Source organism: Artemia sp. Qi Xiang Cuo, chromosome 14 (genome assembly GCF_049724085.1).
Source record: "Artemia sp. Qi Xiang Cuo chromosome 14, ASM4972408v1, whole genome shotgun sequence".
Classification (NCBI taxonomy): domain Eukaryota; kingdom Metazoa; phylum Arthropoda; class Branchiopoda; order Anostraca; family Artemiidae; genus Artemia; species Artemia sp. Qi Xiang Cuo.
In genome coordinates, this window is record NC_142807.1 from 63,491,064 (window position 1) to 63,560,495 (window position 69,432).

At 33.8% G+C, this 69,432-nt stretch overlaps 1 protein-coding gene across 2 annotated transcripts; it reads right to left on the reverse strand.

Moving 5' to 3' along the window:
• Positions 1-2,146: 2,146 nt before the first annotated feature.
• On the reverse strand, positions 2,147-42,471 carry LOC148944745 (transmembrane protein 14C-like). 2 transcript variants are annotated; one of them, XM_089100355.1, is made up of 4 exons: positions 42,363-42,471; positions 9,546-9,651; positions 8,729-8,915; positions 2,147-2,681 (listed from the first exon to the last, which is right to left on the reverse strand). In XM_089100355.1, the coding sequence occupies exons 2-4, from the start codon at positions 9,646-9,648 to the stop codon at positions 2,627-2,629; spliced, it is 345 nt and encodes a 114-aa protein (XP_088956481.1). In that variant the 5' UTR covers positions 9,649-9,651; positions 42,363-42,471; the 3' UTR covers positions 2,147-2,626. The 2 variants fall into 2 exon arrangements, with proteins under 2 accessions (XP_088956481.1, XP_088956483.1); XM_089100357.1 differs by lacking the exon at positions 42,363-42,471 and adding an exon at positions 15,370-15,381.
• Positions 42,472-69,432: the final 26,961 nt, after the last annotated feature.

The window sequence follows — 69,432 nt, forward strand, 5'->3', positions numbered from 1 at the left end:
AACCGGATAGTCTGGATGCACTATAAAGATAGTGACTTGAGGAGCAATGGTAAATAGTGAGACTCTTGAAAAACAAAAAAGTAAAGAGAAGACATCAAAGTATTTTCAGAGTGTACCACCTTTGCTTGACTATGCTTGAAAAAAACTTGTACCGTACCACCTAGGCTAGCTCACAAAAGAGCCAAGCTCCTCGTAAAACACCTCACGTGGACACCCCTGCAATTTACTGAATAATAGTAAGAAACAAGTTGCTTTTATCAGGGGGAACTAATCTGCACCTTTGCCCTACTTTTAAACCACTTAAGTGAGCCTCTAACTATCCTTTGACCCCAAAACTGGTAAGACTTTTACTTTTAGCCTATCCATTTTAAATTTATATTCCTAAAAGACGAGGCGAAACAATAAAAAGTGAAATACTGGTAAAGACAAACCTTTGAGGATCAAATAATAGAGTTAATTAGCTTTTTAAGCTTTTGAACCATCAATTTATTTACACAGTAGCATGGCACATGGCAGTCAACATAACCATAACAAAGCCACGAGAAAGATGCAGTGTCATCTACTTAGCAATGAACAAGTTAAGTTTTAAATTTTTTACCATAGATGACCGAGTCGAAACTTTGACCTCATATTAAACTATGAAGCGAACCTTGGTGGTCACAATTCCCGAAATAAATGGAATCAGCATGTTTGAAAATATCGTTTCCAAAAGTCAGAACTCATGTACCAAAATGTTTTTTACAAATCGTTCTTTGACGACTTTTTCAACTTTGGCTCCCTGACTATAATAGCTTTCTTTGTAGAAGAGTTTCGGCTGCTTCTACATCAATATTTCTGTACATTGATACAATGTCGAAGCTTGAAAGCAAAGAACTTGAAGAAATTTCTACTTTTTTTTCAGTTTTTCAACCAAATTCGAAGAATTCTTAATGTACGAAATTTGTGCAGACAAAAGTGGTTTACAGATTGGTACTAACCGTTTCCTCACAACACTTGTCGGTGACCTTGTACTTGACACAATTGGTCGTAATGGTAGGATCGGCTTATGGATTTTGGGAAGTCCATATAATTTAGGGATCAAGGAACTGCGAGGCAGGCATTTGTAATAAAGTTGAGGTGCATTTATCACTGTCTATTAAAAGGATTTTATCCCTATTTGAAATTTTATTTATCGTCATGGAAAGGCAGTATGGTCTCCGGAATTATCTAGTCAATGTCATTCTTAAAAAGGTCACTAAAGCTTACAATTTCCAATCCAATGAGCCCCTTCCGAATACTACACGGCAACCTCTTCCATATATAGTGACTCAGAGAATTTTTTTTTTAGCAAGAATACGTTGAAGTTTTCTGACTCTATAACTGAGATTAAATTGCCCCCCAACACATAAAATATATATCCGGCACTCTGTTTCAAAACCACTAGGCCCATGGAAAATTATTTTGTAAACTTCTGATGCTAAAAAAAAATCCTGCAAGGTTCATTCCTTCATGATCTTTGTCGATTTTAAATTTAAAGTCTCATAGTAGTTATTCTTTCTCTGTGATGAACTGGCTAGGATTTACCAATAGGCCTGGGTCTTGGGGCGAACAATGCCAGGGGGCACAATAAGTTGTCACTGAGCGTTTTTCTTTCTTAACGAAAACTGGACTGATGTTATTTATCGTCAAAGTGCCAGGTGCGTTCAGTAACCGCGCAAACCCCGCCGTAGAAATAAAAAAGCATGAAAGTGGCTATTGACATAAAGAAAGAAAAACGAGCAAAAATGGGGTTTTTATAGGCCAAATAAAAATACTGAAAAAGCAAAGCGAATATTTCGAGAGGACAAACGCCTCTCTTCTTCAGCGCGAAACGAAACGATGTATCAATAAAAGCCGAAAATTAAAAGAATTAAAACCAATTATCTAACAACCATAAAAGTGAGTTATTCGCCAATATCCGCGATTTGCACAAAATCCAAAAAAATATGAACTGCCATCGACGGGTGGCTATTGAGTGTTTATCCCCACGATATTGAGCCTATGGTTGTAGATGAATGCTTACATTTGAACCCTTCTTGGTATAAAATACTGACGAAGAAATAAGCATGACTAACTGACGTTAGGAAGATTTTGCTGGGTATTCAAACCTTAAAAGAAGAGGTTCAAACTATCACAGAATTTATTCATGTATCACATAGCATGAACAAGAGACACTAAAGAAATTTGATAATCAACAATAATTCAGAGGTGACAAATAAGGGGGGGGGGGCAAAGAAATTTTGAAATTACAATTTTTTTAGTGTTCTTATTAGAAATGAAACAGAAAAAAAGTGTCCCCTCTCCCAAATTTTTAAAATACCTTCTTTAGCTTCTTCATCTTTTTTTCTCCATCGAAACGAAGCCCTACCCTTTCTCTTCCCTGTATATTTTCGTGAACTGGGGCCCCTGGAAAATTCGCATGTATGCTTAGCTAGACATTAGTGTGATAGCATAATCATTATCATTTAATCGGACTTTATTTCCTTATGTATCAGCAGCCCTGATTCGGCCAAAGCGATAATGGCTAGAAATTGATGCCTAACTAAGCACAAATGCCAACGATTATTAAAAAAAAACAACAAATTGATGGTGGTTTTCTTACAGTTAATTATTTCTTCAAAATACCAAGGTAGTATCCGCCTGAACGTACTGCCAGTAAGAGCCTGAAAAAAAGAAAACAATATAAACATTGGTTCTTAATGTGCCAACAGTTCAAATCTGTAGAGAAAATATTGGGGGATTCTTTTGATGGCGAAGAGCTTGAAAGATGAGCATTTTGGCCTAATTGTCAACATAATTGTCAATTATGCTGGCAATAATAATTGCCTAATTGTCAAAATTTTGATAATGGTGGAAGCATTTTTGTTTTTGAACCGGTTTCCATAAATGATTTGGAGAAGATAATTCTTTGGGACCATCAGAGGCTCCTGGAATTGATCACATGCCAAAACGAGTTCTAAAACATGTTTTGCCGGTGATATCTCATATTTTGATTTTTTTAATCAATGTGTCTTTTCAAAAAGGAATTGTTCCAAAGGAAAGCCGTATTATACTTTTGTATAAAAATGGAAATAAGCAAAAGATAAATAATTGCTGCCCTATTTCAATTTTACCGGTTACTTCGAAGATTTTTGGAAAAATAATGTATGATAAAATAAGTAAATTTGCAGAAGAAAATGAAATAATACCACCTAGCCAATATGGATTTCGGAAAGGGCATTCGACGGATCACCCATTTTATTTGTAAAGTTAAAAATTTTCTAGATAAGGGTTTTTATACCTCAGCTTTATTTATTGACCTGTTGAAAGCATTTGATACAATAAACCATAATCTTTTAGTTAGAAAGTTAAAGAACTATAAATTTCCACCGTGGATTGTTAGCTGGATTGAGTCATATCTATCAGATAGGTCACAGGTCGTTATAGTTCGACCAAAAAGATCACGAGAGCATCTAATAACTTGCAGAATTCCACATGGGTCGATTTTAGGGCCACTCCTTTACCTCATTTATACCGCGGATACTGGAAATTTTATGAAAGATTGTTTGACAATATCATTTGCAGATGATACAGTTGTATTATTCTGAGCTTTAAGTGTTGAAACCCTTTTTAAGACCATGGAGAGCGTGTTGAATGATCTAACAAAATATACGAGGAGTAACCGTTTATTGATTAATATAAAAAAACAAATTACATAATTATTTCTACTATTAAATAGGTAAACACTGAACTATCTTTAACAGCTGATGGACATTTAATATATAGGGTTTCAAAATTTAAATATTTAGGTGTAATTATTGATGAATTATTGTCATGGAAAGAACATGTAAATTCAATATCTATAAAAATTGCAGCAGCAGCTGGGATTTTGTATAGACTTAAAAATTTCCTTCCGAAAAAAGTCTTGCGAACCATTTATTTTACCCTTGTTTATTCTTATATTCGGCATAGTTGTTACATTTTAGCTAACTATTTCGGTTATACTTTAAAGACAATTCAACTCTTACAAAATAGCGCCGTAAAGTAAATTTATTTTAGTAAACTTAATACTAAAGAATTTTTTCTTAATTCTCAGTTACTAACAGTGAGACAGATTTATCAGCTCCAAACAGTTGTTTTCATGTATAAATATTTGAACAATCTATCATCCCCAGGACTAACACAACTTGTCCTTTTTCATTTACAGTCATATTATCATGCTTATCAAACGTCGTCATGTAGACGTTTTTCCCTTATCTCGGACATTCGTCACCCGCAAAGAGCAGCTTTTTCTATCAAATACGTTGGAGTGAAATTATGGAACAACATTCCGCTGGAAATAAAAGATTCTGTTTCAGTTCCGTCATTTCGATCCAACTATAAGAAGTATCTTCTTTCTACTAGTACAAATGAAAAATGTTTAGGAGGATTCTCTCTTTTTTATATAGTGCACAGTGCCTTTTTTCAGTTTTTTTTTCTCTTTCACTTTGTTGTTTTGTATAAATAGTGATAATATTTATATGAATACTCGAGTTCTCCAGGGGCTACATTTATGCCCTAGGGATTATTGGTCAATCCCTGGAGTTGTGTTTAATTTGTGTGTTTATATTCAATAAAGTCAAAGTTCATATCGTGTGCTTTTGTGAGCTTTCCCAGAAAATGCTACAATTTTCTCTTGGTTTGATCTTAGAGAAAATTCCCGTGTTTTCCTCACTCTTTAGTGAATTTTTCCAGCCAATCCGAGGGCTTACTAAACTACTAGTCAAACATCCCCAACTGCGCACTTAATGCCTCGTGGTCTATGTAACCAACTACGCAATTAGGAGGACAGAAAAATAGCGCCACCAAAATTAAAGTAAGATTAATAATTATTACTAGGGGAAGGAAAATCATTAAGGGGCCAAAATTAAATAATCTGGGGAGGACATTTATCCGAACAAACTGGGACAAAAGGTTCCAACAGATATACTTTTTGTTTTAAAGTTATTTTAAAATCTTGATTTTAAATTATTTTGAAAATGAGTAATTTCTAAATTGATCTTCAGCTTTCAAGTAATCAATTTCAGTAAACAAAACCAGTCTCACAAATATTTCAACGTCTAGTGATGTGTAAGTTACACTTTGGCCTTAATTTTAGTTCATTACTAATTACCACAATCAAACACTGGAGCCCCGCCCCCGTCCCATTATTATCTAAGGATATTATGATCATTGAAGCACCCACCCCTCTCACTGTCATAGCCACTAAATATGTCTGATAAAGGTTCTGACTGAATATGAGGCCAGACTAGAATGATGTATTAGGAAAAAAAGATAGAATAGGACAACTAGACAGAAAAAGGCTAACTTAATATCCCGTTAATTTATCAATTGCTAGCCTAAGCATCTCAACGATGCTTTGCGTTTTCTTATATCAATCTACTACCACACCCTCTTCTTGGGGGGTAAGTCCCCTTACCCCCTCAAGCTTCTTTTTCAACTTCTCACCATTTCCCAACACTCTGTACCGCAAGAACAAAATGTGAATAAAATAATAGCAAATTCCATACGAGGTTGTACCAGAGACTTCCTTCCAAACCATCTAAATAGATCTTATACAAATTATGATTTGTGCACAAGAACTTACCATGCTGCTTCGTCTGCATGTGATGTTCTCCCTTGTTTTGACAACTTAAATGATTCTTCAAGAAGACGGGATAATTCTTCCTCGATGGAAACACAAAGTTGGCAACATTGGTAACTTGAACTACAGAGGTATCACCCTCTTGTCAGTTCCCGGAAAACTATTTGTCATGACGTTGCTCACTAGAAGTACCAAGTTCATCCGGGGGTGTCGCTGAATTCAACAAGTAAGCTTCATGTCGAAGATATCCACGACCAAGTAAATATTCATTGTTCGCCAGGTCGTCGAGAAAGCCCGTGAGTCTCCAGTGTAGAGTTTATTGCTTTAAAGCATCCTTCGAATCGGTCGACCGTGAGTCTCTTTGTTTGATATTAGAACAAACAGGTCTCCCTGAAAATGCCTGTTCAGATGCTACTGCCTGTTCAAGACGCTCTACACTGGTAAAAAAAAGATACGTCCAAGAAAAAGGTCGTCGAAGCCCAATGTTAAAAATAAACACTGGCGTACCGCAAGACTGTCGTGCTGCTCTTAAACTTTTCAACACAGTGATTGATTTTGTTAAGGATTAAGCTACGAAACGGATCCTTTTCGGATCAAAGTATGGCCATAAAACTCTAACCGATTGCGACTTCACAGATGTTATTGCCCTGACTTGGAGTTCTGCAGCTGAACTCGAAGAAACCCCCAATATACTGTCAGAAGAAGCCTCAGAAGGGGGATTTTAAATTAGCTGGCAGAAAACAAAATAATTATCGCTGGACCGGCAGGTATTGCCACCAATTTGCCACCTATTTTGATTCTTTCATCACGGACAATGACCAATTGCAACGGAAGTTCAGTCACATATCGCTAAAGATTTGGCAATCGTGGCACAATTATACCATGCCGTGTGGCCAAAGCCCAACATCAGTCGATGAACAAAAATGTGAATCTACAATTAATCTACGTATTATGAGGCAAGGATTGTTTTCTTAACATGTTTCCTTCTCAACAGCCCCAATTTTAAAATTATACTTTCGTTTATTTCTAGATCAAGTCCATTACAGTTAGTGAGAACAAACAAAATCAGAATTGACTAAATAGAGGCTGGTTTTCATAAAGAAATTCCCATGCTCTTTGAAGTCACTCTCACACATAGAGGGTATATTCAAAAAGTTTGGAGAGATACAGTGAACACTTAGAAAAATAAAGTTTCAAATTTTTGAAAATAAGTGAAAACAATGTTTCGAGCAGTTCGACAGAACCATAGTCTTAGGGGTAAATATCTGAATTTAGATGTAAAGATAGAACCCCCCCCCCCCTATATCAATGAAAAAAGCAGTTAAAACGGGCTAATTTGTCTAACCCCATTAACACTACATGAGCCTTATTATTTTTAAGAAATCTTGAACCAAACCGAAATACAATAATAAAATTTACGTATCAAGTGAACATGTAAACATTTAAAAAACGGAAATACGATCAAATATTTATTAAATTTCATAGATGTCTTTAAAGCAGAGGCGAAAAGTGCTAAAATCTAGAGTATAATGAAAAAGCATAATATTGCGCACTTTTACAAAAGCTAGTTCCCTTAAAAATAGCTATAACTTATGTTTTGATATTAAATATTAATATTTATGTTAAAAGTTCAGGAAATAAAAATGTAACATCTAGGGACCATTTAAGGCAGCGTCCTTTTTTGTAATTTTTTCATAAAATTTTTTAGAGAACGCTTATTCTCAGTATAAAAGCTAGCTAAACCCTAAAGTAAAGAATTAAATATTGTATCAACATAAAAATCAAATACTCTACTTACAGTGATTTTAAATAACTGCAATTCATAAATTTTGTTGCTACCATAAGAAAATTTGCATACTTTTGGGACAGCAGGCGTAAATTCACAAACATGGTACATTCCCAGTCGAAATCACCCTAAGTAATTCAATATCGTGCTAGAGTTAAGTTTCGAGTCTGTATCTACACAAAATACTAAATTCCATATTTTTTTAGCGTTCGTGAGATACAATTTTCTTTTTCAGGGTGAAATTTCTTTTAAAAGAATTTTTTTTGAAAACGATTTGAATATTTTTCAAAATAAATCGATCAGACTCCTATTTTTAAAAAAATGGGCGCTAAAATCTTGAAATAATTTCAAGTTAACAACAGTAAAGAAACCCTTAAAGGAATTTGTTAAAATCCTATTCGTATAAATTAGTCTTTGTGATTTGAGTTGTCATGGGAAAAAGGAGTATTATCCATAGTAAAACCAGATAATTACAGATAACATCGTTCAAAAGCCTTGCAGAATTTGTAGAAGAAACCATTCTTTTCGATTTTCTTTCGTCTTATTTTAAATTCGCAGGGAGAAAAACGATGAAGAGAAAAAAAATATTGTGTCTAAAAATGAAGCCCAAACTGATCTTAAATAACCACTGACTAGAATTTTAAAAATGAAAAAATTTGTGCAAGAAAGAATAGGATAGAAAAGGCTCCCCCAGAGCCATTGCTGGCGCATAGGGCGTCAAATCAATGTTTCCGCTGTTTTTTTTGTTGTTTTTTTTTTCCAGGGGCAAATAGGAAGCTTGTCACCCAACCTTCTTGTGGCGGGGATAAGACCCCGGGTTCCGTATTGCCAAGTAGACCATCAATCAGAAACGTAATTTGCTATGGGACAGGGGTATAACTGCCACTCCCAGACCCTAGTTTGCCCCTCCCTCCCAGACCCGAGTTTGCCCCACCCCAGCTAAAATTTAGTTTCTACCAAAATATTGTTAAAACTAAGATAAACCTAAATAATTCAAGCATCAACAAAAACAGATCAGTTTTGTTTGTACATATTTGCCTTTATAGTACTACGAAGTACCTTTATAAGTACTAAATAGTACGTTTATGGCATAAAATGGCCTATTTTTTAGTTTTTACTGTCATTTTGACTTGATTTGTGAAAATTGGCTCCAATTTTGCCGCTCCCCCCTGATTTTAACATTACGCCACTGTCATCAATCCACAGTGGTACAGTGCAAGAAAAAATATATAAACAAAATCATTTTTGCACGATCTATGCATAATAATACAGAATATCAAAGGAGTCAATGGGTTTGTAGCGTAATAAGGATAGTAACTTACGCTGCACCTGCAACAACACCATACGGTGTCTTTTGTGTGTCATAGAATTGCTTTCCTCTCAATGCGGCCAAAAGACCTGATGATATGAGCCCAAGTGCTGCATCGTCTTTATTGTAAGTGGTTCGATACCCACTTAGAGCGATCAAACTACCAAATCCAAGGCCAATTCCCAATGATGCCATATTTGCTATAAGAGAAAGAGTCGGTTAAAGTACCCAGGACAACAAGATAAAAACATTTTAGCCGCCTGTAGCCCCACAATAGGTCTATTTAAGCCCGAAAACTACGATTTTCTTAGATGTTCCTTTTGTTTGATTGAACATCATGAAGTTCTTAGGGTGGTATCACATTTAGTGTTACCACAATCAATTTTGAAAACAAGTAAGGGAATTAACAAGTGGAATTTGAAAACATTTTTCATCTGTAAAAAGTAAACATTTTTAGTTTGTTTGTTTTTTCCACTTCTACCGATTTTTGCAAGATCTGCCAAATTCTCCATCCATCGCCCGACAAAAAAAAAGAAGTTGTACAAAGTACCGAAATTTTCCAGAAAATTAAGAATCCCCGAAGTGTTCCTTTGTGGTTTTTCTTTTCCTTTGTATGTGAAAAATAATGAGATGAATAATGTGACACAGAAAATAAAAACACGCCTCCTGAAAATACAACAAAACCTTGGGAGCCATCTATATATTTTATGCCGATTATACCCGCAAACTATTTGAAAAGGAAAGTGGCAACACGGAAGTTTGCAGCACTTGAAGAAAGCTTAAAAACAAAATCCAAAGGATCTCTTTCATGTTTTTATAAAAAACATTACCTGCTTTCATGTACTCCAAAACTCCATGACCTCCTGCAATACCAGCAACAGCAAACGACATATAATCTAATTTTGCTTCTTGCTTTGCTGTCTTATCTGCCATTTCCTGCAAGAGACGTAAAAACAGTAAGAAATTTTGGAATTAAGTTACGGTACTATAGGCTCAATTGAAACCGAAACTCTAAAAAACAGAACTTTGATGCCAAGAGATATATCAAAAGAATCAGATTTTTATGCTGATTTTAAATATATATTTCTTTAAGTTTAGTCTTACCCATCAAAGGTTACGGGCCTGAGAAAATTTGCATGATTTTCAAAAAAAGGGGGACACACCCTATAAAAGTCATAGAATGTTTTGCCAGAAGAAAGATTACGGATGCGTGTTTATTTTTTTTCCCAGGAGTGATCGTATCGACCCAATGAGCCTAGAATATCTTGAGAGGGCTCATTCAAACGTGAATTAAAAGTCCTAGGGCCTTTTTTAAGTGACCAAAAAAATGTAAAGCAACTAGGCCCCCTCCCATGCCACTTTTTCCCCAAAGTCGTCCGATCAAAATTCTGTTATATTTATATAGTTGAATAGTTGAACGGCCCAATAACTATGTCTTTGAGATAACATGGCCCCCCACAGCCCCCCGAGAAAGGTCTTTAAGTTATAAAATGTGCCCATTGTTTGCGTATAGTATTTGTTATTGGGAAGTATGCATATATTTTTCGGGTGGGGAGGGGAGGACGAACTTTCTGCTGGGGTATTTTACAAGGGGAGAATTTTCCATGGAGAGGGAATTTTCAGGGGAAATTTTATACCGGGGGAATTTGCCAGAATTCCTATACGAAATTTCTCTTTGCCATCTCAACTCAACGTCTTGCTTTCTCAACGTCTACCAGCTCAATTTTACGCGTGGAGGTGTTAAGGGTAATTTTACAGGATACATTTTCACAAGGATTGAATTATCCAGAGGATATTTCCGTGGGGGGGGGGGGGGGAGATTTTTCCGTGAAGGTGGAGCCAGACTTCCTGGTGTTATTTAAAAAACGATCAGAAATTAGATAAAACCAAGTTTTTTCAACTAAAAGTAAGGAGCAAAATTAAAACTTTAAAACGGAAAGAAATTATTACGTGTGTGCGGGGCATTGCCCCCCTCCTCAGAACCTCGCTCTTTACGCTAAATTTTAAATTTTGTTCCAATTTTTTAAAAACGACTCGTAAAACACAAGGGTCGTTTAATTATAACAATAAGTAACTTTTTTAAAAGTGCCGAAAAACTTTCATGTGACGAGTGAGGTGTTGAGAAGAGGGCAGTAGGGAAGCCATAATGACTCCCACGAGGAAAGCGTGCTGCCATCTACAATTGAGTCTAACGCCAAGATAACCTAATTTATTCAAGGATTATCGATCGAGTCTAATGGGGTCAAGGTCAACTTATTTGTTGTTGTTCGTCTAAGTGTAATGACTCCGGGGGAAATTTTGCACATGCACAGTAACGAGAAGAGATGTACTAATCTAGAACAAGAGGGGAAAGTGGCTTCCCGAGAACTTGATTTAAACAATAGGCGGGGGAATGTATTGATCCACGAGTCTAACAGGAACAGGATCACGTGTCTCTTTCTAAGTCAATCAGGCAAGTTATGTAGGGTTTCCCGTTACATCACAATTTGCCCTTGAGATTTTGTATATAAGCATTGTGGTTAAATTATCATAAAGTTTTAAGACACCATGGATAAAGCATCTGATATTATTGATTTGGAAACTTTGGCTACATCGATTTATAATGTGAGTTCTGTTTAGTAAATTTTCTTAGTTTATTTCCAAATAAAATTAAAAATATTCCCACTCCAGTAAATTCAAATTCAGGCTATACCCCCCCCCCCCATCAATACAAATTCCACTATATAATGTTTATACTCGATAGAAAGCGTAAAATAAGCTCTTTTTTACTATGTAAACCCCCTCCCCCTATTTACGACTTTAATTTTTTCATTAGAAATAACTCTCTTTTTGAACTCTCTTTTTGACAGCCAACTTCCGTCAACTACTGACCCCCTTATAACGCTAAACCACTAAGATTTAAATAGGGAATAATTATTGACACCCCCCAATTGCACTTCCTGCTTGTTAATTCACTTGAATTACGTTAGCGGTTTAACCAAAGGTTTCACTGAAAAGGATACTTTTTGATGAATTTAGTGACAGTAGATCCATTGTTTTGCAAGAGAGGGTTTTTAAGAAAAAGATACATAGCTACAATGAGAAGATTTATTGAAGCACAGATAATTTTTAAATTATATAAGCCTTTGTCCATAGAGGAATAGTGTGTAAATAAATGCTTTGATTGATTTCTAAGCCTAGCTTCTTCATCGCAAATTTTACTTTAGCTTCACTGAAAAGGGGGGGGGGCTTCTCACAATGGGATGAATATACCCGCGATCTATCAAATGAAATTGAGAATAAGAAGGAGACCACTATTATCACCAAGGAAATTAAAGACATTGTGTTATAGATTTCAGAAATAAAGTTTCATATATTTATTATTTACTTAGGCTTAAGGGTCGAGGTTTCAGAATTTAAAGAGACTATTTTCCCTATTTTAATATATTTATTCAGATGACTACTGACTCAATATGGGTACAATCTGATAACCAAAATTCAGTATTTGTTATCTGCTAGAAACTTCACAGAAAATGGACGCCGTCCCTCCTACTGGTAAAGGTTAGATTAGATCGTTTTCAGACAGGACAATGCAAATAAGAAAAACATGAAATGGGTTATAAAAGAATAAAATACAAAACAACAACACACGTAATTTAAGGGATAATGGACGCCCTTCCTCTTACTGTTAAAGGTTAGGTTAGATCATTTTCAGACAGGACAATGCAAATTGGAAAAACATGAAATGGGTTATAAAATAATAAATAAAAACAATAACAGAAGCAATTAAAGGGAAAATGGACGCATTTCTTAGTAATGCTAAAGATTAGGTTAGATTTTTCTCAGACTGAACAATGCAGATGGGGATAAGCATGAAACAAGTTATAAAAGAATAAAATAAAAAACAATAGCACACGCAATTTAAGGGAAAATGAGAGGAGGGGACTCCAGGGGAGGAGAGTGTCTTTGAGGGACGGAGAGCAGTTTTTTGGTCAACAGCTCAACATTAAATTTTTTCCGATGGATCGTTTTCAGACTGGACAATGCAAATGGGAAAAACATGAAATGTGTTATAAAAGAATAAAATAAAAACAATAACACAAGTAATTAAAGAGAAAATGGAAACCCTTCTTCTTACTGGTAAAGCTTAGGTTAGATCGTTTTCAGACAGGACAATGCAGATGGGATAAACATGAAATAAGTTATAAGATAATAAAATAAAAAACAATAGTACCCGCAATTTAAGGGAAAATGAGAGGAGAGGACTCCAGGTAAGGAGAGAGTGTCTTTGAGGGACGGAGAGCAGTTTTTTGGTCAAGAGCTCAACATTTACTTTTTTCCGATGGATAGTTTTCAGACTGAATAATGCAAATGGGAAAAACATGAAATGGGTTATAAGAGAATAAAATAAAAAACAATAACACACGCAATTTTAGGGAAATTTAACGTCCGTCTTATTAATGGTAAAGGTTAGTTTAGACCGTTTTCAAACATGACAATGTAAATGGGATAAACATGAAATGGGTTATAAAAGAATAAAATAAAAATAAAAACACAAGCAATGAGAGAGAGAATTGACGCCCTTTTTCTTACTGCTAAAGATTAGGTTAGATCGTTCTCAGACTGAACAATGTAAATGGGGAAAAACATGAAATGGGTTATAAAAGAATAAAATAAAAAACAATAACATGCGCAATTTAAGGGAAAATGAGAGGAGAGGACTCCAGGGGAGGAGGGAGTGTCTTTGAGGGATGGAGGACAGTTTTTTGGTCAACAGCTCAACATTAACTTTTTTCCGCTGGATCGTTTTCAGACTGAACAATGCAAATGATGAAACATGGAATGGGTTATAAAAGAATAAAATAAAAAATAATAACACACGCAATTTAAGGGAAAATGAGAGAAGAGGACTCCAGGGTAGGAGGGAGTGTCTTTAAGGGACGGAGGGCAGTTTTTTGGTCAACAACTCAACATTAACTTTTTTACACTGTTATATTTATAATTTATTTTTCGTTGTACAAAGCAGTAGTTTTTAAGTGTAGATTTAATGTTACCTAACCTCCTTAAGTGAAAATGATTTATTCTAAGAAAGTGACCTGTATTTGTTAAGAGTTTCAGAAACATTACATATTTATTTAATTTAAGCCCTTTTTATTCAGATATAATAATGTTTGGTGTGATTGACACAGAATATATTGGTCTGCAATATTCCTCAACTGGCATTATTTTCGAAGTATCTTTCTTACTCCTAGACGATCAAAGGCGGGAAATTCATAGCTATAAATGGAACGTCAGATACAATATGTATAAGTACGAGAAAAACAGATGGAGTCCAACACTAAATTTTATAAATCGAAACGGCTTTTACGTTAAAACCATAAGAGCACGTAATGAACATGGCCATGAAATAAAACATGTACAAGAGGAAATTCAGGAAATATTCAATTTTTTCGGTGTGCAAGCTGTATATGTTAAAGGGAAACGTGCCAACTGATAAACTCTTACTAGAAAAATGTGATAAAAACAGCATTATTCAATTTAGAAGACTTAAATTGTGAGAAATACCTGCATTCAGTACATGACCCGGAAGATGAAGTTATATATTTCGCTCAAGGGGTACCGGAAAAGATACCTGACATGGAAAAATGCATCAGATATCCAAAGACCTAAACTCTTGCTCTTCCTCATATCAAATGGATTAAGCTATTTTTTTAAATATGTCATTATGTATTTTTTCAAATGCTTTTAAATATGTTTAAGCAAGAAATATCTTAAGCCTCAGCTGTCTTTATTCTTTAGAATAGTTCATCACCATGAAAATAATACTTTCAGATTCAACATGCCAGGGAACACACTTTCAAGTTCAGCATGTTGGAGAACCCTAAATAGTCACCCTAAAAAGGTAAGTTAACTCTAAAAGGTTAAAGAATTTTTCTGAAATCACACTTTCAGATTCGGCATGCCAGGGAACATACTTTCAGGTTCAGCGTTTTGAAAAACACTAAATGGTCACCCCTAAAAAGGCAAGTTAGCTCTAAATGTTTTAAAAACTTCTCTGAAATTACATTTTCAGATCCAGCATGCCAGAGAAGTCATACGTTACTTTTCAACTTCTTTTATATCCCAACACAAAATTTGCGCAATGAAAAAGAAATATGTTACAGATCAATTCTAATTTTTTTCCTGAGAAAATAAAAAGGTTCCACTTCAGTTCCAATGTTTCTCAAAGAGAATAAAAATTTATAGTCCTGTTCCAAATTTTTCATAGAAGATAGAAAAAAGTTATACTATGATCGTGAATATTCACCATGAAGATAAGGAGCTCCACTTTAATTCTGAGTTTTCTCGAAGAAGGGCAAAATCTTCAAGTTCTCTTCTGAATTTTTTTAAAGAAGAGAAAAAGTGAGCTCAATTCTGAAATTTACTAAAGAAAATGAAAAAGGCTTCCACTAAAGTTATTAATTTCTCAAAGACATAAAAAATTGAAAGTTCTGTTCTAAATTTTACCATAGAAGATAGGAAAAGTCATACTATGATTCTAAATAATTTCCATGAAGATAAAAAGTTTCACTTTAATTCTAAATTTTCTTAAATTCAGTTTCAATTTTTCTCAAAGAGATGAAAAATTTTAAGTTCTGTTCCAATTTTTTCATAGAAGATAAAAAAAAGTTATACTTTGATCGTGAATATTCACCATGAAGATAATGAGCTCCACTTCAATTCTGATTTTTCTCGAAGAAGTGCGAAATCTTCAAGTTCTCTTATGAATTTTTTTTAAGAAGAGAAAAAGTTGGCTAAAATCTAAAATTTATCAAAGAAAATGAAAAAGCTTCCACTGCAAGTTCTTAATTTCTCAAAGACATAAAAAAAATTTAAAGGTCTGTCCTAAATTTTTCCATAGATGATAGGAAATGTATTACTATGATTGTGAAAAAATTCTATAAGGATAAAAAAGCTTCATATTAATTCAAATTTTCTCAATGAAGTTAAGATAAGTTCAAGTTCTCTTCTGAATGTTCTCAATGAAAAAGAAATTAGTTATAGATCAATTCTAATTTTTCCATGAAAATATAAAGGTTACACTTCACTTCTGATTTTTTCAAAGAGATGAAAAAATTTAAAGATCTGTTCTAAATTTTTCCATAGAAGATAGAAAGTTATACCTTAGTTGTGAATTTTTTCAATGAAGATGAAAAGCTCCTCTTTAATTCTAAATTTTCTCAATGAAGTGAAGAAAAGTTTAAGCTCTCTTCTGAATTTTCTCAATGAAAGAGAAATTAGTTACTGGTCAATTCTAATTTTTCCAAGAAAATAGAATGCTTCCACTACAGTTCTTAATTTCTCAAAGACATAAAAATTTAAAGTTCCCTTCTGATTTTTTCTATAGAAGACAGGAAAAGTAATACTATGATTCTGAATATTTTCCAAGAAAAATAACAAGTATCACTTTAATTCTAAGTTTTCTTAAATTCAGTTCCGATTTTTCTCAAAGAGATGAAAAAATTTAAAGTTCTCTTCAGAATGTTTTCCCTGAGAAGAGAAATGCTTCACATTAATTCTGAGTTTCCACAGCGAAGTGAAGAAAAGTTCAAGTTCTCTTCTGAATTTTCTCAATGAAAAATAAATTAGTTACAGATCAATTCTAATTTTTCCAAGAAAATAGAAAGCTTCCACTTCAGTTCTGATTTTTCTCAAAGACATAAAAATTTAAAGTTCTATTCTAAATTTTCCTATAAAAGATAGAAAAGGTTATACCTAAGTTTTGAATATTTTCAATGAAAATAAAAAGCCCAGCTTTAATTTTAAATTTTCTCAATGAAGTGAAGAAAAATTCAAGCTCTTTTCTGAATTTTCTCAATGAAAGAGAAATTAGTTACAGATCAAGTATAATTTTTCCAAGTAAATAGAAAGCTTCCACTTCAGTTCTGAATTTTCTCAAAGACATAAGAAATTTAAAGTTCTATTCTAAATTTTTCCGTAGAAGATAGGAAAAGTTATACTAAGAATGTGTTTATTTTCCAATGAAGATAAAAAGTTTCATTTTAATTCTAAATTTTCTTAAATTCAGTTCCGATTTTTCTCAAAGAGAGGAAAAATTTAAAGTTATCTTCTGAATGTTTTCCCTGAGAAGAGAAAAGGTTCCACTATAATTCTGAGTTTTCACAGCAAAGTGAAGAAAAGTTCAAGTTCTCTTCTGAATTCTCTCAGAGAAAATAAAAAAGTTATAGTTCAATTCTAATTTTTCCAAAGAAAATAAAAAACTCCAACTTTTTAATAAACATTTTAAGCGCTTGAGATACTAACGTTTAATAAAATAATAGAAATATAACAAAGTATTGCATAAAATATTTTTATTGAAGTAACAACATGTAGAATATTAACATAAAAATATGTTACAGACATTATTTTACATTGAACAACATTGAACATTCTGAATCTGTTCCATAAAATAATTTATCATGTTCTCTCTCTTGATACTAGAGTTACTCGCTTCTCTTAGTTCATAACCACTAGAATAATCATTCATCCATTTTGAGTCATATACAATTACTACTGGGATGTCACCTACTGATTCAATACACGTTTCATCCTAGGTATTATTTGATTCATTGACTATTGATCAATAGTAGTAATAATGCTCACTTGTGCTTCATTTTCCAATCAATTTACCATTATATTCATTAGTGATATTGTCTGCCAATGCTCCTTTATTTTACCGGAAATTTCACTGTCTGTTATCACATTATTTTTACAGAGGCAACAGTTCTGGCACGTTGACAAGATATGATTTATAATGTTGGTGCAGCAATAGGCCTTTCTTTTCCTTTCTGCTTTCATTCGAATGCTAGCACCAGAAAGATGACAATACGATCTATCAACGGCTAACATTTTACCAGAACCATTAGCTAGAAGTTGCCCATTTTCATCAACTATTATTTTTATGTTGGCATTCTCTTTGAGCACTAACTTCTCTGGAAATGATACTTTCACATATCCACCTTTTGTATGATGAAAATTCTTGACTACTCCAAAGGAGTTTAACTCCTCACTGTCATGGCAACGTAGGCATACATTCCAAATAAGATCTCCACTACTACTTGTTCCATAGTTCACATATATCTTTTTGTCAGCATTTAAGGCAACAATGACTTTATCATGTGCACACACTTTCTTCGAATAATTCATTTTCACGTCTTTTTTTTAAAAATATGGTGTAGGTGTTTATCCCTCCAATGGTAAAAAATTACTGATTTAACACAAGCAATAAACTAGAAAGTCTCGATAACCTACCATGGAGTACCACTGGGAAAGCCGCTTCCAATGTAAGAGCAACCATAGAGTACGTTTGCTACAGCCGCAAGCATGCATAGTGAGAGAAATACAGAGTCGACCTGGGGGGATTTTCCAGCGAGTACGGTTAGGTTAGGTTAGACTAGATTAAGTTAGGTTAGATTAGGTTAGGTTAAGTTAAATTAGGTTAGGTTTAGCCTACGTACGCGCACGTACGTAGGCTTACCTAACCTAACTTAACCTAGCCTAATCTAACCTAACTTAATCTAGCCTAACCTAACCATACTAACCGAACTTTAAATTTTTTCATCTCTTTGAAAAAATGGAACTGAATTTAAGAAAATTTAGAATTAAGTTGAAACTTTTTATCTTCATGGAAAATATTCAGAATCATAGTATGACTTTTCCTATCTTCTATGGAAAAATTTAGAACAGAACTTTAAATTTTTTATGTCTGAGAAATTAAGAACTGTAGTGGAAGCCTTTTTCATTTTCTTTGGTAAATTTCAGAATTGAGCTAACTTTTTCTCTTCTTTAAGAAAATTCAGAAAAGAACTTGAAAATTTTACACTTCTTCGAGAATTTAAGTGGAGCTCCTTATCTTCATGGTGAATATTAACGATCAATGTATAACTTTTTTCTATTTTCCACGAAAAATTTGGACCAGGACTTTAAATGTTTCATCTCTTTGAGAAACATTGGAACTGAAGTGGAACCTTTTTATTTTCTAAGGAAAAAAAAATTAGAATTGATCTGTAACATATTTCTTTTTCTTTGCGAAAATTTTGTGTTGGGATATAAAATAACTTGAAAAGTAACGTATGACTTCTCTGGCATGCTGGATCTGAAAATGTAATTTCAGAGAAGTTTTTTAACAATTTAGGGCTAACTTGCCTTTTTAGGGGTGACCATTTAGTGTTCTCCAACACGCTGAACCTGAAAGTGTGCAACAGTATATTTCCTGAATTTCCTCTTGTACATGTTTTATTTCATAGCCATTTTAATTACGTGGTCATATGGTTTTAACGTAAAAGCCGTTTCGATTTATAGAATTTAGTGTTGGACTCCATCTCTTTTTCTCGTACTTATACATATTGTATCTGACGTTCCATTTATAGCTATGAATTTCCCTCCGTTGATCGTCTAAGAGCAAGAAAGCTGCTTCGAAAATAATACCAGTTGAGGAATATTTCAGACCAATATATTCTGTGTCAATCACACCAAACATTATTATATCTGATAAAAAAGGGCTTAAATTAAATAAATATGTAATGTTTCTGAAACTCTAACAAATACAGCTCACTTTCTTAGAATAAATAATTTTCGCTTAAGGAGGTTGGGTAACATTAAATCTACACTTAAAAACTACTGCTTTGCATAACAAATAATAAATTATAAATATAACAGCGGAAAAAAGTAAATATTGACTTGTTGATCAAAAAACTGCCCTCCGTCCCTTAAAGACACTCCCAACTTCCCTGGAGTCCTCTTCTCTCATCTTCCCTTAAATTGCGCATGTTATTGTTTTTAATTATATTCTCTTATAACCCATTTCATGTTTTTCCTCATTTGCATTGTTAAGTCTGAAAACGATCCATCGGAAAAAAGCTAATGTTGAGTTGTTGACCAGAAAACTGATCTCCGTCCCTCAAAGACACTCTCTCCTCCCCTGGAGTCCTCTCCTCTCATTTTCCCTTAAATTGCGCATGTTAGTTTTTTATTTTATTCTTTATAACCCATTTCATGTTTTTCCCCATTTGCATTGTCCTGTCTGAAAACGATCTAACCTAACCTTTACCAGTAAGACGAAGAAGGGCGTCCATTTCCCCTTAAATTGCGTGTGTTATTGTTTTTATTTTATTCTTTTATAACCCATTTCATGTTTATCCTATTTGCATTGTCCAGTCTGAAAACGATCCATCAGAAAAAAAGTTAATGTTGAGCTGTTGACCAAAAAACTGATCTCAGTCCCTCAAAGACACTCTCTCCACCCCTGGAGTCCGATCCTCTTATTTTCCCTTAAATTGCTGGTGTTATTGTTTTTTATTTTATTCTCGTATAACCTGTGTCATGCGTACCCCATCTGCTTTTTAAAGTTTGAAAACAGTATAACCTAATCATTAAACGTACTAAAGAGGCCTGCAAATAACTATCTCATCGCGTGTGTTATTGTTTTTATTTATTATTTTATAGTCCATTTCATGTTTTTCACACTTACATTGTCAAGTTTGAAAACGATCTAACATATCCTTTACAAGTAATAGAAAGGGCGTCCATTTTCCCTTAAATTACGTGTTATTGTTTTTTATTTTATTCTTTTATAACCCATTTCATGTTTTTCCCATTTGCATTGTCCAGTCTGAAAACGATCCATCGGAAAAAATTTAATGTTGAGCTGTTGACCAAAAAACTGCTCTCCGTCCCTTAAAGACACTCACTCCTCCTCTGAAGTCCTCTCCTCTCATTGCACCTTAAATTGCGGGTGTTATTGTTTTTTATTTTATTCCCTTATAACCTGTTTCATGCTTATCCCATCTGCTTTGTACAGTCTGAAAACGGTGTAACCTAATCTTTACCAGTAGGAAGGCGGGTGTCCATTTTCCCTTTCATTGCGTCTGTTATTGTTTTTATTTTATTCTTTTATAACGCATTTCATGTTTTTCCCATTTGCATTGTCCTGTCTGAAAAAGATCTAACCTAACCTTTACCAGTAAAAGGAAGAGGAAGGGTGTCCCTTTTCCCTTAAATTGCGTGTGTTATTGTTTTTTATTTTATTTTTTTTATAACCCGTTTCATGTTTTTCCCATTTGCATTGTCCAGTCTGAAAACGATCGATCGGAAAAAATGTAATGTTGAGCTGTTGACCAAGAAACTGCTCTCCGTCCCTCAAAGACACTCTCTCCTCCCCTGAAGTCCTCTCCCCTCATTTTCCCTTAAATTGCGAGCGTCATTGTTTTTTATTTTATTCTTTTATAACTCATGTCATGTTTTTCCCATCTGCATTGTCCAGTCTGAAAACAATCTAACCTAACCTTTACCAGTAAGAGGAAGGGTGTCCATTTTCCATTAAATTGCTTCTGTTATTGTTTTTATTTTATTCTTTTATAACACATTTCATGTTTTTCCCATTTACATTGTCCTGTCTGAAAACGATCTAACCTAACCTTTACCAGTAAGAGGAAGGGCGTCCATTTTCCCTTAAATTAGGTGTGTTATTCTTTTTTATTTTATTCTTTTATAACCCATTTCATGTTTTTCTCATTTACATTGTACTGAAAACGATCTAACCTAACTTTTACCAGTAGGAGGGACGGCGTCCATTTTCTGTGAAGTTTCTAGTAGATAAAAAATACTGAATTTTGGTTATCAGATTGTACCCATATTGAGTCAGTAGTCATTTGAATAAATATATTAAAATAGGGAAAATAGTCTCTTAAAATTCTCAAACCTCGACCCTTAAGCGTAAGAAAATAATAAACATATGAAACTTTATTTCTGAAATCTATAACACAATGTCTTTAATTTCCTCGGTGATATTAGTGGTCTCCTTATTCTCAATGTCATTTAATAGATCACGGGTATATTCATCCCATTCTAAGAAGCCCCCCCCCCCTTTCAGTAAAGCAAAAGTAAAATTTGCGATGAAGAAACTAGGCTTAGAAATCAAACAACGCATATATTTACACATTATTCCTCTATGGACAAAGGTTTATATAATTTAAAAATGATCTGTGCTTCAATAAATATTCTCATTGTAGCTATGTATCTTTTTCCTAAAAACCCTCTCTAGCAAATCAAAGGATTTAATGTCACTAAATCGATCAAACAGTATCCTTTTCAGTGAAACCTTAGGTTGAACCGCTAAAGTAATTAATGTAAATTATCAAGCAGGAAGTGCAATTGTGGGGTGTCAGTAATTATTCTTTATTTAAATATTCGCGGTTTAGCGTTATAAGGGGGTCAGTGTATTAAGAGTTGACGGAAGTTGGCTGTCAAAAAGAGTTATTTCTAATGAAAAAATTAAAGTCGTAAACAGGGGGAGGGGGGGGGGGTTACATGGCAAAAAAGAGCTTATTTTACGCTTTCTATCGAGTATAAACATTATATAGTGGAGTTTGTATTGTGGGGGGGGAGGTATACCCTGAATTTGAATTTACTGGAGTGGGACTATTTTTAAACAGAACTCACATTGTAAATCGATGTAGCCAAAGTTTCCAAATCAATAATATCAGATGCTTTATTCATGGTGTCTTAAAACTTTATGATAATTTTAACCACAATGCTTATATAAAAATCTCAAGGGCAAATTGTGATGTAATGGGAAACCTTACATAACTTCCCTGATTAGCTTAGAAAGAAACACGTGATCCTGTTCCCGTTAGACTCGTGGATCAATACATTCCCATACCGATTTTGTAAATCAATTTCTCGGAAATCCACTTCCCCCTCTTGTCCTAGATCAATACATCTCTTCCCGTCAATGCGCATGTGCAAACTTCGCCCTGGAGTCATTACACCTAGACAAACAACAACAAATAAATCGACCTTGACCCCATTAGACTCGATCGATAATCCTTGAATAAATTAGGTTATCTTGGCGTTAGACTCAATTGTAGATGGCAGCACGCGTTCCCCGTGGGAGTCATTATGGCTTCCCTACTGAGGGCAATCCCCCTCATATACGTAATAATTTCTGTCCGTTTTAAAGGTTTAATGTTTCTCCTTATTTTCAGTTGAAAAAACTTTTTTTTATTTAATTTATACAAGGGACTGAATGCTTTTTGATGTTTGCAGCAGCAGCTACAACCTAGTAAAGAACAAACTATGACCCATAGTGGCTTATATTTTAAAACCGGTTTTTAATAAAACTTTCCAGTGTAAGAAACTTTTACCATTTAGCTTTGGGAACTGTTTTGGGAATTAATAGTGTATTTGTACTTTGCCAAATAATAATGGTCTTTCGGAATCAAAAAAGAATAATGTGATGTTATAAGAAATTAGTATCCCCTTAGGCACTTTAAAGTCATGCCCTCCCTTTTTCCCATAGGATTTTAAACAAAGCCCTGTGATATCACGACAGCCCTGTTTCCAACTGGCAGGATTCCCAGGTGTTTCAGCATGATTAATTGGAGAAAGGTCAGGCTAATAGCCAAGTAGCAATAATAGGGAAATTAACATAGGATTTCTGCAATATCCATAGGGAAATTAACATTGGATTTCTGTGACAACCATAGGAAAATTAACATGGGATTTTAAACGCAGCCCTGTTACCAGCTGGCAGGCTACCCTGGAATTCCAGGTGCTATGAAGCAATTATGTTTCAGTATAATTAATTGGAGTGTGGTCGGGATAATACACTAGTAATAAATGATGTTACTAGCACCTTTGTAATGCGTTCAGGTGGAAAGATTCCCACCCCTGGCAAGATTCCCGGAATTCCAGTGTTTTTTTTATATGATTAATCAAAGTATGGTTTGGATAATAGACAAATAGTGATAATAAGGGTTACTAGCCCATGTGCTTTAATATAAGAAACACAGTTGGCAAGACTCCCCTGATGCACTCCAATGACTTCACACGACTTACCCGGTTTTAAACGGTCAGGTTTAATATGGACGACGCAATTTCTTGTAACCTTTCGACAAGACCCATTGGAAATTCCCGATTGTAAATTAACGACAGCACACACCATATCTGAGGTCATGTAATGACAGTGCGACCATCACTAAAAATAATACGTTTTTGAAATGTTATTTTTCGCCCGAAATGTACAACACATTTTTTTTCTTTTACCTTAATGACGCCGCACACTTTATGTAAGGTCAGCACACGCTTTTATGTAATGACGACGCGCATCATTGTCACATAATACTTTTTTTGGCATTTTATTTTTCGACTGAAACGTTCTAGGCGTTTCTTTTTTTTTCTTTAGTTCTTTGTCTTCGATAGGGCTTGAAATGTCAACTCCTTACCAATGGAATAGCGCTGCAACCATTAAGATTAACGAGCCATTCCCAATATTCTGTCCTATTCAATACTTTCAAGAAATGACACATTCCCGTGACTTCACAGGACACACCTCTATCAATTCCATAACACATCTGCCGAGATTCGAAGCTCATGACGGTCTTCTCCTGTAACATCGATCACGCAAAACACGTAGACGGGGAATATTTATTCTTAGACAAAATTGCGCTCAATGTGTCTTTAGCAATAAAGACAGAACAAGTGCATAAATCTTAAAAACACACAATTTGTAAATAAAAGTTTTATTATTTCAAACAAATTTACTAACAATATTCGAAACAGAGAAAAAAATAGTTAAAAAAACACGACAAACAAAACATATAAGGTGGAACAGCCTTATCGTAATATATGCAAAAAAATAATCGTGTATTACGGAAAGTTGGGGGTCCTAGCATGCAATACCAGGAGACATGGGTGATATTAGATGCAAATTTAAGCCCTATTAAGAACTCTTTAACGAAAACGCATCATTTCTTTGAGTGGGATGTTAGGTTTCACACACATCGTTACAATACCCCCCCACCCTCCCCCCAGCAACCATTTCCGGAGGGCGCGTTGATATTTGAATAAAAATCCTATATCTACCGTGTGTCAGTAGTAACCGCATATGGAATTTGCCAACGCCCCTGTACCAAACAGGTTTCTGGTGGGTATAATCTGGTTTGATGGGCTTTGCATAACGTGTTATGAAGGACAAAGTGTTCTGACGCAATTTACCAGATTTCTAGTTCATGGTATACATATCTTTGTAATATTTTTGCAAAAAAGGATAATGAGATTCGCAAATTGGACGAGCGAGGATAGTACGAATTGCTTGTGAAAAACCCCGGATGAATTAGTTGAAAATAAAGTTTTAACGGACAAATTTTTCTGACACAATTTACAGACCAGATTTCTAGTTCATATATTTTTTGATAACTTGATAGGTGATTTGAATAAAAGGAATTCAAATATTTTGTCTATGAAATAGAAGCTAACTCAATTTGCGAAAAGGTATTTCCATTTGCACAACTCTGATCTGATTTGAATTGTCGCCGACAATGAGATTTAATCACTGCTAAGCCTATTGTTATTGCGAGAGAGTTACTCAATTTACAGCTTAGTGTTAACTGACAGAGTTCCAAATACGAACATTTTGAAAAGCAGACAAAAAATCGGACGTTATAATCAGAATTATTTGATTAACATTTAAAAAGGGGGAATGAGATATATGATCTGTAGTATACACAAGTGATGTTTGATAAGTATTGTCAATTTAAAATAGGATCTATGAATTTTTTCTTTACATGGTGTTCGTTCAATTGAAAGCGAGGATTTCTGTTAAATAAATAATTCTTATATTTTTTCGTTCAATTGAAAGCGAGGATTTCTGTTAAATAAATAATTGTTATACCTTTTAAAATAGCTTTACGGGGTTTGAGGGACCCTGTCGTTTTATTTAGTGTGATTTTTTATTTTCATAGTATCCTTTCAATTGAAAGCGAGGATTTCTGTTAAATAAATAATTCTTATATTTTTTTCCATTCAATTAAAAGCAAGGATTTCTGTTAAATAAATATTTGTTATAACTTTTAAAATAGCTTTACGGGGCTTGAGGGACTCTGTCGTTTTATTACGTGTGATTTTTTCTTTAAATGGTGTTCGTTCAAAAAGAGAGGATTTATGTTAAATAAATAAATCTTATAATTTTTCCATTAAATTTAAAGCGAGGATTTCTGTTAAATAAATAATTGTTATACCTTTTAAAATAGCTTTACGGGGTTTGAGGGGCTCTGTCGTTTTATTCCGTGTGATTTTTTCTTTACAATGTGTTCGTTCAAAAAGAGAGGGTTTCTGTTAAATAAATAATTCTTATATTTTTCCATTCAATTGAAAACGAGTATTTCTGTTAAATAAATAATTGTTATACCTTTTAAAATAGCTTTATGGGGTTTGAGGGGCTCTGTCGTTTTATTCCGTGTGATTTTTTCTTTACATGGTGTTCCTTCAAAAAGCGAGGATTTCTGTTAGATAAATAATTCTTATATTTTTTTCCGTTAAATTTAAAGCGAGTTTTTGTGTTAAATAAATAATTGTTAGATCTTACAATCGAGATGTACCATTTTTGAGGGACTATCTCGTTTTATTCAATTTTTTTTATTCAGTGTAGAGCTTTCGTTGAAAAAGCGAGAATATCCCTTAAAAAAATGATTCCTCTATTTTTTACGTCAAATTTATATAGATGAGTTAAGTTAAATAAATTATTGTTATAAATTTTAAAATAGCTTTAATGGGTTTGAGGGACTCTGTCGTTTTATTACGTGTGATTTTTTCTTTACATGGTGTTCATTCAAAAAGCGAGGATTTCTGTTAAATAAATAATTCTTATATTTTTTCCGTTCAATTGATAGCGAGGATTTCTGTTAAATAAATAATTGTTATACCTTTTAAAATAGCTTTACGGGGTTTGAGGGACTCTGTCGTTTTATTCAGTGTGATTTTTTCTTTAAATGGTGTTCGTTCAATTGAAAGCGAGGATTTCTGTTAAATAAATAATTCTTATATTTTTTCCGTTCAATTGAAAGCGAGGATTTCTGTTAAATAAATAATTGTTATAACTTTTAAAATAGCTTTACGGTGTTTTATCGACTCTGTCGTGTTATTAAGTGTTATTTTTTCTTTAAATGGTGTTAGTTAAATTTAAAACGAGGATTTATGTTAAATAAATAATTATTATATTTTTTACGTTAAATTGAAAGCGAGGATTTCTGTTAAATAAATAATTGTTATACCTTTTAAAATAGCTTTACGGGGTTTGAGGGACTCTGTCGTTTTATTCCGTGTGATTTTTTGTTTAAATTGTGTTCGTTCAAAAAGCGAGGATTTCTGTTAAATAAATAATTATTATATTTTTTACGTTCAATTGAAAACGAGGATTTCTGTTAAATAAATAATTGTTATACCTTTTAAAATAGCTTTACTGTGTTTGAGGGTCTCTGTCGTTTTATTCAGTGTGATTTTTTCTTTACATGGTGTTCGTTCAAAAAGCGAGGATTTCTGTTAAATAAATAATTCTTATATTTTTTCCGTTCAATTGAAATCGAGGATTTCTGTTAAATAAATAATTTTTATACCTTTTAAAATAGCTTTACGGGGTTTGAGGGACTCTGTCGTTTTATTCCGTGTGATTTTTTATTTACATGGTGTTCATTCAAAAAGCGAGGATTTCTGTTAAATAAATAATTCTTATATTTTTTCCGTCCAATTGAAAGCGAGGATTTCTGTTAAATACATAATTGTTATAACTTTTAAAATAGCTTTACGGGGTTTGAGGGCCTCTGTCGTGTTATTACGTGTGATTTTTTCTTTAAATTGGGTTAGTTCAAAAAGCGAGGATTTCTGTTAAATAAATAATTATTATATTTTTTACGTTCAATTGAAAGCGAGGATTTCTGTTAAATAAATATTTCTTATATCTTTTAAAATAGCTTTACGGGGTTTGAGGGGCTCTGTCGTTTTATTCCGTGTGATTTTTTCTTTACACGGCGTTCGTTCAAAAAGCGAGGATTTCTGTTAAATAAATAATTCTTATACCTTTTAAAATAGCTTTACGGGGGGTTTGAGAGACTCTGTGTAAATATTTATCGGGGTTTTATTTTTTCTGTTCAATTATTTTCAGCGTAATCCAATATAATTACCTCATTCTTTTATTCTAACTTAACTTGTAGGAATAGAGTTTCGGTTACTATTGAGCCTTACATGCCTGAAATCATGAATTAGAATATTTAAATAGCTGTTTGGGTTTTCAGACATAGTTTTTTAGATGTTCATGGGTGTTATGTTCCTGGAGGGTTTTATGACTCCTCCCTCCAATGAATTCAGATGGTTTTAGGACTCATCCCCCTAGCCATAACTCCCTTCAACATTGAGCGAAGATATAAAAGTTTGATGAAGTTTTTTTCTACTTAACCACTACATTAATAACTACCAAGATGATAGGACTGTATAAAACAGAATTTATCAGTTACCGAGAGTTCAATGACTCCTTCACGCAATGACTTCCAGGGGTTTTATGACTCCTCCCCACAATGAATTCAGATGGTTTTAGGACTCATCCCCCTAGCCATAACTCCATTCAACCTTGAGCGAAGATATAAAAGTTTGATGAAGTATTTTTCTACTTAACAACTACATAAATAAATTCAAAGATGATAGTACTTTATGAAACAGACTTTATAAGTTTGAAAAAATCATCTTGTTGTGTTATATTTGAATTTGCATTTTTATTATTGTCTATAGAACTCAAAGAAATTGACTGTTATCATTGGATAGTTAACTATAATATGTTTGAGCATGATAAAAGCTTATGGAGTATTACATTACGCCGTATAAACAGAATGGGATTCTACGATAGAGTAATACCACCACTTAATAATGCTGGTCGGGAACTGAGAAGTGTTCAGGAAGAAGTCAGTGGAATTTGCAGCTTTTTCGGAGTTGAAGCCCTCTACGTAAAGGGCAATGTACCTACAGATAAAGTTTTAATTCAAAAGTGTGATCCTAGGATTCCACTTTTCAATCTAGAAGAGTTTAAGTGTCCTAAATTTGAAGGGGGCTATCACCATCCTGAAGACGAGGTTAGGTTCTTCGCACAGTGGATACCTAAAAACATACCTGATCGTGATAAATCCATAAGACATGTTAAAAACTATTCTATATCATGGGACCATCGTTTGTGGATGTTTAAGAGTGAACTCTAAGTACTATTTTTATGTAAACATTTGCTGTTGTTTTTTTTTCAAAAAAAATCTGTTAATACGTTGAAGCAATAAATATCTTTAAGCTTAACCCGTCTTTATTCTTTAGAATAGTTCTATTGTAAACAAGTAACAAACTCTTTCCTGAAGTCACCTCTTGGATACACAATGCAAAAACTACATTTAAGAAACTATAAAAACAATTTTAAGTAAGAAAGTAACAAATTTCGTCTTGAAATCACCTCTTGGATACACGATACAGATATTTTCATTAAAGAAATTATGAAAAAAATTGTGAGTAAGTAGCAAATTCTTTCTTGAATTCATCTGCTGGATAAACAAAGACATTTCGTTCAAGAAATTATGACAAAATTCGCAGTAAGTAACAAAATCTTTACTGTTTTCACGACCTAGATACACGATTGAGAAATTTAATTCAAGAAATTATTAAAAAATACTCAGTAAGTAACCATTTCTATCTTGAAGTCATCTCTAGGATACACGATATGGAAATTTCATTCAAGAAATTATGAAAATATTTGTAAGTAAGTAACAAAGTCTTTATTGATTTCACCTCTTGAATATACAGTACAGATACTTAATTCAAGAAATTATGAAAAAATCGCAAGTAAGTAACTTTTTTCTCTTTATCACAAACAATTTTCACTTAGCTACATGATGTAGAAATTTAATTCAAAAAATTATTAAAAAAATCTCAGTAAGTAACAATTTATTTCTTGAAGTCAACTCTTGGATACACAATACGGAAATTTAATTCAATAAATTATTAAAATATTTGTAAGTAAGTAACAGACTCGTTATTGATTTCAACTCTTGGATATACAGTACAGATACTTCATTCAAGAAATTATGAGAAAATCGCAATTACGTAACTTTTTTTTCTGTTTCTCTCAAACTTTTTTCACTTAGCTACATGATGTAGAAATTTAATTCAAGAAATTATTAAAATATTCTCAGTAAGTAACAATTTCTTTCTTTAAGTCAACTCTTGGATACACATTACGGGAATTTCATTCAAGAAATTATGAAAAAAATGTAACTAAGTAGCAAATTCTTTCTTGATTTCACCTGTTGGATAAACAAAAAGACATTTCGTTCAAGAAATTAGGACAAAATTCTAAGTAAGTAACAAACTCTTTATTGTTTTCACGAGTTAGATATACGAGGTAGAAATTAAATTCATGAAATTATGAAAAAAATTCTCAGTAAGTAACAATTTCTTTCTTGAAGTCAACTCTTGGATACACAATACGGAAATTTTATTCAAGAAATTATGAAAATATTTGTAAGTAAGTAACAAACTCTTTATTGATTCCACCTCTTGGATATACAGTACAGATACTTCATTCAAGAAATTATGAAAAAATCGCAAGTAAGTAACTTTTTTTCTCTTTATCACAAACAATTTTCACTTAGCTACACGATGTAGAAATTTAATTCAAGTAATTATGAAAAAATTCTCAGTAACAATTTCTTTCTTGAAGTCAACTCTTGGATACACAATACGGAAATTTCATTCAAGAAATTATGAAAAAATTGTAACTAAGTAGCAAATTCTTTCTTGAATTCACCTGTTGGACAAACAAAAAGACATTTTGTTCAAGAAATTATGATAAAATTCTAAGTAAGTAACAAACTCTTTATTGTTTTCATGACTTAGATACACGATGTAGAAATTAAATTCAAGAAATTATGAAAAAAAATTCTCAGTCTAAGTAGCAAATTCTTTCTTGAATTAACCTTTTTTATAAACAAAAAGACATTTCGTTAAAGAACTTTTGACAAAATTGTAAGTAAGTAACAAACTCTTTTTTGTTTTAACTAGTTAGATAAACTATGTAGAAATTAATTTCAAAAAATTATGAAAATATTCTCAGTAAGTAACAATTTTTTTCTTGAAGTCAACTCTTGGATACACAATACGGAAATTACATTCAAGAAATTATGAAAATATTTGTAAGTAAGTAACAAACTCTTTATTGATTTCACCTCTTGTATATACATTAAAGATAATTCATTCAAGAAATTATGAAAAAATCGCAAGTAAGTAACTTTTTTTCTCTTTATCACAAACAATTTTCACTTAGCTACATGATGTAGAAATTTAATTCAAGAAATTATGAAAAAATTCTCAGTAAGTAACAACTTCTTTCTTGAAGTCAACTCTTGGAAACACAATGCGGAAATTTCATTCAGGAAATTATGAAAATATTTGTAAGTAAGTAGCAAACTCTTTATTGATTTCACCTCATGAATATACAGTACAGATACTTCATTCAAGAAAAGTGATTAAACACGTTTTGAAAATACATGCTATTTGCATGCTTTTCCTTGGCACCTTTCCAAACGAGCGGGGATTCCCCACTGGTTCCTCCACATTGCAAAAAGTGAGCAGTACGAAAACTCCACGTTTTCAGCCAGACTGGTTTTTTAGACAACCCCCATTTTTAGGGACCAATCAGAGACAACAGAGGTTGCTCAATATACGATTGCGTGATTGGTGATTGGTTATACAACGCGACGGTACATATAGAGTGAGAGAGAAATGCAAATTCGACATTTCTTTATTTCATTTTTTTTAAGATTAATTTAGAAGAGGTTACATGTGCGCACGTAACCTTTTTTAAATTACCCTTAAAAAATGAAATAAAGCTATGTCGACTTTGCATGTTTCTCTCACTATGTATGCGCCGTCGTGGTGTGTAACCAATCACCAATAAATTTATTGTATATTGAGCAACCTCCGCTGTCTCTGATTGGTCCCTAAAAATGGGTGTTGTCTAAAAAACCAGTCTGGCTGAAAAAGTGGAGTTTTCGTATTGCTCACTTTTTGCAATGTGTAGGAACCAGTGGGGGATCCCCGCTCGTTTGGAAAGGTGCCAAGGAAAGGCATGCAAATAGCATGTAGTTTCAAAACGTGTTTAATCACGTTTCTTGAATGAAGTATCTGTACTGTATATTAAAGAGGTGAAGTCAATAAGGAGCTTGTTACTTAATTAAAAATTTTTTCATAATTTCTTTAATTACATTCTCAGATTTTTTATCCATGAGTTGTCTTAAAGAAAGAACCTGTTCCTTACTGAGAAATTTTTCATAATATTTTGGACTAAATTTTCTACATAGTGTCTCCATGTGAAAATTGTTCTTGATAAAGAGAAAAAAAAGTTACTTACTTGCGATTTTTTCATAATTTCTTGAATGAAGTATCTGTACTGTATATCCAAGAGGTGAAATCAATAAATAGTTTGTTACTTACTTACAAATATTTTCATAATTTCTTGAATGAAATTTCCGTATTGTGCATCCAAGAGTTGACTTCAAGAAAGAAATGGTTACTTACTAAGAATTTTTTCATAATTTCTTGAATTTAATTTCTACATCGTATATCTAACTCGTGAAAACAATAGAGAATTTGTTACTTACTTAGAATTTTGTCATAATTTCTTGAACGAAATGTCTTTTTGTTTATCTAACAGGTGAATTCAAGAAAGAATTTGCTACTTAGACTGAGAATTTTTTCATAATTTCTTGAATTTAATTTCTACATCGTATATCTAACTCGTGAAAACAATAGAGAGTTTGTTACTTACTTAGAATTTTGTCATAATTTCTTGAACGAAATGTCTTTTTGTTTATCAAACAGGTGAATTCAAGAAAGAATTTGCAACTTAGTTACAATTTTTTCATAATTTCTTGAATTAAATTTCCGTATTGTGTATCCAAGAGTTGACTTCAAGAAAGAAATTGTTACTTACTGAGAATTTTTTAATAATTTCTTGAATTAAATTTCTACATCATGTAGCTAAGTGTAAATTGTTTGTGATAAAGAGAAAAAAGTTACTTACTTGCGATTTTTTCATAATTTCTTGAATGAAGTATCGGTACTGTATATCCAAGAGGTGAAATCAATAAAGTTTGTTACTTACTGACAAATACTTTCATAATTTCTTGAATGAAATTTCCGTATTGTGTATCCAAGAGATGACTTCAAGAAAGAAATTGTTACTTACTGAGAATTTTTTCATAATTTCTTGAAATAAATTTCTACATGATGTATCTAAGTCATGTAAACAATAAGGAGTTTGTTACTTTCTTATATTTTTGTAATAATTTCTTGAAAAAAATTTCTTTGTTTTATCCAGCAGGTGAATTAAAGAAAGAATTTGCTACTTACTTACGATTTTTTCATAATTTATATAATGAAAATTTCTGTATTGTGTATCCAAGAGATGACTTCAAGAAAGAATTTGTTACTTACTTACTTACTTACATTTTTTTCATAGTATCTTAAATGAAGTTTCTGCATTGTGTATTCAAGAGGTGACTTCAGGAAAGAGTTTGTTACTTGCTTACAATAGAACTATTCTAAAGAATAAAGACGGGTTAAGCTTAAAGATATTTATTGCTTAAATTTATTAACATATTTTTTTTTTTGAGAAAAAAAACAACAACAAATGTTCAAATAAAAATAGTACTTAGAGTTCACTCTTAAACATCCACAAACGATGGTCCCATGATATAGAATAGTTTTTAACATGTGTTATGGATTTATCACGATTAGGTATGTTCTTAGATATCCACTGTGCGAAGAACCTAACCTCGTTTAGGATGGTGATAACCCCCTTCAAATTTAGGACACTTAAACTCTTCTAGATTGAAAAGTGGAATCCTAGGATCACACTTTTGAATTAAAACCTTATCTGTAGGTACATTTCCCTTTACGTAGAGCGCTTCAACCCCGAAAAAGCTGCAAATTTCACTGACTTCCTCCTGAACATTTCTCAGTTCTCGACCAGCATTATTAAGTGGTGGTATTACTCTATCGTGGAATCCCAGTCTGTTCATATGACGTAGCTTAGTACTCTACAATCTTTTATCATGCTCAAAAATGTTCTAGTTCACTAGTCAAAGATAACAATTATTTTTTTCGAGTTCCATAGACAATAACAACAATGCATATTCGAATATAGCAACTCAAGATCATTTTTTAAAAACGATAAAGTATGTGTCATACAGTCCTATTATCTTGGAAGTTATTAATGTAGTTGTTAAGCAGAAAAATAATTCATCAAACTTTTATACCTTCGCTCAAGGTTGAATGGAGTTATGGCTAGGGGGATGAGTCCTAAAACCATCTGAATTCATTGTGGCGAGGAGTCATAAAACCCCTGGAAGTCATTGCGGGGAGGAGTCATTGAACTCTCGGTAACTGATAAATTCTGTGTCCTACAGTCCTATCATCTTGGAAGTTATTAATGTAGTTGTTAAGTAGAAAAATACTTCATCAAACTTTTATATCTTCGCTCAATGTTGAATGGAGTTATGGCTAGGGGGATGAGTCCTAAAACCATCTGAATTCATTGGAGTCATAAAACCCTCCGGAAACCTAACACCCATGAACATCTAAAAAAGTATGTCTGAAAATCCAAACAGCTAATTAAATATTCTAATTCATGATTTCAGGCATATAAGGCTCAATAGTAACCGAAACTCTAATCCTACAAGTTAAGTTAGAATAAAAGAATGAGGTAATTATAATGGCTTACACTGAAAATAATTGAACCGAAAAAATAAAACCCCGATAAATATTTAAACAGAGTCTCTCAAACCCCCCGTAAAGATATTTTAAAAGGTACAAAAATTATTTATTTAACATAAATCCTCGATTTTTGAACGAACACCATTTTAAGAAAAAATCACACGGAATAAAACGACAGAGCCCCTCAAACCCCGTAAAGCTATTTTAAAAGGTATAAGAATTATTTCTTTAACTGAAATCCTCGCTTTCAATTGAACGGAAACAAAATAATAATTATTTATTTAACAGAAATCCTCGCTTTTTGAACAAACACCATGTAAAGAAAAAATCACACGGAATAAAACGACAGAGGCCCTCAAACCCCGTAAAGCTATTTTAAAAGGTATAACAATTATTTATTTAACAGAAATCCTCGCTTTCAATTGGACTGAAAAAATATAAGAATTATTTATTTAACAGAAATCCTCGCTTTTTGAATGAACACCAAGTAAAGAAAAAATCACACAGAATAAAACAACAGAAACACTCAAACCCTGTAAAGATAATTTAGAAGGTATAACAATTATTTATTTAACAGAAATCCTCTCTTTCAATTGAACGGAAAAAATATAAGAATTATTTATTTAAAAGAAACCCTCGCTTTTTGAACGACCACCGTGTAAAGAAAAAATCACACGGAATAAAACAACAGAGCCCCTCAAACCCCGTAAAGCTATTTTAAAAGGTATAACAATTATTTATTTAACAGAAATCCTCACTTTCAATTGAACGGAAAAAATATAATAATTATTTATTTAACAGAAATACTCGCTTTTTTAACGAACACCATGTAAAGAAAAAAACACACGGAATAAAACGACAGAGTCCCCCAAACCCCGTAAAGCTATTTTAAAAGGTATAACAATTATTTATTTAACAGAAGTCCTCACTTTCAATTGAACGGAAAAAATATAAGAATTATTTATTTAACAGAAATCCTTGCTTTCAATTGAACGAACACCATGTAAAGAAAAAATCACACGGAATAAAAAAACAGAGGCCCTCAAACCCCGTAAAGCTATTTTAAAAGGTATAACAATTATTTATTAAACAGAAACCCTCGATTTAAATTGAACGGAAAAAATATAATAATTATTTATTTAAAAGAAATCCACGACTTTTGAAGGAACACCATGTAAAGAAAGAATCACACGTAATAAAACGACAGAGACCCTCAAACCCCGTAAAGCTATTTTAGAAGGTATAACAATTATTTGTTTAACAGAAATCCTCGCTTTCAATTGAACGTAAAAAATATAAGAATTATTTATTTAACAGAAATCCTCGCTTTTTGAACGAACGCAATGCAATGAAAAAATCACACGGAATAACACGACAGAGACCCTTCAAACCCCGTAAAGCTATTTTAAAAGGTATAACAATTATTTATTTAACAGAAATCCACGCTTTAACTCTCACGGAAAAAAAATAAAAGAATTATTTATTCAACAGAAATCCTCACTTTTTTAACGAACACAAGGTAATTAAAATATCAAACGGAATAAAATGATAGAGCCACTCACAACCCGTCAGGCTATTTTAAATGGTATAAAAAATATTTATGTAACAGAAGTCCTCGATTTCAATTGAACGGAAAAAATATAAGAATTATTTATTTAACATAACTCCTCGATTTTTTAACGAACATCATGTAAATAAAAAATCAAACGCAATAAAACGACTGAGCCCCTCAAACCTCTTAAATCTATTTTAAAAGGTATACAAAATATTTTTTTAACAGAAATCTTTGATTTAAATTTAACGGAAAAAATAAAAGATATATTTTTTTAACAGAATTCATATATTTAATTTTAACTGACACCATTTAAAGAAAAAATCACACGGAATAAAACGACAGAGTCTCTAAAACCCCGTAAAGCTATTTTAAAAGGTATAACAATTATTTATTTAACAGAAATCCTCGCTTTCAATTGAACGGAAAAAATATAATAATTATTTATTTAACAGAAAGCCTCGCTTTAAATTGAACGAACACCATGTAAAGAAAAAATCACACGGAATAACACGACAGAGTCCCTCAAACCCCGTAAAGCCATTTTAAAAGGTATAAAAATTATTTATTTAACAGAAATCCTCGCTTTCAACTGAACGGAAAAAATATAAGAATTATTTATTTAACAGAAATCCTCGCTTTCAATTGAACGAACACCATGTAAAGAAAAAATCACACGGAATAAAACGACAGAGCCCCTCAAACCCCGTAAAGCTAATTTAAAAGGTATAAAAATTATTTCTTTAACAGAAATCCTCGCTTTCAATTGAACGGAAAAAATATAAGAATTATTTATTTAAAAGAAATCCTCGCTTTAAATTGAACGAACACCATGTAAAGAAAAAATGCATAGATCCTATTTTAAATTGACAATACTTATCAAACATCACTTGTGTATTATATAGATCATATATCTCATTACCCCTTTTTAAATGTTAATCAAATAATTCTGATTATAATGTCCGATTTTTTGTCTACTTTTCAAAATGTTCGTATTTGGAACTCTGTCAGTTAACACTAAGCTGTAAATTGAGTAACTCTCTCGCAATAACAATAGGCTTAGCAGTGATTAAATCTCATTGTCGGCGACAATTCAAATCAGATCAGAGTTGTGCAAATTTAAATACCTTTTCGCAAATTGAGTTAGCTTCTATTTCATAGACAAAATATTTGAATTCCTTTTATTCAAATCACCTATCAAGTTATCAAAAAATATATGAACTAGAAATCTGGTCTGTAAATTGTGACAGAAAAACTTGTCCGTTAAAACTTTATTTTCAACTAATTCATCAGGGGTTTTTCACAAGCAATTCGTACTATCCTCGCTCGTCCAATTTGCGAATCTCATTATCCTTTTTTGCAAAAATGTTACAAAGATATGTATACCATGAACTAGAAATCTGGTAAATTGCGTCAGAACAACTTATCCTTCATAACACGTTATGCAAAGCCCATCAAACCAGATTATACCCACCAGAAACCTGTTTGGTACAGGGGCGTTGGCAAATTCCATATGCGGTTACTACTTGTGTCTTTACCTTTCTTGATTTTTCCAGCGTTCAAATATAAGTAAAACCAATAAATTGGATTCAAATTGGATATAAAATAATATTTTGTCATTGAAACGGTCGATTGTCTTTGTGACATGTTTCATTAATAGCCTCATTTATATGCTAATTGTGAATATTAAAAACTACTATATATTTTTTTTAATATTTATATATATATCGTTCCTGAAAGTGTCTCAATTTACTTTATCCCCAAATAATAGGCGTATCTTATAACAGGTAATAATCAGCGTTTAGGTTAAGTTTCTTTTCGGCTGGAATTATTTAATTAACCACTTCCTATTATTAGACTCAATTAGCGAGCTAATGTCTCTTCACCAACGCACAATCTACAATGTTAATTAGAACCCCTCCCCCACCTTCTCCAGAAAAACAGTTGCCCTTCAATCACTTTCGACTTTTAAAAAGGGCACCAGCCCTTTGAATTTCCAATCGAATGAGCTCTTTTTGAAGTTTCTACCACAAAGCCTTCAATTAAAAGCTTATATGCCTCCAGGGCATAACTTACAACCCTTGCCTTGAGGGCTGTGTCCTCCTCAAAAACATAATTTCTATGTGGAAATCAACTACGTAGAACAAAATGGCTATCTCAAAATTTTGATTGGATGTGTTTGGGGAAATGGTAGGCGTAGAAGGGGTGTTCGTTGCCTTCCAATCACTTTTGACCCTTAAAAAGGACACTAGAACTCTCGATTTCGAATCGAATGAGCCCCCTTTGAAGTTTTTACGACGACCCCTTCATATGAAGTGCCTCTGGGGGAAAAATAATAAATAAATAATAAAACATTGGAGGCGTATAGCATTTAAAGTGAATTACAACTTTCAATTCCTAATCAAATGAGCCCTCTATGAAGTTTATTCGAGTATCCCTTCCATAACAACCATATATGCCCCAAGGGCATAACTTACAGCGCCTACCCCCGGGCCCTGGGGGCTGTGGGGACACCGGATTTTTTTGTTATCTGAACTTTGAACTATTTTTAACATTATATCTGTCTCAAAATTTTTATCTGATGCATTTAGGGCGTGGACGGGGAGGGGCTAGTTGCCGTCTGATCTCTTCTGACTCTTAAAAAGTGAACAAGAACTTTCAATTTTCAATCAAATAAGCCTTCTCCGAAGTTTGTACGAGCACCCTTCCATAAGAACTATATATGCCCCTAGAGCACTACTCATAACGCCTGCCTCCGGGCCCTGTGGGGTTGCGTCGACACATGAATTTTTCTTATCTAACCTTTGAACTATTTCTAATGAAATGGTTATTATAGAAATTTTATCAGATGGGCTTGGGAAAAAAAGGGTGTGTGGGGGGGGGGGGGGCATTTTGACCACTGATATTTTTTTACTCTTCAAGAGTTTAACGATAACTTTAATTTCACAATTAAATGAGCCCTCTCTTAAATTTATATGAGCACCCCTTTCATAAAAATCATATATGCCCCCCGGACAACACTTACTATGCTTATCCGCCGGGCCCCGGGGGGAGTTTTTTCATCTACTTTTTGAACAATTTCTAAAAAACTGGCTATCTCAAAATTTGTAGCGGATGGGTTTGGGGAAAAAAGGGCGAGGGGGGGGGGAGCTAGTTTCCCTTAACTCTTAAAAAGTGAACTAGAACTATCAATTTCCAATGAAATGAGCCCTCTATGAAGTTTATACGAGCATCCCTTTCATAAGACCCGTACATGCACTCAGGGCATAACTTAGAACGCCTTCCCCTGGGCCCTGAGGGGTTGTATTGACACCGGAGTTTTTCGTATCCGACCTTTGAACTATTTTTAACAAAATGTCAACCTTAAAATTTTCATCGGATGGGTTTGGAAAAAGAAGGCGTGGGGGGGGGGATAGCTGCCCTCGGATCTCTTTTGATTATTAAAAGTGAGCTCGAACTTTGAATTTCCAATCAAATGAGCTCTGTCTGAAGACGAGCATCCCTTTCATAAGAATCATATATACCCCAGGGCATAACTTACAACGTTTGCCCCCGAGCCCTGGGGGGTTGTAACGACACCTGAGTTTTTGTTATCTGACTTTTGAGCAATTTTTAACTTAATGGCTATCTCAAAATTTTTATTGGATGCATTTGGGGAAAAAGGGGCGTGGGGGGGGACTATTTGCCCTCAAATCTCTTTTGACTCTATAAAACTGAACTAGAACTTTCAATTTCCAATCCAATGAGCCCTATCTGAAGTTTTTACGAGCATCCCTTCAATAAGAACCATGTATTCACCCAGAGTATAACTTACAACGCCTGCCCTCGGGTTCTGGGGGGCTGTGTCGACCCCAGAGTTTTCGTTATATGGTCTTTGAACTATTTAAAAAAAAGACTATCTCAAAGTTCTTATCGGATGAGTTTGAGGGAAAAGGGCGTGGAGGGGGGGGGCTAGGTGCCCTCCAATCTCTTTTGACTCTTAAAAAGTGGACTAGAATTTCCAATTTCTAATCAAATTAGCCCTCTTTGAATTTACTACGAGCATCCCTTCCATAAGACCCATATATGCCCCCAGGGCATAACTTACAACGCCTGTCTCGGGCCCTGGGGGGTCGTGTCGACACCGGAACTTTTGTTATATGATCTTTGAACTATTTTTAACAAAATGGCTATCTCAAAATTTTTATCGGATGCATGGGAGAATAACAGGGATGGGGGGGGGGACTGGTGACCCTACAATATCTTTGACGCCTTAAAAGGTGAACAGGAACTTTCAATGTCCAATCTAATTAGCCTTCTCTGAAGTTTATGCAAGCCTTCCTTCCATAAGAATCATATATGCCCTCTGGACATAATTTATAACCCTTGCCCTGAAGACTGTGGGGGGAGTGTCCAGCTCAAGTATATAAGTTCCAGAACTTTCAACGATGTTGAACAAAATTGCTATCTCAAAATCTTGATGGGATGTGTTTGTGGAAATGGTGGGCGTGGAAGGGGTGTTAGTTGCCGTCCAGTCATTTTTGACTATCAAAAAGGGCACATGACAATTTTTACATTCTAGTAAATAGATAATATTGGTTGTTTTACAATTTACATGTCCAGTTAATAAACATTGTAACTTTTTATTATATAAATTGCTTTTAACATAACTTCGAGGGATGAAGTAATCTTGGCAAAGAAAACAACGACCATTGCACTTACTAATATTCGGCAGACCCCTTTGAATATTATCATTACCATTATTATTCAATATAAAATCAGAAATCAAATAAAACCAAAACGACAAACAATAAAAAGTCAAAAACATCTCCTGAAGCCTAGCCAAAAGTCCACAAGTAATAAGGTTACTCTAACTAATTATACCAAAAAAAAAAAAAAAAAAAAAAAAAAAAAAAAAAAAAAATGGAACCATACCTTCAAAAAACACTACCCTAAATAAAGCCTTTGCTTAGTACTACCGTCTTAAAAAGTAATAAATTAGCAAAATAATCATCAATATCAGATAAAACCTGGACCAGGGTTAAGGTTCATCGGGGAAGAATTTTTGATTATTCCTCTAACTGGATCCCACCTGGATTCATATTATGTTTTAGAGGTAATTACTTGGCGAGACAAAAAAAAAGAAAAAAAAAAAAAAAAAAAGAGAGAGAGATGAGAGAAGAAGAAAAAAAGGACTGTCATCTTAATCCAGTAATTGAGACAAATGTGCACTTGAACGAGGTTTTAATAGGCTATATAATTTGGGCTCTATATTTGTAAATCAGGAGGGGTTGGCAGTGGCGTAATTTCGTGAAGATCCTGGGGAGGGGGGCAAAGTTGGAGCCAACTTTCCCAAATCAAGTGAAAATTACACTGAAAACTGAAAAATGGTCCACATATTACCATAAAGGCAAAGATATAGGCCTACTAAAGAAAACGGACCTGTTTCTCTTGAATTATGCAGGCTTATCTTAGTTTTGAAAAGATTTTTTGCTGAAACTAAATATTCAGCTGGGGGGCGGGCAAAATTTGATTTTGGAGGGCAAACCTGGGTCTAGGGGTGGGGGCAGTTGCCCACCTGCCTCATAGCAAATTACGCCCCTGGGGGTTGGGGGTAAAGTATAGCGGGGTTACATGCAAAATGTATTAACTAGGATTATTATTCTGGGTAAAGTTCTACTTTAGCTACTTTTCGCTATCTTTGAAAGGGGTTAGGTTAAGAAAATAAAACTTTCAGGGATGGGACTACAGGCTAAAATTTGTCCCAGGAAGGTATTTTGAAGTACCTGCTTCCACTCCTTCTCCCTCTAGAGGGTTCTGACCTTTAATGACCTTTAAAAATATGCGAATTATAAAAATGAAACCTTGCAAAATAGATCTTCTGCTTAAATGTAGTACAACAAAATGGTTTTTAGCTTCACAACTTTGCTCAATCCTGATTTATAAGGTTTTAAAGATATGCAAATGCAATAAATAAAAAAACAAACATTGATATGGCTTAAATTTCTACTCAAATAATAGAAATTGTATTTTCAGAACTAAAGCCAGAGAAAAAAACTGATGACCGAAAATTAAGGTAAAATGTTGTTTTATCAAAATTTCAATAGCTAGCCTATAGACCTGTCATGTAAGCAAATTTCAGGGCCCTCTAGAGGGAGAAGAAGTAGAGATAGGTACTTCAAAATACCTTCCCGGGACATACTTTAACCTGTAGACCCATCCCTGAAAGTTTCATTTTCCTAACCTAACCCTTTTTAAAGATAGCCGAAAGTAGATAAAGTAGAATTTTACTATCAAAGGTCAGGACCCTCTAGAGGGAGAAAGAGTGGAGGTGGGTACTTCAAAATATCTTCCCAGGACATACTTTAGCCTGTAGACCCATCCCTGAAAGTTTCATTTTTCCATGAACACTCGGTATTTTTTAATTCTGGAATTATTTCTTTCAAATTTTTAGCCAATTCTCCATTATCATATATTTAGAATGACACAAAATTATTTCATTACGCGAAATAAAATAACTTACTTTTGTTATGAGCTAAATCCTTTTAAAATACCTTCAGCGTCATACAGCCATTCAAAGCCAACTTGCAATACTATCAACGTTGATACGACTTTATTTGCGTATGCTTAGGTTGCGTGAAGTCGGTCAATTGTGTTTCATTTAATCGGAAGTAAAATCGATTGTGCGTTCCAAAGTTAATTATTGTTAATTATAATCACTTAGGCATATTGGATATTGTTATTTGCGGTCCAAAATACGACATGATAAAAAATAATTAATACATACTTTGTTTTATAAGTGCCGAAGAACTAAAATTCTAGCCTCTTTTGCTCATTATGAGCCTATAAGGGGTTGTATTATGCGATCATGAACTATTTTAGGATGAAGATAATGACAAATCATTATGGTTAATGCTAGTAGCGATACTACCTTCTCCAACTTATTATAGAATATATTCAAGGTCGTATCCAGGGTGGGGGATTAGGGGGTTTGACCCCCTGGAAATATTTGTCCGACTCGTAAAAACATAACAAAAATGAATATAAATATATTTTTGACGTATTTTTAAAGGTTTTTTGTACCCCCCTTCCCCCTGAAAAAATTGTTGATACGTTCTTGAATATATTTGTAGCTCTTTTTTCGTTTTGTTAGTAGCGCATCCTCGAAAGCGACGCCTTTGGTGTACTACCGTTTGTTTTGTCTCTGTATTTTTTGATAATAAATTATTATTACTACTACTACTAATGATAACTGACTTTTGGAACACCAACAGAAGAAGTGAATTCAGCCGGGATATAAATGACTTTTAGGCTATGTTGCCGATGAAATGTATTACTTTTTGTTTCTATATCTGACCAAGTAAACAACAGTAGTACGTCACATTTTTCTGTATTGTCGACGGCCTGTATGGAAAAGTATATATTAACTTTGTCTGTGAGGTATCTCAGTTGAGAATGACCCTTTCAATTCTTTTCTGATAAAATGGCTCAATTTTCTTTAAAACTAGAACTACTACTACTATACCACTACTAACAATTCACTGCAGCACCAAGCCACCTGAGGCCAGCACAGCTACGCATGCTCCTCCTCTATACCAATCTATTCAAAGCCTAAAACACCCGCCCATCCCTCTTTACACCCGCCCAGGAAGTTCCAATCCCTCTTAAACTTTTCTTTACAACATTTTCCCATCCCAACCGAGGACGTCCTGCTTTTCGTTTAGCCTTAGACGGTTGGCCAAAAAAGACAATTTTTGGCAATCTCTCATCCTTCATTGGCAGAACGTGCACTAGCCATCTCAACCTTTGTCTCATTTTAGCCCTAGAAAGCCGGATTGGACCAAACTTTTGGTACAGCCTACTATTTGAGATACGGTCAGTCAGTCGGGTACCCAAAAATATCCGTAAGCAAATTCTTTGGAAAACATCTAGCCAATCTTCCTCCGTTCTTCGGAGCGCCCAAGCATCAAAACCATACCTGACCACTGTCATCACTATATCTTCCAATATTCTAATCTTGGTTCGTAAACTTATCTCCCTATTCTTCCAACCTTTTTTAAACTGTAAAAAAAAACAACACCCTGGGCCTTGGCTATTCTACTTTTAACATCTTCACTACACCCGCCATCTTCGTTAATAGTACTACTTAGGCAAGTGAAGTTGTCCATTTAATGGATCCTTCTGTTACCCAACAGAAGGTTTAACAACGATTTAATATGGATCCAAAAGTCAGAGGAAGTGCAAAAAGGACGAATCGCAGGAAAGGGAAGACTGTAGTTAAAGAGTAGTTTTCAGTAGTTTTTGTAGTTTTCAGAGTTAAGGATGCAAGAATAGGTTTGAAAATTAAGGTTCAGGAGACCAATTTCTGGACACCGGGAATAAATCAAGATGAAGAGGGGATGTTGGGCAGCAAGAAGATCCGTCAAGTGAATAACTTGACAAACCTGGGTAGTATTACTAGTAAAGATGGTGGATGCAGTGAAGATGTTAAAAGTAATAGCCAAGACGCAGGGTGTGTTTTCACATATGAAAAACCTTTTCATCTTCACTTGTTCCTAGTTTTAGCGACTTGGTCTTATTAATATTAACTTTTAAAGCTATTCTTGCACCCTGAACTCGCAAAATCTCTAAAGGTTCATTCATAACGTAATTAACTGCGAAAACGGTAAAAAACCAAAACAAAGAAAACAACAAAAAACAATAAAAACAATACAAAAAAAAATAAATAAAAGAAATGGAATTAAAGCATATTTTCGTCGCACAAAAGCACAGGATAGTTATTTCTCTTTATCTTTTTCCTTACTTATGACTTTTCGTAGCCTGTGCACTAACGCATACATAGCAGGCAGCAATTGGCCTAGGATTTCTTTTGCGGTCCTATCAAATTTACAGAAGTATATGATAGTATAAAGTTGGGAGAGTGCCCAAGCGATTGTAAATTCTGAGAGCATGTCCTTTTCGAGGAGTGACTAGAAAAAGTTTTCTAAAAGAGAAGTGTTTTATAGAATAGCGATAAGCTTTAAACCTAAGACGAGTAGAAATGAAGTAACATAATAGTTCAAACCTAAAGCGACTACAAACTACTATCAATGAATGAATAACACCAAAAATGAACAAAACTTAAGACGAACAATCACATCAAACATAAAGATAACATATATTATTGTTATTATTTTTTTTTATCCACACTATACAATAGTATAGTAAATGGAGTAATGCACACAGAAAAACAACAAACAACAAAGAGAGAGAGAGAGAGAGAGAGAGGGAGAGAGAGAGAGAGAGAGAGAGAGAGAGAGAGACAGAGAAAAAACGACAGCTCACAATTGAAAAAAAACTGATAAAGAGGTGATATGGAGAAATACAAACGTATGTTGAATTTCAAAGCTTTCGGCACAGTATCTTCAGTTTTGTGTAATGTCAGAAACTAGAAATTTTTAACAAGAACCCGATCTTTTGTCCAAGGTGGAAGAAACAACAAAAATTAAAAAAAAACTAAAATATAATAACTAACCCGGATTCTTTTTAATATTTTTTTCTTAAAAAGGAGAAACGTTAAAGAAGCCAAAATAATAGAATGAGCGCAGAAACTTGTGTTTTACCAAAAACAAATTGTGTATTAAACAGACAAAAAAGCAGGAATTCTTTTGGAGGTGGACTCATAATGAAAAAAACTTGGAGGGGTAATGGTAATAAAAAAACACAAATTCCTTTAATTGTTTGAATAAGAAGTGCCCAGAAACTCAGGCAAATTAGTTTTCTTTCTGAGGGGAGGATGGCTCAGAGACCTATCCCCTGCGTGCATTCCTGTTTTGAGCGGTGTGTTTTACCTTTCATGTCAACAATGACAAAGATATATTTTGAGAAAGCTGTTTTAGTGAATATAACCGAAACATCCAGAAATAAGTCTCCAGGGGGGGGGGGGCAAATCCCCCTCGGGGGCTGCCTCGAGAACTAGAATGCATAAATATGCCAATGACCCAATCTTTGGTAGAAAAACTTTGTCATATTTCACATTGGTAAACTACAATCGTTCAAAGAGTCTTTTATTCTTTGCTAAACATCCTATTATTTGGGAAGGGGTCAAAAATTGAGCCTTTAGCAGCTCCATACCATCCCCTGCCATCCAACGCGAACTTTTTAGCAGTAAGGCATAGAATAGCGATAAGCGTTAAACCTAAGATGAGCAGAAATGAAGTAGGACAATAGTTCAAACATAAAGCGAATACAAATTACTATCAATGAATGAATGAAACCAAACTGAGCAGAACTTAAGACGAATAATCACATCAAACATAAAGATAACAAATATTATTGTTATTATTTTTTTATCCACACTATACAATAGCATACAGAAAAACAACAAACAACAAAGAGAGAGAGAGAAGGAGAAAAAAACAACAACTCACAATTGAAAAAAAAACTGATAAAGAGGTGATATGGAGAAATACAAGCGTATGTTGAATTTGAAAGCTTTTGGCCCAGTACATCCAGTTTTGTGTAATGTCAGGAACTTGAAATTTTTAACAAGAACCCGATTTTTTGTCCAAGGTAGAAGAAACTGCGAAAATTTACAAAAATCTAAAATATAATAACTAACCGGATTCTTTTTAATTCTTTTTTCCTAAAAAGGGGAAACATTAAAGAAGCCAAAATAATAGAATGAGCGCAGAAATGTGTGTTTTACCGAAAATGAATTGTGTATTAAACAGACAAAAAATCAGGAATTCTTTTCGATGAACACCAAACCACCTCAGGCGAATACAGTGGCACACGATCCTCCTCCTTCACTCTAATTTGTTCAAAGCTTAATTTTTTATCCCCTTCCATGAAGTTCCCGTTTCCTTTAAATCACCTCTTACTACCTGTTCACATTCCATTCGGGGACGACCTCCCCAGACAGATGGCTCCATATAGACGGCCTAAAAAGCACAATCTTTTGCCAATCTGTTATCCTTCATCCTAGCATTGGTCTAAAATCTTGGCTTTTCTTTCGGTATAACCCTGGGAATTGGGATCGAATTACATTTTTCTACGGCTTATTGTCTGAGATGCTGTCAGATAAATTTTACATGGGATTCTGTCTATTTGTTCCTGCAACTGTATGAAAACATTTTCCGAGTCACTATTATCTCTGTCAGTCACTTCTAGAGGGGTTTTGTCCAAACAACTAATGGTAGGGCGTGGGCGACGGAGGGATCACTGGACCGGTCTTACGATCAATCATGGATACTGAAAATTACTGCATGTTTTTGATTTAAACTAGGATCTACATGCCTACCTATCTGCTTGAAAAAAATGGCAGTAGTGTAGCTTGGACAAACTTGTTTTGTGTCAAGTCAAGACGCCCTATCATCTACTATTCCAATTTATCTACTCTAAGATCCAACTTTATCCATCTACTGAACTAAGTTTTTGAAAATTTGCGAAAAAAAGTGAAAGAAAGATTACTGACCAAATTTGTCGTACGTTTAGATCATTTTATAGCAGTAAGTCTAAATAATACTCCCCTAGATTCCCCCTAGTAGCTACTGAAATTTACTTCCTCTGTATTTTCTTTGACAAATACCCTTTTTTGGTATTTTCATTGAAAAAAATGCCCCTCCCCTTGGTTTTGGAAAACATTTCCACCCCCTAGATTTTTCTGAGTCTAGGTACCTGCAGATAATTCATTTATAACAGTGAACAGTTAAAAATGTGTACATAAAATCAGCAAAGCTAGGAGACATCAAGAAATAGGTTGAAGAATAACTGAAAAAAATTCTTACTTCAAGCCATGTTTTTATTTCTCCTGTCATAAAAAAAGGAAAAAAATCACCATAATAACAAAGATAGTCATTATAAATGAATGAAGGTTGACAGTTTACTATATATATATATATATATATATATATATATATATATATATATATATATATATATATATATATATATATATATATATATATATATATATATATATATATATATATATATATATATATATATATATATATATATATATATATATATATATATATATATATATATATATATATATATATATACTGATATTCATTCATGAAAGTCTTAGTAATTTTGGACTTATTAAAATAAAAAAAGAGAAAAAATCAAAATTTATTTTCTAAAGAAAGAAAAAGATCAAAATGGAGTTTTTTTAAGGCCAAACGAGAATACTGAAAAAACACACAAAGCGAATATTTCGAGGAGACAACTGCCTCTCTTCTTCAGCTCGAACCCAATAATATATTCAAGGAAAATTTCGAAGAAAAAAAAAACAAACGCGGAAAGTCAATGTGAAAAAAAAAATCAATGAAACACCCCCCTCCCCCCCCGAAAAAATTAAAAGATGAATAAAATTCAATAAAAGCCAAAAATTATAAGAACTAAAACCAAATACCTAACAACAAGCGAGTCATTCATCAATATCCGCGATTTGCACAAAATCCAAAATATTAGAACAGCCATCGGCGGATACTAGCGAACAACTGAGAAATAAAGAAAAACAATTCATTCACTCAATACAAAACGAACCAGCAATTAAATAAGTGGGGAAACTATGTCATCTGATTTCTGATTTTAATAATTACATTCTCGAATTTTAATAACTTTACTCAGAACAAACGTATTTTGTTTCGAGTAAAGTGCAAATTATATTCAAGTCTTTAGAAGGCACGGGGGAGGGGGAGGTCAAACCTTACTCCTCTTAGTTTCTAATTATTTTGAGTTTGAATTGCTTGTTTATTGTAACTTCTGTTTGTTTTGGGTTTCATTTATTTACTGGTAATTTTTGGTGCTTGTTTTAAAGCTGTAAAATCGTTTGACTGTATTTTCACTCATCTTTGGTTTAATGTAGCTCTTTACTTTTCTTTGAAAACATTAATTTATTGAAAAATTTTTTTCAAATTTTTTCAAATGTAATTGACATAATCTTTTTAATTGATTAAGAAATGAATATTTTTGATCTTTTCAATTTTGTCTTTTAAGAGTCTGGATTTTGACTTACAATTTCTATATTGGACGAAGTTTTGCAACAATTTTTAATAATAGTTGTTCTACAATGCCTTGGATAAATGAATACGGGAAAAAATGTTCAAATATAGGGGTTTAAAACCTGCATGATCTTTGGGGTTCCACCATAATATTCCTAGGTGTTACTAGGATATTCCGTATACGCGCTTTTGACAATCTGGATGTACTTCAACCCTTATTATTTAATTCAAAAACGGAAGCAGAAATAGTAATAGTAGTATCCTGAGAGTTTCAACTCAATACATTTAGCTCTTCTTTAAGTATTTCTGATACGTTCTTATTGACATCCAGAATGCACATAGTGGCTTTTGATTTAGTTTTAGAAAAGTATAAAACTTCTCCTGAAAGTGTCTACTTTATAACCCTCTTTCAGTACTAAGATATCCAACCTATGCCATTTTGACAACCCGGATGCACTTAGACAATTCTGATTTCGTTTATTAGTAAAAGGAGTAGTAGTAGCAGAGGTAGTAGCAGAGGTAGTAGCAAAAGTGGTAGCAATATCAGTAGCCTTGGAGATTTTTTATTGATTTAGGAAGTTTAGGTATTTCCTTAGATATTGTTGATGTGCGATTTTGACTACCTGCATGCACATAGTGTATTTTAATTTAGTTCAACACTGCACTCACTTTTTCCTGAAAGCTTTACCTATCACCCTTAGCATTAATAATAGTAGTAGTCGTAGTAGCAGAAGTAATAGGAGCATTTTGAGAGTAGTGGCGACAATTTTGTAAGGTGATTCTTATAGTATTTGGGTGATATAGTCATAGATGCCTTTATTCTCCCTTTATAGGGGAGATAAACTATGGCCCTAAGGTAATTGAACTTTGGTAGCGTGCCTTAGGCTATGACCAAACTAATGAGGCTTACCAGATGGGTATGTTCGAGGGACTAAATGTAGATTGTTGAGAGGTTGGCTATAACACAATACTTTTATTCAGTTAACATATAATAATACCAGATATATCTTTTCTACTGGGACTGGCTGTCCCAAGTAGACCACTAGTCTCGGAAAACTACAATAACATATAATAGGATACTTAGACACTTACAATGATCTGACAAGATTCCAAGGTATTTCTAAAAACCACAGACCCGAGGTCAGTCCGGCATAAAGTAAGTATCAGTCTCCCCCTTTCCATAAAATGTATCTTTTACACATTTTTATCAACCACACCTTCCTTTAACCAACCGAAGCAATAGCTAAGAAGTGATGATTTCTCAATTTCCCGTTAAGCAGAAACTTGGAAGGATATATTCTTATCTTAATAAAAAGTGGTATTTCTAAACTTTGTATTTGCGTCTTAATATATTTTTACTAAATTCATAATTAACTAAATTAGAAAGCTTTACCACAATACTCCTCATTTAAAGAAGAACTGTCCCAATTCTCAATATTTTACTTTTAAAACATCTGAATTTTGTTTACAGCTGCTATGCTGCCATCTTTGGGTCATTATGTGCATATATCTTCAATGGGTTTCCTTAGGGTCATGTTTCTGGTCCAATATAGGCCATGTTATTTTTTGTCGAAGGATTTCAATTTGAAATTCATCCTTGTTTCTCCTTTTCTCTGTCTCTAAGACTAAAAAATACTCTTTTTACTCTTTTCATATGCATCTTCTGTTTTAGCTTGACCCTAAGCGGCTTAAGTATTATAATAGTGGTTCTGCTTAAATTAGATTTAAAGTTATATTAAAAATGTATATAAATTATTTGAGTATAAATTTCTTTTCCATTACGATTGAATTTGTCTGTATGTTGTGGTTGACATACTGTTTATTTTTGGTTTTAGAAATGCCTTGGATAAATTACACATAACATTTTTGGGTTTTAACTTTTAACATATTTTTACAGCACAAAGCATTGCCATATATTTCAATTATATTAGCCATTTGGCCTAAGTAGTACATTCTCAAGGCCTAAAATAAGTTCTAATTTTGACTCGCTTTCTGAAGAACTTGTAGTAAAGTCTGTAGTACTACTATAGTTTCCAAAATATCTGTTTATCAAACATGGTTTGGTTTCTGATGGTATGAGATGTTAGTATCAGGATACGTTTGAAGTGGCTTCAAAATTTGTTATTTTCCAAAATGCGTCAAAAAATGATTGAAAAAAATGGATCCGAAAGGATATTACGAAAAATTTGATTTCCAAAAAAAAGCTAAGGCTGTATCTAAAATAAATATTCACATTAGAATACATATAAAGCATATTTTGTTACCTATATATAGTAAAAAGAAACACTCAAAATTTGCATATATCACTGCATTCTTTTTTTTAACAAAAGTTAATTAATTTTAATTACTTTCTCCTCTTTTTACTCTTAATATATAATTATCAATCACTGAACAGATTCTTTCACAATAAAAATATTTATACGTTGACTCGAAGTCAAACATTTATATATAACATTAAATCACTAGTTAAAACTTAAAGTAAATAAAAACATAGTATGTACATATAAGCATTGTGTATTAACTTAAACAGGTATTTTTTTTAGTCGCAAAACTAGATAGGATATTTAACTACTGGTTAAAACTTAAAGTATTTAAAAAATAAAACACGGTATAGACTAGCATTGGAATTAATTCCAATTAGTATTTTTGTTAATTGCTTATGAAGTATTAATGTAGAATACTTCTTGAATGATATAGAAATAAAAAACACAAATACTCAACATAATAATTCACTATATTTACATGGATAGTTTAGGTTATATATATATATATATATATATATATATATATATATATATATATATATATATATATATATATATATATATATATATATATATATATATATATATATATATATATATATATATATATATATATATATATATATATATATATATATATATATATATATATATATATATATATATATATATATATATATATATATATACATACATATATATACACATACATACATACACATATTAACAGAAGATATGGTGATACATAACTTAATTGTTAAAACAAATAATGATTATGTACCCTAGTAATTTATTTAATCACTGCAATATTTGTTCTTTTTACAACTTTAAATAAGTCCGTAAAGAATTTTATCTGATAAGTCTTAACTGCAATTTAAAACATTTACAAAAAAAAATCAAATCCAACAAATAGATTTATGCACTATAACTGATAAGTATGGTTAGCCTCTATATAAGGGCTTGGCAATAGTTCATATAACATGATTTTGCTATAAATATTTACATATTTACAATTTTTTTGCATATGATAAGAATTCCATATTTATAAAGGGTTTTCAAAATATCTTTATGACTGTATGTATTTTCTCATTTTCTCAACGACATTTGTTACCACTATATAACTTTTCCATATATGATTATATACATTTTCTTATCTTTGTTTTAGAAATTTGGTTTTACTTCGAACCAACTTGTGTCATTAACTGTCATTTGCTTACTATATTCCTCTTTGTTTATCAGACTTTTGAGCTTTTTAATTCTTTTCAAATTGTTAGGTACTTGAGACAGTTTTATAATGTTTTGTCTGTAATCTCTCTTTTTTTCCTTTAATGTCCTTTTGGGATAAGGTTCCATTTAACAGCTTAGATCTGATAAGTTAAAAATTTTACCTGTTCACCTTATACCTGTTATGCCATTATCAATTGACTCTTGCCTGTACTCTGAAGGTTTGATTACCAGGGCTGCCTTCTGGTAGCTCCTTATAACGTTTCCACGTCCTCTTATCATGGGCTACGCTAAAAGGACTATTCTGAACCTGCACACACAATAATTAATTATCTATAGTATTGCCACACTTTTTTTTATTTGTAGCCACAGTTTCCTCTTGGGCTTTTCTTTCATCGGAAAAGTGGCCCTTCTGTAGAAAAATACCGTGCCTTCATGGTTCACCGTACTTTTCTTTTAGACTTACAAGTGACAATGATTATTGTCACTTTAACTTCCTAACTTTTAGTGGTCTTGTCTTAGGTTTCTACTTCAACTTAGGTTCTTAAGGCTATTATGTGCCTTACTTTTAATTTTATATGATATACTAGTCATTTTTTTTTCGAAAACATCTCCCACATAAAAGAGCAAATTTTGTTTCCTGTCTACTTGGAGCATTTCTCCAATATCTCTATTAATCTCGGCCCCAGTTAACCGCTGTAACGGTATTAATGCAACTTATTTTGTACCTATTTAGTACAATTTTCATACTAGTTTCGTTCGGCAAGTTCAATAAGTGCGTATAACAGAGTTTAACTGATTATATTCAGTTTCTTTTCTTTTTAATTTCGTCTGGCTATATTTTCAACTTGAATCCCTCTCTTATTTTTGATTATTTACTTCAATGAAGCCAAAGGTGTTTTTTTTCCAAGTCTGTTTCCGCTTTTTCAGTAAAATAGGTTTTTTTTAAAGCCTATATTTATATGTTTCATATTTTTTTTCAATAACCTTAACAAGTTTTTATGCTGATTGCCCTTATATGGTCAAATTAATTATCTCCTTATTTTTAAGAGGATTTTTGCAACCTGCATTTCTTTGAAACTATTCAAATTTTTCTGTCCAAAAGTGTTTGTGTTAGAAAAGTACTGTATTTTTTCAGCTGATTTTTAGAACAGATTTAATTAAGTTTTGCCCCGCATTTGCTAGTTCTCATTTCTTCATAAAAATGTACGTTTTTACGATATCCTGATTTCCGCAAAATTGTGTGGTTTTCATCGCAAACTCATATTATTTATCTACGGTACTTTACACAAAAAATAATGCCTCGTTCATGCCAAATTCGGTTTAGTGATAGGGTTAATCAGCGCCCCTGTGGTGTTCTTACAGTCTTATATATTTTTGCGTCTGGTATTTATCCTTAGTTTAAGTTTTGCCTTAGTTTCATGTAGTCATTGATTGCAATTTGTCTCTTTTTTGATATATGGACTATTACCCTGTTCTAAAAGTTTATGGGTTTAGTGCCCGTGTAAAATTTCCGAGATGCAATTTATTTTAGCATGTAGGACTTTACACGAACACTCAGCCCAAACGTTGTCCAGTTTGACCGATATTTCTAATATCAATTTGGTTATCCTGGTGGATCCCCCCCCAATGGCATGACGTTAAGCAGTTTTTTTTTAAATGCCAATGGTCCTGTCATTGGTGTCTTTCACCCGCTATGCCCTCGCCCTGATTGTTTCTGTTAATGGTGTGTTGTGAATTTATTTAATATGTGAAATTAATTATACTCGAGAAAACTTTGCTTTCTCACACTGTGCTATACTTTTTAAATTGTGACCCATTTTATCTACGGCTTCTTGTTTATATATACCGTCCTTATTGGTAAGTGTTTAATTTATTATATCTTGTAGTATTTATAACAAGATTACAGCTAGCTTGTTCATGTAGTCGACTTAATGTAAACTCTTGCTGTTTTTCCTATTATAATTATATTAGAATTCTTCAAAAACAATTTTTTTTTCCAATTCGACTGAAAGTGTCACCTCAGAGAGTCAAAGGTTAGTAGATGCTTCGCATTTACTTAACAACGAGAGGCCAACAGTGATTGTGCTCACTCCAATGTTTCTAGCTTCCAATGACCCTATTTCAGTAGACTAACCTCCTTCGTTTTTTTTAAATTATCCCCCCAAAATATATATTTTTTCAATATACATATCAAAAGAATTGCCTTTTAATACAGATTCTAAATATGTATAATTCAATTAGTTTCACTACACCCATTTAAAAGTTACGTGGCCTTACTTAATTTCTTTTATGAAACGTAATTCTTTTTGACAAGTCTTGTCAGTACACCATTCGCGAAGATTTATTTCGTCCCGGAGACGGTTCTGCCTTTCTCCGTTTCCTGGTCCGAATTTTGGACTCCAAATTTTTTACTTCTCTTCTTTATAATATTTGCAAGTTTTTCCGTGGTCTCTATAGTGTGGTTTACAAGGCTCTGAATTCGAGCGCGGTTTTGTTAACTCGCCAAATATCTTTAATCTTTGTTTCTCCTGATGTTTGGCCTTTTTCATAAGTGATTTAGCTACTTGTGCTGCTCACGAAGGAACTTGTTGCTGTCCTTCATGTTTCTTTACTTTTCTCCATAATTTCTCTCTTAAGGAGGGTTTTCTTAACGATGGCCCAGGTTTAGTGATATCGATTTCTGTAGAATAATTATAGGTGTCACATTCTGTTAGCTCGCGTCTGGTAGATGGCATTTTTTTCCAAATGCCATTTTTTTGTTAAGACTGTAGGTGAGTCTAATGTATGAAAATCAGATAATTCATTGGTTCCTTCCAATTCTTCTTCCTCTTTGGATTTCACCTTTCTTTATCACGTTTTAAACCATTAGGCTGTGTTTTAGGCTCTTCATTCCTAGTTTCCGATGAGCATCGAATATTTCCCTTTTTCTCTTGTTTGTTGTGGAGAGTTTGTAGCCACGATTGGGCTAAATACTCCTTCCACTCCTCCCAACCTTTGTGGTTGTTAAAAAGGTCATAAAATTCATATGGTCTTCTGATTTATGCTGGTGAGATTGTTTACTCTATTTCTTCGTCTGAAAGAATAGGCTCTGTTTTCCACGGTTTTGAAAAATATCCCTTTTTCATTCTATTATGGTGTACTACTTCTTCCTTTTCCTTATACTGATGCTTTAGAACATATGTTCAGCTATTTGGTAGAATTTTTATAAACCTTTAGGGCCCATCCCATTTCGGTTTTAACTTTTTGTCCCTTCCAGGTTGGTTTTGTATACGTAAACCATGTCTCCTAAACAGTAATTTGTCTTATTTTTGCTTGTTCGGTCATATTTTCTTTTGTTCTGTTTTCGCATCTTATAGATTGTCTTTAACTTGTTCCATAGCTTTTTTCATTTGCATCACCATTTCTTGCTTATATTGGTCTAGGTTGTAATATCTTCAATCATTTTGTATTTCATCTAAACAAATTCTGGGATCTCTTAGATGTTACAAAAAAATGGCGTTTCTTTTAAGGAACGTGAAAAAGCCGTATTTATTGCAAAGACTACAAATGGTAAATGTTCATCCCAATTTTAATTTTTCTCTCTTGCATGTATTCCCAACAGGTAAGCTAATTCCCTATGTTTGCGTTCAACCTTTCCATTAGCGGCTGCCATATAAGAGGATGTAAAACATCGTTTCACACCCAGATATTCTGTAATATCGTCTAATAATTTGGCTCTAAAACATGGCCCATTGTCACTAAGTAAAACTCTAGGAAATATTCCGTGTTCCAAAAATAGACGATTGACCAAAACTTTCGCAATGTTTTTTTTTTCTTTTCGTCATTAATTGAAAAGCGTATAAGTATGAGTTAAAATGGCCAACTACGGTTAGTACACACCTGTTTCCTTTCCTGGAAACTGGTGAACTTCCTCCTGTTCCCCAAATGTCTATTGAAAATAATTCTCCTACCCCTGAAGGGGTGGGGTAGAGACCTAATTCAGCCCTAGGGGTCTTTGGTGGCGAATTTTGTTTGGCACACTCTTCGCAGCTGTGTATGAAAGCTTTTACTTTTGAGTACATTTTTGGAAAATAAAAACTTCCTTTCAGCCTCCCCATAGTTTTTGCTTCTCCCATGTGACAGCCAATCGTTGCATGTGCCATCTGAAAAATTTCTCCTTCCAGTTATTTTGGAATTACTGGAATAACTTTTAAGTCATTTTTTCTATATTCATACGATGGTCTGTGATATACCAAAAGATTTTTACTTTCATCAAAATCAAAATTATCTAAGTCCTTTAAAAAATGTTTAAAGTGCTCTGGCAGTTCCGTTCCTTATGATAAAAAGGATTTCATCGCTAAAAAAAATCATCTTTATCTTGATGATTCGAAACATTTTCATTAGATAGTATTTCTACCCTTCCCAGTTCGCTCTGGATGGCTGTAATCAAGTTTCCTTCTTTATTAGTATTTCGTGACCAATAGTAGGGTAAAATGTTTGTACGGCTCTTTGTATATTTTGTGATATATGAATATGCCTGTAGACGTAGTATCCACCGTGTCAGTTATGATGAAGTATTTTGCATTGTATGTTGCCAAATGAATGCTTTTCGGTCTACGCGTAAAATAAATTTATTTCCAAGTAAAAATTGTCGAAAATATTCTTTAAGAACTGCAACTGCTAAGCATTTCCTTTCAACTGTCGAATATTATCTTTCTGCATCCTTCAGTGACCTGCTGGCGTACTGGACTATTGATTCTACTCTCCGAATTTATGTTTAATAATATGGCTTCAATACCGTACCCCGAAGAATCTGTTTGTAAACAGAAGTCTTGTGACAAATCTGGTAGTTTAAGTATTGGTGCCTGTAATAATTGCCTTTTTATTTCATTTAGTGCTTGTTTTGCTTCCGCTGGACATCCGAATTTACCTGATTTTTTTCAAAAGGTTTGTAAAAGGTTGCGCTATTGTTGCATAATTTTTAATATATCGTCTGAAATAGCTTAACAAACCACACACTGCTCAGCAGCTTTTTTGATCTTTAGGAGGCTGTAAATTTTCTATGACCGCAAATTTTTCTGGATTTGGCGAAATAGTACCTTTGTTTATCAGATGTCCAAGAAAAACTAGTTTTGGTACTACTATTTTGAACTTTTCTGGTTTTAATTTTAAGCCTGCTTTTTCAAAATTTTCCAGTATTTTACTAAGTCCGACCTAGTGGTCTTCCAGGTTTTCATTAAACAAAATTACATCCTCTAAATAAGCCAAGGGATCTTTTTTCCTTCCAGGTTCGTTATCTTTTAACACCAAATTCATTAGTCGACTAAAAAAATTTGGACTAAATGATAAGCCAAACGGCATACGTTCAAATGTGAACGTTCTTCTATCGTCTAAGATTACTGTAGCTTTATGCTTTGTTTCTGCATCTAAAGCGATTTGCCAATATCCTGCTCTTAAGTCGAAACTAGTGTAGTATTTTGTACCTCCTAGCGAATCTAAAACCGTATCAATTCTTGGTAACTTCATCATGTCTTTTACCATGACGGCATTTAGTGCCCTAAAATCTATACATAATCTCCAGGTGTTATCTTTTTTCCTGACTATTACTAGTGGAAAATACCAATCGCTAACACTTTCTTTAATTATTCCCTGATCTTCCATTTCCTTTATTTGGCTTTCTAGCCATGGTTTTAAATGATAAGGTGTTTTATACGATGACTTTTTGATTGGAGCGCCCTGTTTTGATATTTTGTGCGTGATTAAGTGAGTTAATCCGTAATCCGCTTTGTGTCTTGCAAAAGTCCATCTTAAATCCCAAAGGATACTGTCCACCCGGGTTTTTACGTTTTCCGGTAAATGTTTTAAATCAAATTTTTGCAAAAAAACCATTTTCAACATCCCATACTTTTCTTGTGGTTGCGGTTTTAATGAGGATAATTGTTCGTGGCTAATGAAATTTACGCTTAATTCTGGACTGTTTAGAGATTTTATTTCTGAAGTTGAAATCTTTTCCACTAGTCCATGTTCTATCTGGGTCAGTTTTATTTTATTATTACTTAGATTTGATAGTTTTAATTATGTTATACCATTTTCAATTTTTACAAATTGATTTTCCACAAAAATCATGGGGTATTCTTTTATGGTGTATCCTCCTATCATGGCGTCCATTGTTTTAACCTTTCCTTCTTTTGTATTTAATGACGCTAGAACTTGAGCTGTCGTTCCCCCTTCTATTGTGATTTTTCCGCTTATTTTTAGGTTATAATTCGAATAGTCACTTTCGTTATCTGTTGTTACGCAAATTTGCCTATTAGTTTCATTTGCCTGGTTTATGGTTATTGTATCAGATATGGGTTCCCATACAATCCCATATTTTCTGATGGCATCTACTCCTAGAATCCAAGGAAATGGTAGCTGTTTGTATATTATCACTTTTACTGTTATTTCTTTATCTCCTATGCTAGATTTTAATGAACATTCCCCAAAGATTATCATCCTGTGTCTTTTTACTGATGCCAGGGTATTCTAGCATCTGCTTCCGCGATGTTTGACACTAGGAGGAAACCTCTTAAAAATTTCCTCTCGAATTAATAATTTAGATGCACCCGTATCCAGTAAACATGGTAAATTTTGAAAACACTCAATTTTAAAACAACGCAAAATCGGTAGACTATTATTATTTGTATTTGTATCACGACATTCTAAACTGTATAGGGGTCTTTGTAAGGAAACAGCTCTGTCGACCCTTACAGGCTGGTTTCTCCATTTAAATGCCCACTGTTGGACCAAAGGTTTCTGGGGTTATCCCAGTTTTCTTCACCGTTGCTACTTTGACCCTGGGTATTGTTAACCGTTTGCCTCCTAGGCCTAAATTCAGGAATATTATTAGGTGTTTGCCAAGTATTATTTGTTTCCTGCCCTCCTAGATTTCTGCCCCCCTGTGTTCTGAACTGGTGTTTTGTCTTGTACGTCTGGCCTTCTTTGGGTATTCTATGCCAGAAATCTGCCGCATAGTGGTTTGGTTTGCCACAATAATGGCAACTGAATCTTTTCCTATATTGCTTGGTAATTTGCCCTTCCTCATGGGGTCTATACCTATTTCTATATATTCTTGACCTGTCACCATTTGCTCTATAGTTTTTCTCGGGAGGAGGAGGTGGGTGTCCATAATACTTGGTATTCCAAGTCATTAAGGATATAATACCATGGGATTGGTCGTAAAATGGGGAGGGGTCAGTCCATGGTGGGAGAGTTTGGCCTTCCTCGTGCCTTTTTGGTTCACGATTTAGCTCCTCAAAGGTCACCCGCTTCTGTCCCCTCTCATATTTTATACTTTCTTGGGCTCCGGTTTTATTTATTGACATCTGATCAAACTTTTTCATGGCCTCGTCAATTTTTACCTCTGTTTCGACTAGTATTATAGCCAGCTGTAAATTTTCAGGTTTCCGTGATAATATTAGTCTTAATAACTTTTTTGATAACCCTTGGGTAAAAGTATGTAGTTGTACTTTCTTTACTGTCACGTCATTTCCGCCTTTCTCTAATGGTAAGCATACGGATCTAAAAATTGTATTGGCATATTACCTGGTACTAGTTGATGTATTGAATGTGACTACTTCTCTTCTTAGCCTCTCGGAGATGCTTGTTTGTATGAATCTTATTTTAAAAGATTCAATTAGAGTACTGATGTCTTTAGGCTCTTTTTCCTTAATTGCCTCAAAATGCTTAAGGGCGCTTCCCTTTAATCTGGCTGCAACGCATTCCTCTTTGACCTTATCCTCAAACGATTCAGTTAGTTCGTCGAAAATTTTTAATTTTTCGATGAACTCATCTACATCTGAAATTCCCGCGTATTCTGGTATAATTTTTGCAATTTCAAGTACCATTGATAGGGAAGCCATTTTTTACTCTGGTAAAGCAATTTTATATCAATCTACTATTTTTATCAAACCCTCTCGACCCAGTTTTTCCCACGGCCACCAGTTGTTGTAAGGTGATTTTTATGGTATTTGGGTGATATAGTCGTAGATGCCTTTATTCTCCTTTATAGGGGAGATAAACTATGGCCCTAAGGTAATTAAACTTTGGTAGCGTGCCTTAGGCTATGACCAAACTAATGAGGCGTACCAACTGGGTATGTTCGAGGGGCTAAAGGTAGATTATAGAGAGGTTGGCTATAACACAATACTTTTATTCAATTAACATATAATAATAACAGATATATATTTTCTACTGGGACTGGCTGTCCCAAGTAGACCACAAGTCTCGGAAAACTACAATAACATATAATAGGATACTTAGACACTTCCAATGATCCGACAAGATTCCAAGGTGTTTCTAAAAACAACAGACCAGAGGTCAGTCCCGCATAAAGTTAGTATCAGTCTACCCCTTCCCATAAAGTGTATCTTTTATACATTTTTATCAACCACACCTTCCTTTACCCAACCGACGCAAAAGGTAAGAAGCGGTGATTTCTCAATTTCCTATTAAGCAGAAACTTAGCAGGATATATTCCTTATCTTAATAAAAAGTGGTATTTCTAAACTTTGTATTTGCGTCTTAATATATTTTTACTAAATTCATAATTAAATAAACTAGAAAGCTTTACCACAACAATCGTAGCATTAGTAATAACAGTCAGAGTAATAGCGTTCACATTGATCTTTTTTGGCCCAGTTCAATGTCCCCTCCTCATGCCCTTGAAAAACTGGATGCACAAAGTGTGTTTTGATTTAGTCCAATATCACCCTCAACAATCCCTCGAAGTTTTACCCTAATACCATTAGGCTTAGTAATACTTGTACTAATAGCTGTAGCAGTAATAATACTACTACTAGCAGGGGCGTCCCGAGGGGGGGGGGGAGAGGGGCACGCCACCCTCCCCCCACTTTTTTGGCATTCGGTAAAATTTTCACCGAAGGCCAAAATTTCGGCAGAAAGTTTGCAAAATAAGCTGAAATTTAGCAAAATCCTTGATTTCTACAGAAATTTCGACATAAATCAGATAGCGATTCTGTCAAATTTACGAAGAGCGCCCCCCCCCCAATTAAATGAGCCTCAGGTCACCCCTGACTACTAGTATTCGTAGCATTAGCATGCCCATAGTACATTTTTATTAGTTCAACATCCGCCAAAACATGCCCTGAAAGTTTCAACCCAATGCTCTCGTAGTAGCAGAAGTAATAGGAGCATTTTGAGCAGTAGTGGTGACAATTGTAGTAGTGGTAATAGTAGTCAGAGTAATAGAGTTCCCATTGTGCTTTTTTGGTCTAGTTGAATATCTTCTCCTGATGCCCTTGAAAACCTGGATGCACAAAGTGTGTTTTGAAAATCCCCCTCAACAAGTCCTCGAAGTTTTACCCTAATATCATTAGGCTTTGTAATACTTGTACTAATAGCAGTAGCAGTAATAGTACTACTACTAGTAGTCATAGCATTAGCATGCCCATAGTACATTTTTATTAGTTCAATATCCGCCACAACATGCCCTGAAAGTTTCAACCCAATGCACTAAGCCATTTCTGAGATATTCCTGATACACCCTTTTGACAGTCTACATGCACATATCATGTTTCAATTTAAGTCAACATGCCCCTCAACATTTCCTGAAAATTTCCATTTATTACCCTTAGCCTTAATAGTAGCATTAGTAGTAGCCGTAGAGGTGATAATCGAAGTATGCACATAATACTCTTATGTTGGTTCAGCACCCCCTGAATATGTACTGACAGTTTCAACCTAATTCTTTAAGCTGTTCCTGAGATACAGTTGTTACGCTCTTATGGTAGTCTGCATCGACGCACTGTATTTATATTTAGTTCAATACCCCAATCAACATTTCCTTAAAGTTTTACCTTAATACCCTTAGCATCAGTAGTGGTAGTAGTAGCAGCATTAATAGTAGTTCTAGTATCAGTTGTAATTACAGTATTAGTACCACTGTAATAGTAGCAGTATCCCAATAATACCTTTTCGTTTGTTCAATATCACTTGAAAATTTCAACTTAATACTCTAGGCCATTCATGGGATACTGCTGATAAGCCCTTTTGACAATCTGCATGCACAAAGTGTGTTTTGATTTGGTTCAAAATCCCCCCCCAACATTCCCTAAGCGTTTCATCCCCCTAACCTCAATAGTAATAGTAATAGCAGTAGCAGAAGTAGCAGCAACCTGCACTGAGGAACTTTTGGTTAGTTCAACATCCCTCTCAGCACACGCTGGAAGTTTCAACTTAATACTCTAATAGTCTAAGATATTCCCGAGAAATCGTGCACCGTTTTGGCAACTTTAATACAGATTGTTTGTTTTGTTTTAGCCCAACACCCTGCCAAAGATTCCCTAAAAGTTTCACCTTAATACTCTTAGCTTCAGAAGAAGTAGTACTTGTAGCAGTAGTGGTAACATGCACATAGTACCTTTTGGTTAGTTACACATCCCTCTCAGCATACCCTGAAAGTTTCAACTTAATACTCTAAGACGATTCTGAGAAATGGCTCATACAGCCTTTTAGCAACCTTAATGCACATTGTTTATTTTGTTTTAGTTCAACATCCCGACAAAGATTCCCTAAAAGTTTCACCTCAATACCCTTAGCCTCAGAAGAAGTAGTAATCGTAGCAGTAGCCAGTAGTGGTAAAATGCACATAGTACCTTTTGGCTTTTAGAGAGAGAGAGAAAGATTTATTTACAAAACACATAATAAACAAAAACACTACTACCTCCTCTAAAAAGCAAAGCTTGTCCGTGGGAGAGGTCGAGAAAACAAAATCCTTAAAATAAAAATAGCTTTGAAATTCATTACATATATCATTTTCCAACTTTAAAGTCTCTCACATTGTACTGATTCATCAGATACACTATTTATTTTTAATCCAATCGCTTATTTTATTAATCTCCAAGTTTTCTAAGGCATCCTTCCGCCTCCTTAAACTTTTTCTCAAAACATTTCTTTTTTTTCCTTTCTCAATATTGTATTCAAGTTATTTCGATAAATGTTATACAATTCCTTATTTTCTTGTTTCGGGTTAATTATTTGAGCTCTAAACAATGTACATTTTACATTTATTTGCTTCAAATTCACGGGACTAATCCAAGGTTTTTTACATGAATGTATTCAATGGAATGGTTTTAATATGACTACTTGAGTCGTCAATCTCTGCAACTTTTTATAAAATAAAATAAACCTCGAATTTGCATCCTGAACTTCACCTAGAACCCAATACCAATTTACCTTTTCGATATAAATTTTCACTTTTATCCTCGTAGTTTGGTTGCCCTCTGGAGTCCTTGATTTCTTGGCTTTAACCTCCGTTGCTTCAGCTCTGAAACGAGCAGAAACTCCAAAGAGGTCGGATACATCGTTTATAAGGACCCTAGGAAAATTCAAAGGAACATTAGAAGGGATATTATCTAGAAGCTTAGCTGATGTTCCCGTAATTCTTGTAGGGATACTTATAAAAGGCTGCAACCGATCAGATAGACTTCTATTAATAAATTCAATACTGGCAGATGACTGGTCTAGAAGGTTAATATTAAAATCCTCCATAATAAAACATGGCATAGAGTTAATTGGGCGTTTCATTAATTGTTCTTCCAATAGGTCCATAAAATCATGAAGCAGGCTCTATGGAGGTTTGTATACTACAACAATATACAAATTCCATTTCTCTCTTGTAACTTCCGAAGCAAAACACCCGTAAACCTCCTCTATTTTTAGATCTTCTCTTATTACAACCTTACACTCAGCCTGAATAAGAGCTGCTAGGCCTCCGTGTTGGTATTACTCTCGACTACTTACATATAGATTGTAACCAAGGATATCCAGTAATTGTGAGTTATGTTCTTTTAACCACACTTCAGTTAAGGCGATCACCTAAAAAATGTTAATTTATATTAGTCCCGATAAGAAATTATACTCAGAGGTCAGTCCCTGACAAATCAAATGAAAAATGTTGAGGCTAAAACGGGCCTTATCGCGATACAAGGGTTGTGTATCTTCTATTAAGTATATCTTGATGATTGATTGGTAAAGATTTCAGTAGCATTAATATCTAAATTTATATTTATTATTTCATTAAACTGGCTAGAAAAATCAACCCTTTGGCTTTCTAGTTGCATAAAATTACTAGTCCCACGAGGCAAGACAATATCTCTAACCATTATCAATAAAAATTAATGCATGTGATGGCATATGGTGGCGGCGGTGAAAGCGATCAACATTAACTAAATATATATTTAGGCTTAGACAAATGCAATAAAAAAATATGTAAGCCATATTTTCTTAATCATAAAAATATTACCCTAATACATCAGACAGCATAGGGCCCCTTACAGCAGTTTTTTTTAACTCAAATATATATCCAATACTTATATTCAAAATTATTTAACAAACTAATCTACTATCGTATCGGCAAATTATCATATCAACACTTTCATAACTTTATGAAATCACATGTCCATTATTTGCCATTCACCCGCCATGTTTCCTTTCAAGATCAGTAATTAGAGTGAATGCATCAATAATTGTTAGTCGTTCAATCAAACCATCGCGCTGTTTGATGACTAGGCAGGGGAGGGGAGTACGCCTTTCGACAACCAAGAGTCATTTCTAAAATCGTGTCATTTTGGTTTCACATGAAGTAACATCTTTCAAACGTCACGAACAGACTTCGGCGCATCATCCGTCACATATATTTTCTCGAATCCTCCAATTTTTTGTTGTTCAGTTTCTTGGCGTTAATCAAAATCTTATTCCTTATTAACTTCGATGACAATTCAAATTCCGAGAAATTCACGTTTGCCCTGAGATCCACCCACTTAACTGGGCTTGGGGCTGGAGATCAAGGCCTTCAATAACAACCTTAGACAGTAATTCCTGTGCTCTGATTGCATCTTGAACTTTCATATTCCACATCACTTAATGTTTATCATTTTCTTTGCTTTCCAATTTCATAGAGTAAGCAACATATTGTCAATATGTGACTTAGGCGCTATACTTCCTCCGTCAACACAGATTTTATATTTTTGACAGTTGCCGTGTCTAATTCAACATTCTGAACACGCGGTTTTAGCTGTGCCACTTCTTTGCTCGATTCAGAAACAATTTCTTCCAATTTTTTACCATTATCTTCAATTGCTTTGCGGTTAGATTTTGATGATTCCAAAGTGACAGTTTTTCCTTTAACTATGTCCAAAATCAAACTGATATTTTCTGCCAAAGACTTTATAGAAAGTTCATCACCTTGACTCGTTGCCGTAGACACAGAAAAGTTCAGAGATTCATCCAATTTCTTCTTTCTCTTTCCCATCCTTTAGAAAAGTATCCAAATTCAGATATCAAAGTTCATAACTTCAGCTCACAGCATTCGAATTGATCACGGATAATATCAACTGTTCAACTAGACGAATTCATTGCACTTGTAATAGGTCCTAGCGCGAAGAGCTCTTACTCGGCAGAATGTATTCACGTAATTGAGAACTGCAACGGTATCCAAACGGAGAAAAGTAAAAGATGGCACCACAATATTTCAAAGTAAAATATATTCCAAGATTTTTACATCGATTCTAGGTAACTTTTAACTGTACTTGCAGTTTTCTAGACTGTTGCACTCGGATTACTGCAAAATTCAGCTAAAATAACAAAGCATTATTTTCATTGTGTCCTTTAGCACCATCTATCAATTTCGAAGTTGAACCAACCATCCCCCAAAATTTTCTCTCAGAGTGTTTTGGTTAAAACTTCCCTTAAACATTATTTCCTTTACATCATTAGCCTCAATAGTAACGCAAATTATAGATACAGTAGTAGTAGTAGCCCTTTGGTTAGTTCAAATCCCCCTCCATATACCTGAAACCTTCAACTTAATGCTCTAAGCCGTCCTTGAGATATTGCTGATACACCTGTTTGACAATCCGCGTATATTTATTGTGTTTTGATTTAGTTCAACATCCCTTGAAATCTTCACATTAGAACCCTTAGCTTCAGCGGTAGCAATGGTTGTAGTAGTAGTAATAGCAGTATTCACAGAGCACCTTTGATTTTGTCAATATCTCCATCAACATACACTGCAAGTTTCAATTTAATGACCTAAGCAGTTACTGGAACATTGGTGACGCGTCCTTTTGACAACCTGCATGTACATAGTGGGTTTTGATTTAGTTCAACAATCTCTCAATATTCCTTGAAATTTTCACCTTAATAACCTTAGCTTTAGTAGTAAAAGCAGTAGTAATAGTAATAACAAGCAGTAGTAGCATGCAAATATTACTTTTTGGTTTGGTTCAACATCCCCCACAACAAGTCCTGTAAGTTTCAACTTAATACCCCAAGCCGTTCCTAGCATACTGCTGATATGCCAATTTGACCACCTTCTTACACACAGTGTGTTTAATTTAGTTCAACTTGCCCCTCAAGATTCCCTGAAATTTTCACCTTCATACCCTTAGCCTTGGTAGTAGTAGTCATAGTGGTAGTAATAGGAGTATTAGTAGTAGAGCTAACAGTATGCACATATTGTCTTTTGGTCAGTTGGACACCCCCTCATCATGCCTGGAAAGTTTCAACTTAATATTCCAAGACGTTCCTGAGATATTGATGATGTGCCCCTTTTGACAACCTGTATGCCCACAGTATGTTTAGATTTAGTTCTAACACACTCCCCCATAACAATTCTTGAAATTTTCCTCAAAGTACTTCTAGCCTTAGTAATAGTTGGAGCAGTAGCGTGCACACCTAGTCTTTTGGTCAATAGATCGTCCCCCTAATTGTTCCCTAAAAGTTCCAACTTAATACTCTAAGCTATTTCTGAGTTACGACCTTTTGACAACCTACATGCATATAGTGTGTTTAGATTTAGTTCAACACTCCCTTCAACATTCTCTGAAAGCTTCTCTAGATTTAGTTCAACTTTACCTCAACATTGTCTGATATTTGCGCCTTCATACCCATCACCCTAGTAGTACTAGCATAATAAAAGTAGTATCAATAGTAAGAGTAGTAGTATGCACATATTGTCTTTTTATCAGTTGAACAAGCCCCTTGTCTTGCTTCGGAATTTCAGCTTGATAATTTAACTCGTTCCTAAGATTTTGCTGATACACCCTTTTGACAGTATGTAAGCACACACTGTGCACACACAGTTCTGATTTTGTTCAACTTTCCTCTCAACATTTCCTGAAGTTTTAAAATACCACTTTCCCTTTTAATAAATTTACGTCATGGGAAAACTCCTCTGATTAGTTGAAGTGATGTCACACGATTACTTTTAAGTGCAGTGGTCCAAAATAGGGGTTACATTTCTAAAATGACCGCGATACGTGTGGGCCACGGTTGACACCCTCAAAATGAGTCAAACATCAATGAGCCAAAGGAATCGGAAATCCCAGAAAAAAGTCACCACGAAGCGCAAGTCACCTCAAATCATGATAAGTTAGATCCAAAGTCCATAAAAGCTGTGAGAGTTTAGGAGCTGGATTTCTACTTACAAAGCTATGACTTTTCTTTCTAGCCAGAATTACCATTGAGGAGTTAGTAGGAGGCTTTGATTACCCTTCCTCCAGGGTTATTAGTGTCTAGAATACAAAGTAGAAGAAAAAAAAATTTGTGAAAGCAGAACATTTTTCTTACAAGCCACCTCGGTGATCTTAAAAAAAAACAACAACTACGCAACCATATCAAATTGCTAGTTTAATTTCAAATTCAAGAAGATGTCTGCACAAGTCATGCCTGCAAGTTCATGCCACAGAATAAATTTAAACATTATCTGTGCGAATACGAATGCTATGCTATAAATAATTAAAAATAAATAATGAATAATATAATAAACAATATAGAAATAAACAACAAAAAAATACTGAAATAAATAATTGACACGAATGCTATGAAACTAGTGACTCCCTTTGTCTAAAAAACCTGGAAGGGTTCACCGTTGTCACAGTTTTCAAACATATGATAGTTACATCCAGCAAAGCTGTTCAAAGGAGGGGGGGGGGGGGGGGGTTACCGGGGCAAGCTGCCCCGGGCGCCGCTTCTGGGGGTTTACCCACTATGATTCAATTTTTCACTTTGATTCGGCCTTTTTCGCTTACATTTGAGTTGGGAAGAGGGCACTATAATTAATTTTTTCCCGGGTGCCCCTAACCCTAGGAACGGCTCTGCATCCTAGCATATGATTTGCACGATGTTACTCGCTAAATTATCTAAAATTAATTCGAAGCGGTAATTAGGGTCAGTGCTTCCAATACAAATTAAAAGATTTGGTGCAGACTTTTAATTTCCCGGGAAATAAAACGGAATTTTGGAGAAGAAACCGATGATGAGAAAATGGGCATAATTTAAGCCCATATGTCGAAAATGCTTTTAAGCAGAGGGAGCAACGCATCAAGGTATTTCGCGTGCTTTGGATTTTGACGCTTATCATATTACACTTAAGCACATTAAAAATATGTAATTACCGTCATATTATTTCCCTTTTGCCTTTACTTCCACTTACTTTTAACCTTCCTTAGTTTTCTTGTTCCAAACTAGTCTTCTGAGTTTCTTGTTAAATGCTTTCTCTCTCTTTATGCTACATATACCCATCGAATATTTCGTTTTATTTCGCTCCTTACAATAGGGGAAATAAAAAAAAAAAAAATGTATACGATTTAAAATATTTAATTAAACAATTATCTCCCTCCTTTTTTATTCGCCTTTTGGATAAAACTCTGTATCTCTTATTTATCTTTATCTATTATTTTATCCTAATCTAAAAATTTTTTAATTCGCTTGATTTACCATGCAGTTGCATGCTTTCTTTCTGTCTCTCTCCCCCTGTGAGATATTTTACAATGTAGTTTGAAATAATGATTTAAAATAGATTTTATCCTGCATTACCCAACGTAAACAATCCTACTCAAATATATCATAATTAAAATACATTTTAATTACAGAACAAATAACAAAAACTAATGATCTTTGGGTAGTTCATAATCACCGAATTTCTTCCTGTAATACTCTACATACTCCTTTTTCCTTTGTTCTCGTTTGGCAAAATAGTCAGGATACTGTGCCTTCTCATCTGGGTGCCAGTAATCCAACATATAATCATATTCATGGGGGTTTCTCATATAAGCCACCCCACCGGGGT

Excerpts from the sequence above, each read along its gene's own strand:
- LOC148944745 (XM_089100355.1), bottom strand. The coding sequence starts at position 9,648 with ATGGCAGATAAGACAGCAAAGCAAGAAGCAAAATTAGATTATATGTCG. Across the intron at positions 8,916-9,545 it reads TTTGGAGTACATGAAAGCAG|CAAATATGGCATCATTGGGA; the intron begins GTAATGTTTTTT and ends TTTCTCTTATAG. Across the intron at positions 2,682-8,728 it reads GGTGTTGTTGCAGGTGCAGC|GCTCTTACTGGCAGTACGTT; the intron begins GTAAGTTACTAT and ends TCTTTTTTTCAG.